This window comes from Macrotis lagotis, chromosome 1 (genome assembly GCF_037893015.1).
Source record: "Macrotis lagotis isolate mMagLag1 chromosome 1, bilby.v1.9.chrom.fasta, whole genome shotgun sequence".
Lineage (NCBI taxonomy): Eukaryota > Metazoa > Chordata > Mammalia > Peramelemorphia > Peramelidae > Macrotis > Macrotis lagotis.
The window spans coordinates 847,929,246-847,998,511 of record NC_133658.1 but is presented as its reverse complement, the minus strand read 5'-3'; the positions used below and the strand labels follow the sequence as shown (position 1 = coordinate 847,998,511).

Genomic DNA, 69,266 nt, shown 5'->3' with positions numbered 1-69,266 from the left:
CCAGATATTAACATCCCCTGGGCTCTCACTAAGTCTTTACCTATAACAAAGAGGAACATTTAAATTAAGACATCTGAATGTCTTTTATTTAGCTGTATCATTTTTTACCTTTTTTTTAAAAAAAAAAACAAAAACCTCATTTCAGGCCCTATGGTCATTATGATGTGATTTTCTTTCTCCATTAGTTGGTAGACAAAGATAAACCAATCAATCAAAGTAATTCTTAAACACTTATTATGTGCCCTACTCAGTGCTAGATATGCAAATAAAAAATAAAACAAAAGATCTCAAATAATAATAACAGTGTTGCCTAATGTTTGTAGCTTATCTGAACCCAGCCAGGTTCTGATTAGTGAAAATGAATCCTATGAAGAAATGAATCCTACATTATTCAAAATTACACTTCCAAGTTACAATCACATGTAAAATATAGTAATTAGTTCTAGCTGAATGAAAAAAGATAATTTAAAAAAACTAATTTTTATTGTTTAATAATTTACCATAACAGCTAAGGATCTTTCTTTAAATCTTCACATATATGCTGGTAAATGAAGAGGATTCTATCCACATCTTGACAAATTTGCATGCTCACATTCTCACACATAATTGGATGACCTGAAACATTATCTAAAAATCACAAAAGCTTAAAAGGGGACATTGCTGTCTTTGCTATATTTTCAAGAGGTGGGCTAAATCAAAAACAGTTTTAGCCACCCAAGCTTTCTTATTTGACTGACAAAGAAACAAGATTTTTAACATAAAATACTCTTCAACATTAACTTCCAATAAAATTAAAAATTTTAGGTAAAAAATTATAAATGTTAAAAATTCAAAGATTGAAAAAAATTCAAAGATATCCAATTTCTTCAATTATTTTCTTCAAATCATTAGCATTTAGCTACCATATCCTCATTTGCATTAGCTATCTCTCTGGTAGTTTTAACATTATACAAGTTAAACTCAATTTTTTTTTTTAGGTTTTTGCAAGGCAAACGGGGTTAAGTGGCTTGCCCAAGGCCACACAGCTAGGTAATTATTACGTGTCTGAGACCGAATTTGAACCCAGGTACTCCTGACTCCAGGGCCGGTGTTTTATCCACTATGCCATCTAGCCGCCCTTAAACTCAATTTTTAAAGTGAACTATCTAACCAAAGCTTGGCAGTAAATTTCTTCACTTTCTTTCCATTTACTTTTACTTCTTTAAACAATATGAAGTTTTTGTCTGAATGTCTAAGAGGAATGTTTTTGACTGCAGTTTTCAATTCATGCACCAAATAGAGACTCAGTTTCTAGCACTATAACATGCTTTTTCCCCATAATTATTTGCAAATCACAAAATGTTGGTACAACTTTACCTTTTATTTTTATAATATTCTGTACTGTAAATTCAGGCATTCTGATATGCCATCCTATTTTTAGAGTTAATTTTGAATACATTCATGACATTCAATTACATTAAATTTTTGTTCTAATGTAATTTTTTTTTCCCTTGGGCTGGTAGTGATTCCATCTGAAATATTCTTTTTGTCCATTTTGTTAAGGGCTCTTAGAAAAAAATAGGCCTCCTACTTTTCCAATCATACCTTACTCCTCAATATGTACTCTTCATTCCATTGTCCTCCAGGATGTTTCATGAATAAAATAATCTTTCTCTTGACTCCAGGCATTTTCTGTTTCCTATATTTGGAATGCTCTCCCTTCTCCTCTCTGCCTACTGACCTCCCTGGGTTCCTTTAAATTCCAAGTAAAATCCAATCTTCTTCTTCCCCAATCCCTCTTAATTCCATTGTCTTTCCTCCTTTAATGATTTTCTGTATATTTTTGCTTGTTGTCTCCCTCATTAGATTATGAGTTCTTTAAGAGGAGTTTTATGCCTTTCTTTACATCCCTGACAGTTTATATAGACATGATAGCTGTCTTTTAAGTATTGAAGAGCTAGCATGTGCAAAAAGTTTGTTTTGTTTGGTCCTAAAGGGCAGAAACAGGAGTGTAGAACATAGAAATTGCAGTGAAGTATAAGGATAAATGTAAGTAAAAACTTCCTGAAATGAGAGAAGTCCAATAATGGAAAAGATACCCTCTGGGGGTAATGGATTCCCTCTTATTAGAAGTCTTCAAGAAAAGCTTGGATTTATAGTAATACTGTAGTAGAGGTTGAACAATATGGCCTCTGAGGTTCCTTCTAACTTTGAGATTGTCTTTTCCTTGACACTAAACCAATTTTTTACCTTTCTTGTGTCATAGACCCCTTGGATCCATGTCCTTGGATCCCTTCTTAGCATATTTTTAAATGCTTAAATTATATAGGATAGTAAAGTCAAGTTTGTACAACATAAAACATTACTTTTTTCCCTAATTATGTTCACAAACTATCTGAAATATTATCTATAGGTTTTTAAGGGATACATAGACTCCCGGTTAAGAATTTCTGCTCTACCATAAAATCCTGAAGCAAGAGACTGTCCATTCTTCATCTTAACAACCCCATAGTTTCTACACATAGCGGATTCTAAATGCATATAATCTAACCTAACTTTATAGTTTTATTTCATTTCTTTCTTATTTTGTCCTTCTCCCAGACATTTTAGCCAAACTGGATTATTCACTGTTCCTTGATCTTGTTTTCTTGTCTAAGTTCTTAGCTTTGTACTTATAGCTTTCATTTATGAAATGGATTACCCTCTCGCTCTCCTATTTCTGCCTGTTAAGCCTTTTTATCTCCTTAAAGGCCCCAGCTCCAGGAAGTTTTCTTAATTCTCCAGCTATAAGTTTTCTATCCTTTTAATTCTCACAGGTCCTTTAAGTTTGAACTCTCCTCTGCATAATTTCCTAACTTATAAATATTTGTATATATTTCCTCTCCTTACTAAACTATCAAGTTTCTTGAGTCATCTTTAATTTTTGTAGCCCCACTGAACCTTACATACACATATATATGTATGTGTGTGTGTGTATATATATATATATATATATACACACACACACACACACACACACACACGTGGCTTAAAAAATATTTGCTGAATTGAATAGAATCAAATCAATTATTTTAAACTTAAGAACAAGAAGGGCTATCAGCCCTTACTGCACACTTCCTTGTTTTATTAATTTCTGCCACTCTTGTGTAGGTTCCTTTATAGCACAAAGTTTGAATAGGAATGGAGGATTTTTCTATCTGCTCTCTTGAAGTCCTGACCATTCAGAGTCCTGAAAAAAAATCTTAATATGAGATAACTTGAAAGATAGTACCCATTCCATTCTTGCAATCATTTCTGTTATAAAGTTATCAGAGCACAATTTTATCACAATAAACAAAACTAGAAAAAACAAAGAAATCCACAGCTTACTGTAAGGTACACCTCTTCAAGTTTATCTAATTTCCATATGAATACTTTGGTATACACAATCACAATACTTTACAGTCTGCTTCTAAGGACCAGAGGTATAGCATTTAAGTAAAAGGTTTTAACTATCAAGTATAATATTTGTTATTGTTATTATTACTATCAGCAATTCCAAAAACAGTTGACACCTCGTTTGTAGGGTCCTATGCCAGACTAGATGAGGTACAAAGATAAATCTGTATGTATAAAATTCTATGTGTGTGTGTGTGTGTGTGTGTGTGTGTGTGTGTGTGTGTGTGTCTGGATATGTATACATACAGTGTTCCTGTCTTCATGGAGCTCGTGTGTGTGTGTGTGTGTGTGTGTGTGTGTGTGTTTATATATATATAGACCAATTGCTCAGTACAATGGAAACCACAGGCTTTGGATTCAAAAGAACTGGGTTCAAATTCTAGTTTTCCTGTTGTTTTGTACTTTATTTCAAAAAAAAGGAAAATAATATGGGTAATGATTTGACATGTTCATGAACTGGATTTAAATGAGGAAGAATTGCATAAAATCATGAGCCTTCCTGTGTGGCAGGACAAAAATCAACATAATTGGGTCTGGGTTGCAGTGTATAAATGGCATCTTCCATGTCTAACTAAGCTCTAAGTACTCTATAAGGTCTGCTTCAACCTCCTTCATGGTGACTGGAACAAATTGTTCTCATTTACCCATTCTGCATGAAATTATGCAGAAGCCTGTCATGGTTACCCTCAACCTGGTATGGCCACTGTTCATGTTCAGTTTCTTGGAGCTAAAAGTGAGACCTGGGTTACAGATACACATCAAAGTTGGATAAACAACTTTGAAAAGGGCTTGGTAAACCTTCACCCCAGGGGCGGCTAGGTAGCATAGTGGATAAAGCACAGGCCTTGGAATCAGGAGTACCTGGGTTCAAATCTGGTCTCAGACACTTAATAATTACCTAGCTGTGTGGCCTTGGGCAAACCCCTTAACCCCATTTGCCTTGCAAAAACCTAAAAAAACAAAACAAAAAAACCCCTTCACCCCAAGAATACTGTCCTCCCTCAATACTCCATACATGTTTCAAGTGTGACTTGGGGGCACATTCATCTTTCCTTTGACAAATCCAAGTCCCCCACTTAGACTCAGTTTCTTCATCATGAAATGAGTTAAAACTTAGATAACCTCTGTAGTCCTCTGCAACTCTAAATTTATGAACCTCAATCTTTGATTTCCAAATCTATCATTTTCATAGAGCCCTATGAATATATTCAAATGACTTATACTCCTTAACAGATATTCACCTCTGTAAGTCCTAGATTTCAAAAACAGATCAAAATAAAAGCATTTCTTCTTCCTAATGTAACAAAGGCAAAAATTTTAGGGTATTATAACAAGTGTGGATCTAGAGTCAGAGGACCTGGATTTCAGTTCTGGCATTGCCACCAACAGTGATACTGGATAAGCCACTATTTTTTCTCAACTACATGTCAACAGTTTTTTAAAACATTTTTTTAAATTTTGAGTTCTAAAAACTCTTCCATCTAGAAGACAAGTGATTTAATTCAAATTATACATCACTTTATCTCTTTAAATGTTTCCTTCAGCTTTAAAAATGGGTATACTGATGACTACTTGTCCATTAGCATATTTATAACATCATTCACTTGCTATATTCACCCCTAAAAAGCTTCTGAACTTACTGAATTTAGAGTCCTACTCGTGGCTGCCATGGCAGAGTCACACCAAGATTTCAAGGGCCTTCTATGGTCCTTGAGCCAGATGTTCCCCATACCTGATCTATGGGAAGAAACCCACACACAAAAGGAAGCTGAGAAGATTGGGGGTGGGGTAGAAAAGGGCAGGTACTAGGAAGAGGGACATGACGGAGAATTACAAATGAGTGCTATTGGTTGGGAAACACAGCAATAGCTAAGCTGGGAGTCTTCCTTGAATGGAGGTTGGGGGGAGGTACTGCCCACTCCACCTTCCAATCAGAAGCTAATGTGACTGTGCATGGTGGTGAGATTCTCGGTGGCATGACAGTGTATGTAAAATGCTTTGTGTGTATATATATATATATATATATATATATATATATATGAAAGCCAAACCACTATGCAAATGAATTTATTTCAGTGTATCAGGGATTGCAATTCTTTCTCCATCAGGGCAGATCACAACCCTTGCATAGCTTTTCTTCTGTTGTAATTCTTATTTTTCTAAAAAATTTTCATAAAGGACTTCTTCAATATAGTCTTCTTCTGATTCTTTTCCTGTTAGCTGGGGCATGCATGCAACACAGGAGTTGTCTGTCATTTTTCACCCTCACTCCCTTTCCATGTTCTCAATGGCAGCTTTATTGCTACTTTTCATGAGACACGAGTCATTTTTAGTCATATGCTACAGGCTCCACACACAACATCCATAGACCTTTACATAACTCTTGGAATCACCTACAACTTTGCTTTTTCTGAGATAATAGCATTCTATGATGTGAGCTATTATTAGTAAATGAAAGTGATGTAGAAAGCTCAGTAGAGTCATCCTACATGAAGATTTGTTCTTGAAGGAGCTGAAAGGACATGACAAAGGTTCCTAAGGGGGTGGGGTATCATCATTCACTTGCTCTAATTTCTCTGTGTGTTAGATGTTCCGCTAGCTGGCTGGCGTTTTATGCTAGTAAATTTTCAGGTGTACTTTTCCCTTTCATTCACACTTTTGTTTTAAGAATTCCTCAAAGGGGAGGCTAGGTGGAGGGGTGGCTAGGTGGTGCAGTGGATAGAGCACTGGCCCTGAAGTCAGGAGTACCTGAGTTCAAATCCAGCCTCAGACACTTAATTACCTAGCTGTATGGCCTTGGGCAAGCCACTTAACCCCATTGCCTTGCAAATAAAAAAAAAAAACCTTAAAAAATTAAAAAAAAAAGAATTCCTCAAAGTCTCATTCTTAGTCAGCCAAAGGAAGGGCTCCTTCTTAGAATAAGCATAATTCTGGAAAAAATAACTGAACAAAGATGCAGCACTTCCTTAGGAAAAGCATTAAAATGTCTAAACTGTTTTCCAGTGCAAGGCATGGACTGTTCAAAATGGAGTTTATGGTCAAGGAGGGAGATAGTAGGAGAGCTTAGGTGAGTTGAGAGTCATTGACAAGCCAGAGTAAGCGTTATTTAATTCAACAAATATGTAGGAGGATTGTTTTTCAGCATTGCTACATAAGGCATTGTGCTAAATTAAATGCTGGGGAGACAAAGCCAAAAAGCCAAAAATGTCCTCCTGACCCCAAGATACTTACAACCTATTTGGATATGCTGTAGAATAATAATAGTTACTCATGAATAACCACAATTACTCTGGGTCAGGCTTTAAGAGCTAAGAACTACACAATCAGAATCTCTTTTCATCTTCCCAATCACCATGGGAGTCAGTGCTGCTATTATCAGAATTCCCATTTTCAGATGAGAAACTGAAGCCAAAAGAAGGGAAGTACTACTTGCCTGAGTCCCAGAGCTAAGAAGTGATGGAGGGTAGGTCTTCCTGACTCCAAAGTCCTATAATATGGGTGAGGGAAGCATGAGACAAAGGGTTCTATAAGACAGGGAAAGAACAACATTAAGAATTTCAAGTTAGACTTCATGGAGAAAGTGGTGCACAAGATGAATCTTAAAGGAAAGGAAGGTTCTGAAAAAGCCAAGATGAAGAAGAAAGGCATTCCTAAATTAGGAGATGGGTAAGGCAAACTCAGAGGCAGAAAATGGCTATGCTGTGTTCAGAGAATAACACGCAATTATTGAAGTTATTGAAAGACAATATAATGTGAAGTAAAATTAAATAGGCTGAAATCAGATTGTAAAGGATTAAAAATCCTAGTTCAAAGAGTCCTAGAATGCAATAAGGAATTCAGGTTGGTTTTTTTTTTTTGGCAGAATTACAATTGGATCAGGACCTTAAGGAAATTATTTCAGCAGCAATGTGAAAGGTAGATTAGAAAGGAGACAGATGGCAAGAAGCCTAATTACGGAGTTACTACAATAATCCAGACAAGGTATTATAAGAGACCCAACTAAGATTGTGGTCATGAGAAAACAGAGTAGAGGACAGATACAAAAAATGTTATGGAGAAGTGACAAGACTTGGTAAATGATTATATAAGGGAGTTGGGGGGGATAGCATAAAGTTACAAATCCATTGGGGGTGGGGGTGGCTAGGTGGTACAGTGGATAGAGCACCAGCCCTGGAGTCAGGAGTACCTGGGTTCAAATCTGATCTCAGACACTTAATAATTACCTAGCCGTGTGGCCTTGGGCAAGCCACTTAATCCCATTGCCTTGAAAAATCTAAAAAAGAGAGAGAGAGAGAAGTTTGGAGAAGGTAAAGGTTTTTGGTAAGATAATTCTAACAAGCAGAGATATAAACCTGGAGGCTAGGCAAAATATTAGGGTTAGACATTAAGGAAATTAAGTGTCACCTGTGTAGATATAATAATTGAGCTCAAAGCAGCAGATGAGTTTACCAAGGAAAAGAATATAAACATAGCCCATAGAAGGTAGCCCAGGACAGAACTTATTGGACACCCACTCAGGGGTGGTAAACAGATTATGATCTAGCAGAGAAGACAGTGAACAGACAATCAAGGGAAAGTGAAGAGGAAAGCAAAAGAAGAGAGTATCAAAGGGGTGAGGGTGATCAATACAGTCCAGAGCTATAAAGAGGTCAAATAGGATAAGAACTGAAAAGGGTTCATGAAATTTGAAATTAGTTCACTGGCAATCTTTCAGAGAATAGTTTTATTAGGATGGTAGAATTAGAGACCAACTACAAGGGTCTGAGAAGGGGATGGATAGTAAAGGGGTGGAAGCTGTGCAAATTATTCTTTGTAGGAAGGACCTTTACTATAGTCTCTTGTATTACTCTTGAGCTGACTTCCCTTGAAATATTTTACTCCCAACTTTCCTCTGACCTTTTCTAAAATTAGATTAAGCCAAATTCTTCTCTTTTCTTTCTCTATTCGAATGGTCATTTTATCTCAAGGTTCCCATTATTTCTGTGCCAATAACCCGTTCCTCCGTTAGTGGGTCAGGTTCAGAACAGAATTTTTTCTTATTGGTTCCTCTGGCAAGAAGCTAAAGAAGTTGAGATTGGGCAAGAAGAAAGAAAAAACAAGGATTCTATTTTTTTTCTTGATCTATTGAAGTCTGCTTTTCCAAAATTTAGGGTGCATTATCAGACTATGCCCAGTTTTCCTCTCCACTATCATAAACTTTAGGACAGAGTGGTTGCTCTCCTTTGGATCTTCTCTGGCTTATGAATGTCCTCCCTAAAATATCATCTAAAATTGAATATATATATGCTAACCATAATATGGCCAGAGTAACCTACAATAGGATGATTAACTCCTTAATTCTGGATATACTTTTTAAAAAATTCTAAGATCATAGTTCTTTTTTTATGCTGTCATTTTGCCCTGTTCAAATTTGGGCTTATAGGCCTCTAAAACTCCCAGATCATTTTCAGGCAAATTGATATCTAGCCATAACTTGCTTTATCTTTTATTTCAGAATTTGTTTTTTGGATTATGTATGTCTAAATTTCTCTCTACTGATTTTCTTTTTCAATTCTACTTAAATTCTCAAATATTTATCAATTACCTACTGTATATAAGATATTTTAATAGGTGCCAGTGATTAAAAAAAAGATACATTGAAGGGTCAAATTCCTAGAGTAAATGGAAAAGGAATGGCTCAAGGATACATATTTAGATGTTAGTCTTATCAAAAGGAGCCACTTTATCTCCTGAAACTGGCACATGTGAAAAGACTGCCGGTGACCCAGAAAGGTGCAGAGGAGACAAAGAAGCTCATAATTAATTATCTCAATCTTCTCAGTGAATTATAAGTTTAGGAAATCCAGTGTTTGAGGTCAGAGGAGGTGGTTTGGGGGCAAGTCATTGTAAAGAATGTGGGAGAATCAATAAGCAGCATCAAAAATCTAGCTGAGATTAGTTACAAGGACTTCAGTTGGACCTGACAGATTTCCTTTAGTAGCATTCAATAACCCAGAAAGAAAAGCAGAGAAGTTTAAAGAAATCTAAATGAGAGTCAAATGAGAAAAAAAAATCAAATGACATTTAAGGATAAAACTAACAGAGGACAGAAAACCATGAGAAAGTTTTATAGTTTCATAACAAATTCACTGTCAATGATAGTGTAGTTTTCTAAGTGGATGGAATGATAGTGGACATCATGAAAAGTATTCAAAGTCTAGGAAGATTTTTTTGTAGCTAGAAAATGAGTAACATTGTTAATATAAAAAATAGCACTATACATACTATCATATTACTTAAGATTCAATTAACTTCAACTTTGCAAAAAGGCAATTGGATACATCTACTACTAGTGGACAAGGTTCTCAATTTATATCTTTTGTACTGCTACTTATTTTTTATTTGGAAAATCTGCCTTCTGTAAAAGCCTGTTCCTTCTGAATCCAAGTAGCTTGGATACAAGTAGCTTGTACTTAAAGAACCATGAGTGTGGTGGTATATGTCTATGATGACTGCTACCAGGAAAGGTGAGATTAGTGGATCTTTATCATTCTAAATCTATGTGAACTATGTATAGTATTTGAGAAGTAGGTTGTCTTGAAAATCATGATCTCTTTCTTTCTTCAAGTAGTTTCCAACCTAATAAGAGATATAGAGTACAGGAAAAACGTCAGGCAGTTAAACAAACCATATACACGAGTGCTAAAAGAAGGTCTATGTCTTATAGCTTTTAAAGGACAAGGAACTGTTTTGCTAGAAATATGATCTAAAAGTTTCTTCTAAAAACAAAAAGTTATTGGACCCTCACATTTTAGTTTATTCATCCAATATTTATAAATCGTTTATATTCTTTATTATGTTTTTGGGTAAATGTATTATTATTACTTTTTTGCCTACAACACTGACTATATTTAAATGAATGGAAATTATCTAATAAATTACCTCAAAAGTAAAAGAATTAAAGCTGGAAAGAGCAATTGGGCAGCAACATGGTGGCAAACTAAACACTTTCTTCAATCTCCATGACGTCTCAAACCCCAATTTTTTCCATGGTCTACCACAGGAGTGGGAAACCTTTTTTTCTGCCAAGGGCCATTTGGATATTTATAACATCATTCGTGAACCAAACAAAATTATCAACTTAAAAATTAGCCTGTTATATTTGGTCAAACATTTAATTAATTCACTCCTAAAATGTTTCTAGATTTATTGAATTTGAGTTCTGCCTGAAGTTGCTGTGGCAGTTAAAAACTAAATGATTTTGCAAGTCTTATTACAACCCTTAGTCTTTGACATCCAGAATTCAAAAACAGGTAAAGAAAAAAGACCCAATTCCCAGAAACTGATGCTCACTGACCCTGAGTCCAAAGTTTACCCCTATACTTCATTCCCCTTTCCAGTGCCACAGAATCTTTGGTTATAGACTATGGAAGTTTGCTCATGGTCTTTAGAAGCAAAGAAGTCTACTCTAGGTAGAGAACAAAGGAAGAGAGGGAATGATACAGGTCATTAGGACAGGAGGCTATGCATGCGGAGGGCTATGCAGCATTCCACCAAGCCTGAAAGAAAGAGTATAGTTGTGACCATCCAAAAGTCTAAGTTTGGGGAAAAGACCTAAGCTGATGAACTATGAAGTACCTAATGTAGGAGGTGAGATGCTTTGAAGTGCAGCTCCCAAGGAAATCACAATTATAGGGGATGAAGTCAAAAAGTGAGTAATAAGGAAGATAAGGGGGTGGGAAGAAGACTGAATGTCCCAAAGATTTTGGAAAGAAGAAAACTGATAGCCCTTGAACATAAACAGATAAATCAACAGGAAAAATGGCAACAGCAGAAGGAAATATGACCTCCAGATCTGGTAAATGGGTTTAGGCATCTATGAATAAATACTGTAAATGAAAGAAAAATGATCCAACACTTGATGAGATAGAGGACCCTGTGGAATTTGAGACCATAAAATGACAATAATCTTTCTCAGGGTTTTAAAAGAAAAATAAGAACAATGAGAGCAAATTATGTCCTACCCAGCAAAAATAATGAATAGAATAGAAAGACTTGAAGAAACAAAAGAGAATGGCAGACTGGGAATGCAAAAACATAAAAGTGAAGGACATCCTAGAAGAATAGAAACAAAAAAAAAGTAATAGTAAAAGAAAACATGCTCACTAAACAAGCAAAATATACTGAACTTAAAGACAGGCCACACAGACACAATCTAAGAATTATAACAGGTCTTCTAGAAGAACATGAGAGACAAAAAACCTTAACACTATAATAAAGAAAATAATACAAAAGGACTATTTAGAACCTCTAAACATAGAAAATGAAATTCCAGTTGAAAGAATTCACTGATTACTTCCAGAAAACAAAACAAACCTGAAGACTACAAACTCCAACACACACAGTGATTAAATTTAGCAATTCAATTCAGAAAAAACAGAATTTGCAAATCATCAGAAGAAAGTTCTTCAAATACAAAGGAAAGGACATTCAAATAATCCAACACTATTCAGTACCCATCAGAACAAGGAGGGAATGGCTGTGTTCTAAAGAGCAATGGAGTTTAGAACGCAAATCGGAACTTCACCACAGAGGACAAAAGACCTGGACATTCAATAACAAAGAGTTAGAAACATTTTAAGGAAAAAAAAAATAAAAAACTGAAGAGATCTGCCTCTCAAACACCAAAGATATAGAAATACAGGAGAAGTAAATAAATGTTCTATTAAATACAAATAAGGAGAAAAGGGTGACGGCAGAAATTTGGTAGAGGCAACAGTGAGGCAGCAGACAAGGGGCATTATGGATAGAACTGGGCAACACTGTACAAGTGAATGCTTCTTTTGTGGAACTACATTACAACATGGGAAGTTACATGAAAAGGTGGGAGGGTAGCAGGGAGAGAGGAGAAAATGATGAATTCGGGTCAAATGGAGGGGATAACAATGAGGTGAAGAGAGAGAAAAGGGAACTAACAAAATTCAAAAAGGAAGAGGATATCAAATGAGAAGAGGGGATCAGAGGTGAGGGGAAGAAAACCAGTGGAAACAGGACCACCTTAAAAAAATTAAAGTAATTGAAGAAACATAATACTGTGTCTTCAGTAAAAGAAGGAACTTGAAATGATCAAGCTTATTCTCACACAACATTAATGCAACTAGAATAAGAATGAAAGTAGTAGTTAAATTGGAAAAAATTTATGAATCAATTTATCTGATAAGAGCTGGAATACCTAGAAATGTAAATAATTAATAAATTTATATAAGTCTACTATCTATTTCCCAATAGAAAATTGGTCAGAGGATATGTCAAATTTTCAAAAGAAGAACTGTAAAGTATTCACAAACACATGAAAGAATGCTCCTAATCACTAATAATAAAAGAAAAGCAAATCCAAACAACCCCAAGATTTCACTTTATACTTTGCAACTTGGCAAAAAATGACAAAAAATTTTAAGTCAGAGTTGGGGGGGAAGGGGTTGTTGGATGGGAGGCATATTAATACACTGTATGTGGAACTGTGAAATGGTACAACCATTTTGAAAATCAAGTAATAATTATGAAAATAAAGTGACCAGGGGCGGCTAGGTGGTGTAGTGGATAGTCTTGGAGTCAGGAGTACCTGGGTTCAAATCCGATCTCAGACACTTAATAATTACCTAGCTGTGTGGGCTTGGGCAAGCCACAAGCCACTTAGCCCCATTTGCCTTGCAAAAACCTTAAAAAAAAAAAGAAAAGAAAGTGACCAAAAATGTCCATATCATCTGAGTCAGAGACTCCATAACTGTACTTGTACCCCAAGAGAATCATTGATTGGAAAAAAATAAAAATACTTCAAAATATTTATAGCACCACTTTTTGGGATAGTTAATAATTAGAAACAAAGTAGATGCCCATAAAATGGGAAATGACTAAACAAATTGCAATATATGAATATAATAGAATATTACTATGCTATAAAATGTAACATAAGTAAGAAAAAAGGAGCATGGAAAGATCTATATGAACTGACATAGGGTGAACTAAGCAGAGGCAAGAAAACAGCATTTTCAGAAACTATAACAATGTAAAAAGAAAGAACAATGACCAAAAAAATGTAAAGGCAGCAAAATTATAAAGATTAAGGAGGACTCAAATGAAGAGAGATGACACTCCAAACTCATCTTTTCATAGAGGAAGGAGGTCCACAGATGTTACATATTGTACATGTTTTCAGACCTTTCTAAAGTATTTATCAGTTAGACTGCCTTTTTTTTTTCTATCTAAAATTTTATGATAGTTCTCTGGGAGCAAGAGGCAGGGGTGGAATAAATGGGAAATTATGGTCATATAAGAAACAGAAAATGTCAAAAATTTAAAAAAAATTTAAAGCTGGAAAGACTTTTTGAAATCCTATTCCCACTTCTTTATAGATGAGTTAACTTGATCCTTGTCACAAATTTAGTAAATTGTACTGTCAGATTTCAAACTCAAGTCCTCTGACTCCAAATCTAGATCTGCTTCTAATACACTAAGCTACCAAGCAAATGTTTTATTCTACTTCTCATCACATCTCCTGGAAGTACTAAGATCAGAACCCAGGTCTTCTAATTCCTAGATCAGTGCTACGTCAAATATAATGAACTATGTGAGGGAAGAAATAAAGGTGGTATCTGAGCTTAGCCTGAGCTAAAATAAAAAATTCTAAGAACTAGAAATGAGTAAGGAATACATTTCAAGTCAGGGGGATGGCTTGAAGATGAGCAGGAAATAGATACTGAGTTCTTTCAAAAAAGAAAGTCTAAGCAATTTTATCTTTATGTTTGATTGTTTTGTGCCTTTCCTTATGACCCCAGTGCTTAGTACTAGTACATAACAGGTGCTTAATTATGCTTGTTGACTTGATGTTGGCTGAAATTATGAATAGAAAATGTATTTACAGAGTCACTGACTGACAAGACTGCTAAAAATCCTAACTGATGGTTTAGAGGGATCAGCATGCCACAGGGTGGCAGTACTTCTCTAGGGATGAAAAAAAAAATCCCACTTACTTTACTATTTAGCTTTGCAAGTTTTTTGAGCAGAGAATCATAAACTTTATGGTTCTTCTAAAAGCAGTTCCTCTTCCTGAATCACTGACATTCTTTGCAGCTTCCACAGTTCAAATCCAGGAGTCTGGGAGGAATAGAGGCAGCTTCTGTGTTTCATATTAAACCTGAATAAAATCATAGGATTTAGAACTGGGAGGTCATCTAGTTCAACCTTAACTTTCAATCACTCAAAAACAAATTGTTTTACTAGTGTATTTTATTTCTGGAAAAGGAAAAAAACAAATGAAACCCTCCCCTGTTCCAGATTGAACTTTTTTTTTTAGGTTTTTGCAAGGCAAATGGGGTTAAGTGGCTTGCCCAAAGCCATAAAGCTAGGTAATTAAGTGTCTGAAGTTGGATTTGAACTCAGGTTCTCCTGACTCCAAGACCCATGCTCTATTCACTTCCCAACCTAACTGCCCCCCAGATTGAACTCTTACAAAAATTAACAATCAAAAAATGACCAATATAGTGACTGCATCTTAGAATAATTAGAATAATATATCCTTGTAGATTTCCTCTTCCTTTCCCCTGCTTTACCTCAATTATGCTGAGGAAAAAACTAGGGCCAAGAAAGGGGAAGAGACTTTTCCAAACATGTATAATATGTAACAGGGACAAAACAGAGCTCAGATTTAAACACTGATTCTAAATTTAAAGACAGAGCCTTTCACACTTTCTCCATAGTGTGAGGTGGGTCACACTACTCCCCACATAAAAGGTACAACTTTAGGTGACAGTAATAAGGATGCAAGGTAAAAAGAGGTGAATTGACCAGATCCTTTCCATTCCGGAGTCAGGAAGACTCATGGGCCTGAGTTCAAATTTGCCCTCAGATACTTAGTAGCTCTGTGATCCTGGGCAAATCACCTGTTTGCCTCTGTAAAATAAACTCCAGTTTATTTTGGGATATATATTTTGGGATATTTAATAATTAGAAACAAAGTAGATGTCCATAAAATGGGAAATAGCTAAACAAATTGCAGTATATGAGTATAATAGAATATTACTATACTATAAAATATAACATAGATGAGGAAAAAAAGAAGCATGGAAATCCCTTCAGTATCTTTACCAAGAAAACCTCAAATGGTGGTGGTGGTAAGGGGGTCACAAAGAGTCGGCCATGACTAAAAAAACAACTTCGGGCCTTTGAAAACCCCAAAATTAAGTCAAAAGGTCTAAGAGTTCTATGTGTGGGGGGGTGGCTAGGTGACACAGTTGGGAGTCAGGAGTCCCTCAGACACTTAATAATTACCTAGCCGTGTGGCCTTGGGCAGCCACTTAAATCCCATTGCCTTGTAAAAGAAACTTAAAACAAAACAAAACAAAAAAAGTTCTATATGGGCCCTAGATCCAAGGAGATCTTGAAGAAATTGCTTCTAGATGGAAGAAATCTGCACAAATGAGGCTTCGTCTCAGAGTCTCCAAAGAGAGGATTCTGAGTCCCAACTTACTTTGAGCGGAGAAAACTGAAGAAGTCCCCAAAATGGGTCCCCAAAAGGAGAAGCTTTCACTTAGGAAAGACGTCTCATAGGGAGGCGCCGGAAGGAACCCCCCCCCCCAAAGGGCCTCAGACAGACTCTGGAAGACCCATCGGGTGGGCCCTAAACCCCACGGGGAGGGGGCCCTGGATCCGGTCGGCCTTGACCGGGGAGCCCCGCCAGGGTGGACCCCTAGACCCAGAAGGCCTAGAAAGCGGGGCCGGAGCCTCGGGGAGCCCTCCCAAGTTAGGCCTAGGCCCGGCAGCCGCCAGGAAGCCTAACCAAGTCGGGCCCGGGGCCGGGGAGCCCCACCAAGTTGGGCCTAGCCTCGGGGAACCTGGCAGCCTTGGGGCTGGACTAGGGAAGACCCCCGGAAGCCCCGGGCAAGCGCAGGCGCTACCTCAGGCCCCGGCCCGCCTCCGGCGCCCAGCCGCCTTTAGGCACGCGCAGTCGCGGCCCGGAGAAAAGTCAAAGGTCACCACGCCCGCCGGCGGGCGCCCCGGAAGCCCAGGCTCGCTGCGGGACAGCGCCCCCCGGCGGCTCGCCCTCAAAGGGCGGGGAACCGGTGCGCGCCAAGCGCCGCCCGCGAAACCCGAGGAAGCCCTCGGAGGCGCCAAGCGGGGGGCGGGGTCTCGGTGACGTAAGCAACAGGGCTGCGCGGATTGGACGGGAGTGGCAGAGGAGGGCCCTCCACCCGGACTGAGCGCGAAAGCTCGAACGGCTGCTAGTGGCGGGAGCTGAGGCTGCGGAGACGGGGCAAGTCGGGGCCGGCTCCTGGCCCGGGCGCTGCCGAGGACGGCGCTAGCGGCCGCGGCCGCCCTGTTAGCTCTCCCAGGCGGAAGCTCCCGTGCAGCAAAGGCCATGGCAAGCGAGGTGGCGGCCGAGGTGAGTGGGGGGCTCCGAGCCGCCCTTCCCCGGCGGGGTGGGGAGTGGTGGGAGTGGCGGAGGCTGCGGAACTACAAATCCCAGCATACCCCGCGACTCCAGGGAACTACGGCTCCCGGCTGGAGTTACTTTCTGCCTATGTCCAGTGACAGGGTTTGGATTCCGTGGCGGGTCCTTTAGGAATATAAGGGCTGCCTCAGAGGGTGCTACGACTTTGGGTCCGAGAAGCGGGTAAACGTGGATTCGGAGTCAGAGCGCCCCGATTGGAAATCCGCTTTTGATACTTCTTAGTTGTGTGACCTTTGCCCCCAGTCTTAAAGTGTCCTTTGAAAAAAAAGAGGAAAAACTCTAAAATTCCATCTAATTATCAGTCCTGCTCCCTATTTTGTTGAAAATTGCAAGCGCCTAGGACCGTAGATTTAAAGCTGGGTGGAGTCACTGAGGTGATCTAGTCCAACCCTCGCGGAAGGTGAGGCCTAAGGAGATTAGGAGATTTAGTGACGGGAAAGGGCTTCCCTGTAGACTCTGTCTAGGTCAAACCTTATCTGAAGGAGGATCCCCGCTTAACCCGCCTGAAAAGTGCTCCTCCACCTTCCTGACCTGTCCAGGGCTTAATTGTGGACAGCTTTTTTTTTAACTTCCTTTTCCCATAGTTGAATCTGCCGCTTTCCCAAATTCTACTCTTTTCCTTCAGATCCGTCCCCCAAACTAATGAAGATAAACCTAATCCTCCCATATGACAGCCTTCAAATAATCGAACTAGTTTTGTCCCTATTAAATGCTCTTTTCCCTGAGCCAAAGCTTGTGCAGCTATTATCTTAATTGATTCTCTTTACTCACCAGTTGATTCTCAATAACAATGCTTATTATTCTGAAGCATGTCTTATAGTTGAGGAAACTGCATGAAGACGGGTTAAGGGATTTGCTCTTATATTTCTGAGGTTGGATTAGAATTCAGGCCTTCTCCACTCTACATCCAGCCAATCGGATGGCTCAGTAGCAGTTTTGCATTTTATTCTGTCTGCTTTGTTTTCAGTTCTTTGCTATTACCAAAAAAGGTGTGACTATTAAAGATTCTATAGGGTTGAGAAATTAGGCATTTATATTAGTAGTTACTATATTAGTAGTACTTTGTTTTCAGTTTGTTATTATGGGAAAAAAGTGTAACTATTAAAGATTCTATAGGGTTGAGATATTAGGCATTTATTTTAGTAATTACTATATTAGTAGTACTTTGTTTTCAGTTTGTTATTATGGGAAAAAAGTGTAACTATTAAAGATTCTATAGGGTTGAGAAATTAGGCATTTATATTAGTAGTTGCTATATTAGCCGTGCTGTGTTTTCAGTTCTTTGCTATTATGAAAAGTGTGACTATTAAAGATTCTATAGGGTTGAGATATTAGGCATTTATGTTAGTAATTACTATATTAGTAGTACTTTGTTTTCAGTTTGTTATTATGGGAAAAAAGTGTAACTATTAAAGATTCTATAGGGTTGAGATATTAGGCATTTATATTAGTAATTACTATATTAGTACTTTGTTTTCAGTTCTTTGCTATTATGAAAAAAAGTGTGACTATTAAAGATTGTATAGGGTTGAGAAATTAGGCATTTATATTAGTAGTTGCTAGTATACGTTTGGTTAGTTCTCTTGAATAATTATACCATCTACAATCTTTTCCAAAAAAATTTTTAAGAATCTTTTATTTGAAATATCCTGAATATCTCCTCCAGATTACTTTCAAATTGTGACTTTTATTATTTGTTTAGTCTTGCTGGTATAACATTTTTTTAAGAATTTCATTTTCCTGAGTGCCATTTATGTCTCAGTAAGCAGCATATTTGATACTAAATTAAGAGTTCATATAGGGTGGTTATATTGTAATTGATTATGAGAATACCATAACCATGTAAAATGGTTATGAGAATACCATAGCCATGTAGAAATGCTGGCAGATCTGTTCCATTTTATTTATATTTGTTTTCCTTCCAGTTTTATGAACTGCACTTGGAATAATCTTTTTAATTTGAATCAAATATCAATACTTCCCTAAGACTTTCAAGCAGTATTTTCTGAGCTAATCTTCAGTTATCTTTCTTCCTAAGAATTTGCAAGTGTTCTTATATTACTTGACTGTCTCTGCTTGTCAAGGAGACAAAGTATTTACTAGTTTTGTTTTTAAATTTTCAGGCTTTATTGTTTCAGTTATTGTTTTATAGCAATTAAATTTAATTGATTAAATTAAATTTAAAACAATTGAATATTAAATTTAAATCAATTAAATCTAAGAATGGTAATAAACCATTTATGTCTTTATTTTTTATCTACAATAAAAATTCTTTGTTTGCAAAGCACTTTACATTTTAGCAGATTTGATCTATTATCACCCCCTTTTTACAGATGTGGGAAGTTCACAGGCACAAAGTGATTTTCCCCATATCGCACAACTAATAAGATTCTTAAGGCAGGAATTGAGCATGGGTTTTCAAACTTCTTGTCCTGCAATCTATCAGCCACCAACTCTGTTTTTCTTTTTTCTTTTTTTTTTCCAGAACTAACAGTCAATTTAAATATATTTTAGGTTGGAATTCTTGTAAATCCATATTACCCTTTTTCTAATTACCTTGACCTTTGTTCTAATTCTTTTTTTTTTGTTTTTTTGCAAGGCAAATGGGGTTATGTGGCTTGCCCAAGGCCACACAGCTAGGTAATTATTAAGTGTCTGACGCCGGATTTGAGCCCGGGTACTCCTAACTCCAAGGCTGGTGCTTTATCCACTACACCACCTAGCTGCCCCTTGTTCTAATTAATTCTTACAGCTGATTCCATCAAACAAGCATTTGTGAAGTGCCTACTATGTGACAGCACTGTGCTAGGTGTTTTAGATCCAACGACAAAAAGAAAAGAATTCCTGGCTTCAAGGACCTTGAATTCTGTTGGGGAAAAACATACATAACCATATACAAAATATATTAAAATATAAATTCAAAATTATACTTAGTAACTAGTTGCTTCCAGAAAGTAGGGAGTAGGCTACATCAAACCAATATTCTGAAAGGATTATGCATTGATTTCATAATAGCCTCAGAAAGTCAGATTTCCAAGATTACCTAGTCTAATGTTCTTTCTTCTTTTTTTTTAGAAAAATAACTTTTGTCTTTCTTTGGTCTTTATGTTAGTCACTTTATCCTTTCTTTGGGAAAGGAATAACAAGCAAAAGTATCCAATAAAGTGGTCCTGTTTGGTAAAGTATACAATATTCTGTTCTAGTCACCATCCCTTACCTCTCTGCCATGAAACAGAAATGTGTTTTAATAGTGGCTCTATCAGACTGTCTTTGATTTTTCAGTTATTTTTTGTGATCGTGTAATTTACATTGCTGTAAATGTTTGTCTTTTATGTGTATGTTTTTCTTAGTTTTTATTTTTCTCTCTGCATCAATTCATTAAGATCTTTCCATGCTTCGAATTTGATCATTTTTTATTGAACAATAATCCATTACATTAATTTACCTTAGTTTTTTCATCCAGTTCTAAATAGAGTGGTACCCATTTTGTTTCTAGTTCCTTGCTATGACAACGTGTGTTGCTCAGAATATTTTGGTATAGGTTTGTCCTTTTCATCTTTGATTCCACTGAGGTATGTACCAAGTATTGAGATAACAGGTTCAGTCATTTTTCTTAGATAATTATAAATAGGCATTGGCACAGTGGATGAAATTCATGACTTGAGAGTCAGGAACAATGTAATTCAAATCCGACACTAAAGTGACCCTTGGGTAAATCACTTAACCTCTGCTTTGTCTACCTCAATTTTCTCAGCTGTAAAATTGAAATAATAGTACCTTACCTTTCAGCGTTCTTGTAAGAATCATATGAGATGATATTTGTAAATTTGTAAAGCATTTAGCATATTGCCTGGCATGTGGTTTTATATAAATGCCATTGACAGTGATGATTATGATGATGATGATGATGATGATGATGATATCCAAAGATGTTTGACCAATACCCAAGTCCCTATGAGTTTGCTTGTCTTCTCACAGTCCTTCCAAAGCTATTTTTATCTTTTATCATCTTTGCCATTTTGCCTTGTTGTTTCAATTTATATTTCTTCTATGAAGAGATTGTTTTCATGTGGTCACTCTGCAATTTGTTATTTGAAAATTGTTCATATTGTTTGATCTATTAGGAAATTTGATGATAATTAAATGTTTGTGTCAATTACTTCTATATATTACATTTCAGACCTTTTTTAAATGATGTATTTGCTGCAAATGCTCTTATTTATCTTCATTGATTTTTTTGTATAAAACTCTTTTAATTTTAAGTAGTGAAAGTTGGCTCTGATTTCCTGTAGGTTTTTTTAATTAAGCTCATCCCCTAGCCATAGTTCTTAAAAGTAACTGATTTCATTTTTTAATTTTATTTCTTATGATGTGATCTTTCACATTTATATTGAGTATCCATTTTGAAATTTTTGTAGTATTTTATCCAAGATGTAATTCTAAACCTAATTTTTGTCAAACAATTTTCCCAAGAATTTTTGTCAGAAAGGGAATTCTTTTCATAAAAATTTATTTTCATGGGTTTGTCAAATACTGAGCTGCTGCTTTCAGTCACTTCTGTTACTTGATTGTCTGGTATGTTCTATTGGGTGTGTGTGTGTGTGTGTTTGAAACCAATACCAAATAGTTAATGATTACAGCTTTACAATATAGTCTATGATTCTGTGATTCTTGGCCCTTTTTTATTCATACTTTTTCTCTTCATTCTCATCTTAATGTTAGGTCTTTTGATCTTTGAAATGGATTTTATTATTATTTTGCCTAGTTCTAAAAGTTATTCCCTTTGTAGTTTAGTATAGCACTGAATATGTAAATTAAGTTAGTTAATATCATTTTTATTCACTCAAGAACACTGATTATCTTTTTAATTAAAGATTTAATTTAAATTTCCCTTTATTTTTGTAATGTTTTTGTTTGTAGTTATATTGATGGAAATCTTTCATACATCCTGTAGATTAACTCAGATATTTTATATTTTGGGTTTGTATCTTTAATGGAATTTTCCCTTGACTTTTGTTAATATATATAGAAATGCTAATGATTTTTTAAGTTTATTTTGTTTTTTGCAACATTGCAAAACTTATCCCAGGTGTTTGACAATTCTCTGGTCTTTTGTAGGTTGACTTTTATATTGTATACAAATAAGGATGATGCTGACTTTATCTTTAATATGTAACCTTTAATTACCTAGAATTATATTATTATTCCTTTTTGTTTTTGCAAGGCAGTGGGTTTAAGTGACTTGCCCAAGGTCACATATTTAGGTTATTATTTAAGTATCTGAGACCAAATTTGAACTCAGGTCCTCCTGGCTCCAGGGCTCTATACACTGTGCCACCTAGCTCCCTCCAATTATATTACTTTTAATTTGTTGCTATAACTGGCATTTCTAAAATTATGTGAAATAATTGTGGGGTGAAGCACCATCTTTGCTGGAAAAAAAGCAAATACTTATTCATAATTTAAATTTTTTTTTTTAGTTTTTGCAAGGCAATGGGGTTTAAGTGGCTTGCCCAAGGCCGCACAGCTAGGTAATTATTAAATATCTGAGGCTGGATTTGAACTCAGGTACTCCTGACTCCAGGGCTGGTGCTCTATCCACTGTGCCACCTAGCCGCCCCCATAATCTTAAATTTAATATTTGTTCATCAAAGGCAGAGCTTTTTCCTGCCTATGATTTTTTTTAGGTTTTTTAGCATAATAGAATTCTGTATTTTATCAAAGGTATTTTCTTCAACTATTAAAATAATCATGTTTTGGTTTGTTTATGTGATAGATTATGCAAAATGTTTTCCTAATGCTGAATTATCCTTAATACCCTGATGTTAAGTCCAGTTGGTCATAGTGAATTATTTTCTGCAAATGTTGCATCTTGTGACGATTTTATTTGCAATTTGTGCCAGTATGTATTAGTGAGATTACTATTTAGTTTACTTTCTCTGCTTTTTTTCCCTCTCTGCTTTGGGTAACAAGAATATATTTGTCTCATAAAAGGAGTTTGGTACAATTCCTTCTTTCTATTTTATTTTGATAATATTTTCTATAGTAGAGGTACTGATTGCTTTTTTTTTTTAAGTTTTTGCAAGGCAATGAGGTTAAGTGGCTTGCCCAAGGTCACACAGCTAGATAATTATTAAGTGTCTGAGGCCAGATTTGAACTTAGGTACTCCTGACTCCAGGGTTGGTGCTCTATCCACCTAGCCACCCCCAACTAATTGCTTTTTAAATGTTTGATAGAGTCCATCTATACTCAAGATTTTTTTCTTTAGCAGTTCATTTATGACTTGTTTGATTTCTTTTTTTTCTAAGATTGGATAATATACTATTTCTATTTTTTTGGTGTGGGTCTTTCATATTTTTGGACACATGATTTCTTTTGACTTAATTTTTCTGGTACATAATTACATAAATTGATTTCTGATGATTATTTTTTCTTACCTCTGTTGTAAATTCATCTTGTTTTTTATTTTTAGTAATTTGATTTATTCTTCTCTTTCTTAGTCAGGTTAGCCAATTTATCGATTTTATTGGCCTTTTCAAAAAACCAACTCTGAAACAAAATTATTTTTTAACAAACAGTTTTTATTTTATTTTATCCTTTTTTTGCAAGGCAAATGGGGTTAAGTGGCTTGCCCAAGGCCACACAGCTAGGTAATTATTAAGTGTCTGAGACCGGATTTGAACCCAGGTACTCCTGACTCCAGGACCCATGCTCTATCCACTGTGCCACCTAGCCACCCCAACAAACAATTTTTTTAATTCACATTTTTCTCTTTTCTCTAATTTCCAAAACTCTTTTTGTACTTGTTTTCAATTTGCCAGTTTTTTTCATTTTCTCATCTTTTTAACTGCATGGTCAGGTTCTTAATAATCACTTTTATTTTGTTAATGTGATTTATGATAGACTCAAGTTTTCTTCTGAAGGATGCTTTACTTATGTCCAGTACCCTAATTTAATATAGAAAAATTGATATTGAGAGATAGATTGAGTCATATAACTGATTTATGGCAGAACTGGAAAAGGGCCCTAAAATGCTTATTCTTAGTCCAGTGACCTTTGAGTTCTTAGTTAACAACCTCCTCAAAGAGTAAGTTGTGGATACTGTCATCAGATTAGTTAGTGTCCACTGAATGACAGCCTCTCAGGATTCTTTGCATACTACCTCACACATAGTAGTCACTCAATAAGTATTTGCTGTTTTAAATAACACTGTCTAGTACTTAATTAGTGCTAGATGAGAAAACTGGGACTAGAGAGGATGTGATTTGACCAGGGTCACATAATAAGTATTTGAGTTAGAATTTTAATCCAGGTATTCCAGATCTCTTGTTGTATTATTTAGTTGCCTAAATTAAAGGTGACATTCTTGCCATCATTCAAATGAAGTTACTTTCTCTGGGGCGGCTAGGTGGCACAGTGGATAGAGCATGGGTCCTGGAGTCAGGAGTACCTGGGTTCAAATTCGGCCTCAGACACTTAATAATAATTACCTGGCTGTGTGGCCTTGGGCAAGCCACTTAACCCCATTGCCTTACAAAAAAAGAAAGAAAGAAAGAAAGAAAGAAAGAAAGAAAGAAAGAAAGAAATTACTTTCTCCAAAGGTATCAGTGAGAGGAGGGGTCAGATAGGAGAGTGAGAAGCATTAGAATCTAACTTGTCCATCACTTTTCCTTGATAAAGATCTAGAAAATGAACCATACCACATTCTGATTAGGAAAGCAAAGAAAAAATCAGTGTCTTTTTTTCCAGTTTAGGCTAGATTAGGGAGGAGATCTGCAGACAGTGGAGATGAAACTGGTCAAGAGTATATATAGAGAACTGAAACAGGGCACCAGTTAATAAACATGGGGCAAAAAGGGATACCAGGTGATTCTCAACAAGCTGAGGAATGAGTGAAAGGTAAAGTCAAGATAGTAGATTAAGAAGAAACATTAGAATCTAGTTCACTCATCACATCTCTTCGACAAAGATCTAGAAATGTGTCCAAGCTGCATTTATTTTTGTTTCTTTGCTTGCAGATTTTATGTCTTGAACTTGCCTTTTGGCAGCTCTGTAACCCATTACCCTGTTAATGGTAATAGATCCGTAGTAGAAAGGAACAGTCTGGGGCATTATAATTAACTGAGTATTGAGTAAGGAATAAGTTCCGGGAGCTGCTTGGCTTTGATTCCAGGAGCAGAGTGCAGCTGCATCCCAGACCTAAGGGAAGTATACAGTTTACTTGTTCTGTCTGCAAAGCTTCTCAATGGGCTAATAGTGACTGAATTCAGCAGCAATCTACTGAAACTCTCAACCATGCCCAAACCAGTGGGCCCAAAACTCTGTCAGGAAATTATAAAACTCAGGCCAGGAGTCCAGTGAACTCTTTTACCTCTGATCACAGCACATTCAGAGCACTGAGAGTTTATAGGCTTCCAGCACCAGAGGGATGTAAGAGGACAGAAGCTCAGGCCAGAAGTATTCAGAGCCTAGAGGTAACATAAAGTCCTTAGTCAGCTGAAAGATTGAGCAAATAAGCAAAAAAAGTATCTGACCACAAAGAGCTATTATGGAGACACCAAACTCAAGACATAAATATGGAAAAAGAGCCTGACTAAAAAAATTCGCAAACAAAGCAATAAAGAAAAAAGCATCTCTCACTTGTAACTTTGGAGAAAACAATTTCATTTAAATGTTAGCAAGAATGTCACAAATTTAATTTAGGTAGCTAAATAATGCAAGAGTTTTTTCCCAAAAAGTTAAAAAATGATTTTAGAATCCATATGGTAGGGCAGTTAGTGCTGCCATAGAGAGTAGATAGAGCATTGACTCTGGAGTTAGGAGAACCTGAGTTTAAATTTGACCTCAGACATTTACTAGCTATATGAATCTGGGCAAGTCATTTAATCCTGATTGCCTTCCCTTTGCCCCCTCCAATAAAAGAATCCGTATGAGAGCAATAGAGAAAAAAGGGACAAAGAAGCAAGAACAAGGAAAGATGTGAAAAAAAGAATTAATATCTTGGGAAAAGAGGTACAGAATCTTTCTGAAGAAAATAATTTCTTGAACGTTAGATTCGACCCAAATGCAATATCAAGAAATACAAAATGATCAAAATACTGAAAAAAAAAGGGAGAAAGTGTGAAATGTCTTATAGGAAAAACAACTCATCTGAAAAACAGATCTAAGAGAGATCATTTAAAAATCACTGGACTACCTGAAAGTCATGCACCGCAACAAAAAGAGCCTGGACATCATATTTCACAGAATCTTAAAAACAATAGCAACCAAAAAAAAAACCACCTTCCTGGATATATTAGAACCAGATGGCAAAGTAGAAATTAAATTAACCCACCAGCATCTACTGAAAGAAACACACAAATGAATACTCCCAGGAATATTATAACCAAAATTCAGAGCTCCTAGGTCAAGGTGTGGGGGCGGAGATACTATAAGCTTCCAGAAAGAATTCAAATACCAGTCTTCTATAGTTAGATTCATACAAGATTTAGCATCTATCCCTTTAAAGGAGTGAAGAGTTTAGAATAATAAAGTGAAGGAAATTGGCTTACAACCAATAGTCATTTAGTCAATATAACATTTATTAAATGCCTACTATGTTCCAGTCACTGTGCTAAGCATTTGCAGACACATTGTAAAAAAGAAAAATAGTCTTTGTCTTTAAGGAGCTTCCAATCTAATAGGAGGAGAAAATACTCAAAAGAAAACTAAAAAGTAAAGGAGGAGTGGAGGTGCCCAGCACAAGGGCATGGTGGACATGCTGAAGTCCAAAATGAATATAGCCAGGGGCAGCTAGGTGGCAGAGTGGATAAGGCACCGGCCTTGGAGTCAGGAGTACCTGGGTTCAAATCTGGTCTCAGACATTTAATAATTACCTAGTTTTGTGGCCTTGGGCAAGCCACTTAACCCCGTTTGCCTTGCAAAAAAAAAAAACACCTAAAAAAACAAAACAAAATGAATATAGCCAGGTGGGAAAGAAGGAGATTTCTGTCCTGTCCAGAATCCTTAAATGAAGGATTTTATGTTTCTGCCTTCCAATCAGAGGGCCAGAGAATACAATGAAGTGTTATATGCAAAGCTGATTAGATCTTACAAGTGACTGTTTTACTAGGGGTATGTTGGAGAAGCCAAAGAAATTCAAAATGAGTGCATTGGCCCTAACCCAAGATGAGGAGAGAAAAGCTGACTATAATCCTACAGTAGGGGGAAAATTATGATATTTAATGAACTAGGAGACTTCCAAGCATTCCTGATGAAAAGACCAGAGCTAAGTAGAAAATTTCTCATTCTCATCTGAACTGGTTAAAGGAAGAAAGAAAACACCAGAACATACATTTGAGTACAGAAACTCACCTTACTTAAATGGGAAAAAAAAAGTTAAAAGAAAAGGGAGAAATACAAAAGAAAGAAGAGAAAGAAAAGCATGAAGAGAATGAGATGAAGAGATAATAAACCCAGGCAGGTTAGGTGATGTCCTTAAGGCAGCTCATGTAATAGGTTGCAGAGCTGAGATCCAAATACAGTTTCTCCCTACAAAACCAAAACACTTTCCACTGTACTATAAAATTTGAATTACATGTATACATGTGTATTTGTATCTCCTTCCAGGATCAATTCATTGATCTATTCTTTCTTTTTTCTCTTGGGATTGGCTACATGCTACAAATATTGGTATGTTGTTTCACTGTTGTTGTTATTTAATAAAATTATTGGTTGTTTCTATGATTTGCTCTTTGACCCACACATTTTTTTAAGATTAAGTTATTTAATTTCCAGTTAATTTTTAACTTTTTATTCAGTGGCTCTTCATTAAATTTAATTTTTATTGAATTATGGTTGGTAGAATATGCATTGAGTGTTTCTGTTTTTCTGTTTTTGTTTGTGAGGTGTTAACTATAAATTTGATATTGCAACAATACCCAAATAAGTATTTTTATGTATAACGGTCTCAGGAAAACTGCTTTGCTAACAAATTATTTAAAAATTTATTCCAATTTTGTAGCTTTCCCTTGCTGTTGAAGATCCCAAACTGAACACAAAGGAAGAAGAAGCAGATTCTGACAGTGGACAGAGCAGCTGTGAAACAGGATCTCCAGGACATTCCCACACAAAAAGCACACCCCTGATTGAAAGAGGTTTGTAATGTTATTGATTCCTTGTTTCCCCATGTAACACTCCATAGTCTACTTACATGGACAGGGTTAAGCATTCTGTTTTTGTTGAGGACACCACCATCCTTCCAATTACCCAGCTCCCTGGTTTCAGAATCACTCTTGATTCTTCCCTTTCAGTCTCCTCTTCCTGACTCCTGTTGCTTCTACTTGCCCATCTTTTCTTAGATGTGTCTTCTCAGGCCTACTGTAATGATCTTAATTGCAGTCCTCTTTTGCCTGGACTGTTGGAGTAAACCTTAATCTTCTAATGGCCTAGGGTCTGTCCCAAACTTTGACTGACTTTCTGTGGCCTCTGAGGTAAAAATACGAATTGTTCTAGCTAACATTTAAGGTTCTCCACAGCTTGACTTGAGCTCACCTTTTCAATCTTGTTTCACATCTGGACTGCATTGAGTTCTCCAGTCTGCCTCTTGCCTCTGGGCATTCACCCAAACTTTTTGACCCCTGTATTGCCTTCCTTCCTCTTCCTCTCCTTCAGAATCCAAATCCTTTTTTTAAGACTGTATAGAACAACTCCTCTGTGGCAGGGTCTTTCCTGTTTCTCTCAGTTGTTAGTGCTTTCCATCTTCAGATTGAACCAGAATTCTTCAGTCCATGCTGTGTCCCTCCTGTAGAACATTAGTTCATCAAGGGTAGGAGATGTTTCATTTTTATGTTTGCATCCTTAGCATTGAGTACAATAGCATGAGTTTGATGAGTATTTAATTGAATTGAGATGTAATTCCCTTTGGAGAATGCCCATATGAATTTTGCTTGGTTGAACAGATATGTTAAGGTTGCTGGGAATCTCTAATTAGATTAGATTGCTGGGCATCAGGAGGCCTAAATTCTAGTCCCAGCCCTACCACTAATTCATGTAATCTTGGTTACAGTTTCCTCTTCTGTATAAATGAGGGAGTTGTACTAAGTCCCTTCTAGCTCTAAAATTCTGTGATTTACAAAACATGTTTGGATGAACTCATTCCAACTACAGTGTAAGAATTGTAAGATTTCATACAGATTAGAAATGTTTTCTACACTGAGCTGTTAAAGTGTGGATAATTACATTTCTCAATATGTGAAAGCTATGTTAGGTTCAGAAAAATGTTTTCATAATGTGGATAAGGCTCAATTTGCTGTGCTAAAATAAACCTTTATGGTAGTTGCAAGATTTCACAAGCTGAAATAAATCTCTGACGCATCATAACCATCCACTTCTGCAGATGAATATTTTGGGGAGGAATGGGGACAAGTCCAAGTGACCGAGAAACATTTTTTCCTCTTTCATTTATTCCAGACTCAGATGAAGAGATCTTTGTGAGTAAGAAATTGAAACGAAGCAAGTTCCTCCTGCAGGACAGTGACAGTGAAGAAGAGGACAGAGATATTCTCCCTCAGAAAACTGACAATGATAACACAGAAGTGGAAAGTGGGGAGAATAAAGAAAACATATATTCGGGGAAAAAAGGAAAAGCCCGAAAAATTTACCAGGCCCTGAGGGACAGTGATAAGGGTGATGTTGGGGAGTACCAGAAGAAACATGATAACCGGATGTTGGCTCCTTTGGCTGAAAGTACCTCAGATCTGGATTCCCAGCCCCTGAAGTCTATGACCCTGCCAGCAGGTACTAGAAAAAGGCTTAAAGACCGTACTCAGGATAAAGAAGATGCTAGAGGAAAAACAAAAGGAAGATCACAGAGGAGGCTTGAGAAGGAAGCCAAAAAGATGGAAGTGATTAGTCGACTGAAAAAAAAGGAAAATAAAAATGAGGTAATTTTTAAAGGCTATTCAGATATTTTTAGGATTTTTTTAACATCAATTTGTATTTTAATGATCTATGTCCATATTTTCGTTACTCCATAAAGACAGGGACCATATGTTCTGCCTATTTTTCCCCTTTGTGACTTAGTGCATTGTCAGAAGACAGATGAGATAGTAAAAAAGGATTGGTCATGAAATCTCAGGACCTGGGTTCTAGTCCTGGCTTGTTGTTCGGTTGTTTTTCTGTCATATCTGACTCTTTGGTATCCTATTTGGGGTATTCTTGGCAAAGATAGTAGAGTGGTTTGCCATTTACCTCTCCAACTCATTTCACAGATGAAAAATTGAAGCAATAAGGTGAAGTGATTTGTCCAGGGTCACACAAGTAAGTAACACTGAGGCCAGATTTGAATTCAGGAAGATGAGTATTCCTGACTGCAGCTCCAATACTCTATCCACTGTATCACCTTTCTGCCCTAATCCTGGCTCTACAATTGAGAAAATCATATCACCTTTCAGGACTTCAGGACTTTGTAAACTCTAAGGTGCTATGTAAATATAAGCTATTACTATAATAGACAATTAGCAATTGAATGAAGAATGCAAGTTAACTTTGAAAAGGAAGATTTTTTTATACTTCTCTTGTGAATTAGAGATCTTGTTTGCTTAGTCAAAGTTCTACCCTAATTAGTTTTAAAAGTAAGCACCCATTAGAGGTGATACAGTTTTCACCAAGCTCTCACTAATTTCTAAGTAAATTTTGGGCAGTTGTTTGTAGCCAACTATATCTTTCAGGGATGGATGTGTGTTGTGAACTAATTAAAATAATTCTTCACTTTGGCAGAGTCAGAGTTGTTAACTCTCAGAATATTAACTTGATCCCTTCAAAATCCTTTTCAGTGGTAGGTTGGGCATACATGAATAAACAATAGATAATGTTAAATGAAGAATGAGCCAAACATGGGTTTTGTTTTTGTTGTGTTTTTTTTGCAATATTACACAGGAAGGTGAAACTAAACAATCGCTGGATGATAGTGGCTGTCTTCTTGGGGACAGTGACCTTTTTGAGACAGGATTGGAGGAAGAAAACGATCAGCAACCAGAAGATGAAGAATCATTGGAATCAATACGAGCTTCTGTGAAAGGCAAAGTTCTAAAACACAAGGTGAATAAAGAGTTAATGAAACCAGGCCTTCCCATCATTCCCAGCCTTTGTTTTCCTTCCTTAGAGTTGAATGTTGATAAAGATTTTTTTTTTAACTTAAGAAAATCATGTGCTGATTGATTTAGGTTTTTCAGCGGTTGTTAATTTTGGAAACTGTTGTACAGGTGTCAGACATGTTAACCCGTCAGGAAACTGGGGCTGAGGTAGTATTGCCATATTAGGACTGACTGATAGCAAGTGTTGCTTCAGATTCTCTAAAAAATGTTAAAATTCTCCCATGGGAATGGGATGGTCATTAGGATGTTTTCCCCAATTTGGTTTGTAAATCACACATACCCTGATAGGAGGCAATCAAAATGTGGTGTTGAATTCCAGCCAGGGGTGTGAAGCTCACAACCCTGACTGGAACAGATTTGGGTTGTTTTTTTTTCCCTAATAAAAACATAGAATCCAGAAAGGGGGAACAGAGTACCTGGCATATACAAGTAGGGTCAAAAGGGGACAACTCTTAGAGAAACCAGGGGAGGCAATAAGGACAGTTCTTCCCCTGAATCCTCTCAAACAGGTGCACTAGTAATAATTATTGCCATATATAGAGCGCTTTGTGAAGTACCATGAATGTGACAGACAAGAATCAGTATTGGAGTCAAAGAAATTTGGATTCTGCCTTGTCAAACACACTAGCTTTGTGACCTTGGCCTAGTCACTTAGCTTCTTGAATGTGGATCTTAAGTTCATAAAGCCCTTTGCAGTAAACTTACTCATTTAGCCCTCTCATCAGTTCTGTGAAGTAGGAGGTGGGTGCTATAGATATTATTTTCTCGATCTTAGAGATGAAGAAGACTCGCTTGTGGTTCCAAAGCTAATAAAATCAGAAGATGGATTTGAATCCAAGTTTGTGACTCCAAGTCAAGTACTCTGTGTACTTCTCCTTTTACAGAGGTTTTTCTGATCTCCTTGGCAGTATAAGAGGCATTTGGAGGAGAAGAGCTGTTTAGGGAACTGCTTTGAACTCTTATTATGTTATAAGCCTTGTTTGGGGCATCAGATTTATTTTCTAGGCATTCTTATGATGTGAGAACCAAGCTATTTGACATTCTTTGGGAGTTTTATACCTATTGAATTAGTTTAGTCTGAAGACAATGTCCAATATGCCTGGGCTCACAAAACAAATCTATCATCAAACTTTCTTGTAAGAAGCCTATTTTCTCAACCCACTTCAACATCGAATCCCTTCAGTCATGTAGGGCCTGGGAGGGCTCTAAGAGACTATATCTAGTAGCTAATAGGAATAGCAAGCATTGATAAGGAATCAGACTCCATGCTGAGTGCTTTACTATTATTGTCTCATCAGATTCTCACAAAAATGAGAGACAGATGCTCTCGTCATTCCCATTTTACAGATGAGAAAATTAAGCAAACCAAGGTGAAGTGACTTACCCATTGTCATCCAGGTTGGAAGTGTCTAGTGACTTTGAACTCAGGTCCTCTTGACTTGAGGTCTGATGCTTTAACTACCAACTTCCCTCAGTTAATTTGACTGACCACCTCATTTTACAGAGGAGGGAACCTGATTATGCCAAAGGTCACATTGTGAATTTGTGAATTTGGGCTTGAGTGGGACTAGAACCAGGGCCTCCCAACCCCCAGTCCAGGGCTCTTTTCCCTGAATCAAGTCAGTTCTTCACTTTTAGATGACTACTTTGCTGTCTTGTCTTTTAGAAAAAGGAGCTGTCTTTGGAAAGTGGGGGCTGTTCATTTGACGATGAAAAGGAGCTGTCAAAAGGAATGATAAGAAAGGTGAAGGAATGCTCAGAAATCAGGTTCCCTTTGATTTCTTCCCATTGAGTCGTTCATTTCTCCTCCTTCATGTTTATTCTGTACAAAGTCCTACAATATTTCTGTGACTACCCCCCCCCCCCCCCCCCCCCCGTTTTCTTTTCTTCCTTGTTTCCTTAAAATGAGAGGCCTCTTTCAGGATGAAGCATCCATCTTTATGCAAAGCACCAACATAGGTTTCTTTTCTCTTTAAGGAAAGGAAGGCAGCCAAACTAAGTAAAGAAGCTATGAAAAGACTACATAGTGAGACTCAACGTCTTATTCGAGGTAATTTATTGAGGCATTGCCCTTTGTGGAAAACACAAGTGATGTCTTTGTAAGGGAATCAGTTTTGGCTCAAGGGATGTTTTCTGACATCCCTATGTCTAATTTTAGTTTATACTGCTGTTCTGTTCAGTATTTTTATTTTTATCAGTAACTTAGTGGTGTACTTAATAAGTTTTTGGATGGCATGAAGCTGGGAGGTAAAGTGAAGTAATTTATATAACTCACATTTATTTAGCACCTTGAGGTTTGTTTGCCAAGTATTTTGCTCACTCACAACAATCTTTGTGAGGAAGAGAATACAAGTAATGTTTACAAGGATCTTCCCTTCTCCCCCATTGTTGGGAAATATGACTTATTACATTGCCTTTTATAGATGAGAAAACTTGAGATAGAGGAACTTTAAGTTATTAACCAGTAAGAGCTAGAATTCAAATCCAAATATGCCTTGCCCATGGTTACATAATAAACATAAAGATCCTTGGGTATGAAACTCAGGCACCTGAATCTCATATCCAATCCTCATTTTACCATAACTTGTTGCCTTTGTGTAGAGGAGGGGACATTGAATTGGAACTCAGGAATCAGTTCTAGTCTTAACATTGCTACTCACTTGTTCTGGACTTAAATGAGTTATTGAAGTTCTTTGTGTATCAGTATCTTCATCTATAAAATAAAAGAGCTGATATGATCTCGCTTTAATTTTATTTTATTCTATAACTCATTGGGATCAGTGGTTCTTGAAGGACATGCCAAGGCATTGCTCTTGGTGTGCCACAAACTGAATGCAGTGTAGCCTTACAGTCCAATGTGCCATGTCCACAAATTGTTTTAATTTTGCACTTGCTTTTTTTTTAAGTTTTACACCTGCATTCTTATGTGCATGTGCAAGTCTCAAGTACATGTATGACTCCTTGCAGCAAAGAATAATATTGTACCATGAGTGGAAAAAAAAAAACCTTGAGAATTACTATGTTAGATGATAGAATTGTAATTTCTAAGGATTTTAATCTAGGAATTGAAACAGTGACCAAATATAATAATATTAAATACAATAATAAAAGTACTTAGCATTCAAAAATTCAGCTTCAAAAGTCTGTGATAGAGAAGTCCTGGCTTAATAGTAGGTCAGATGAAAAAGATTTGGGCTTTTTTTGTGAGTTCAATGCAATTTGGCTAAAAAAAGCTGATATGTGGTCTTAGGCTGTATTGATGTTAGTATTCAGAACCAGGGAGGGAGTGGTCCCTCAGTTCCCATCCCTGCTCAGTCCACATCTTAGCATTAGCTTCAATTTGGAATAATATGCTTAAGGAGAAAACTTGACAAACTAGAGAATGACTTTTAAGCAAGTGACCAGGATACTTGTCCAGAAAGGAGGAATAGTTATAGAAAACGTGAATTTTTAAGCTAGATAAGGGGAGACTTAGATGGAACACATAATCATCATTTTTCAGTCTGGGACATTTTGTCTAGTAAAAGAATGATCAAGCTGATCCAGAGACTGTTGTGTTAGAGTTAGAGGAGGCAGATTTTAATCTCAATCTGGGAAAGAATTTCCTAATAATCAGAAAAAGTCTAAATGAGTTGTCTTGGGAAATAGTGATTTTCCCATTCCTGAAGGTAAAAGCTGAAGCTAGATGATCGCTTGTTAGGTAGGCATATTGTAGTGTAAATTTATGCCTCATGTAAAGTTTGACTGAATATCTTGAGATATTCCATGATCTGAAGATATTCCAAGGTGTGAAGAGTAGCCATTGTGAAACTCCTGGTCACTTAGTATTTCTAGACCCATAGTTACAATAACTTCTCCATAAGAAAGATCCTTTGTTCTCAGACCTTCCCTTTGTTGAAATGATTGTGTCATTTTTTTTCCCTCTCACTGTTAGCTAGTGGGGTTTCATGTGATTATTTACCGTGCATTTGCTTCAGTCTTTGACTTCTTGTTTTTGTCTGCTTTGACAGAGTCCGCACTTTCTCTTCCCTATCACATGCCTGAAAACAAAACCATTCATGACTTCTTCAAACGCAAGCCAAGACCTTCTGGCCAGGGAAATGCTATGGCACTACTGAAGTAAGAGCTCTTTTAGTTTATATAACTGGCTTTTTCTTAAACACACCAGTTTGAAAAGCCAGTTTTTAGGATAAACCATTTCACCCCCAATCCTTCTCCCAAAGAAAAAATTCTCAAAACTGTTGAAAGACTGCATCGTCTAATGAAAGGAGTCCTGAACTCAATGGCATTAGTTCAGATTTTTGAATCTTGATTGGGCTTTGTATTAGCCGAGTCATTCTTGTTGGGCGAGTCATTTCATCTTCATTCATGAAATGGGGGTGATCTTTCCTGACCTACTTTCCTTTTACTGGGTTGTGGATCATGTGAAATAATGATCCACAAAGCACTTTATTAAAGGTTGAGAACATTCCACATTGAGAGTGGGATTCACCTTAGACTGCTTCCCTCCTGACAGGTCATCTAAGTATCAGACAAAGCTCAGCAAAGAACTCAACACCAATACTAACCCAAGTGATAGGAACCACACCAGCCACACCAGAGACTCTAACCAGATGATGGGCCCTGAACCAGAAAGTGAGAAAAGACCATTTCCTTTAGCTCCTGAGGTTCCCCAGACCCCTGCAGACTCTACTGACCAACCTGTTTGTGAAGATGTGACAAAAGATGGACCAGGATGTTATGGGGATCAGGAACAGAAGGAAGACATCACAAGCCCTTCATTCGAGGACATTTCAGAGCATCATCAGGAATCTAGTGTCTTCAGTAGTAAGGGACCGGAACAGACAGAGGCTAAGGCCCCTTTAGCACTTGAACTCAGTGTTATGGAAGAAGAGAATGAGCTACAGGGAAAGGCAGATGAGGTCAGGCAGCAAGCTATGGAAACAGCCATAGTTCCAGCAGAAAAAGGAAGGAAGGTGACACTGGATAAACTTCAGCGACTGGGAGTAGATCTCTCCATTAAACCAAGGTTGGGGGCTGATGAAGATTCATTTGTAACTCTTGATGAGCCTGAAACCAATAGAGGTAATCCTTGCCCTCTTCTGAATAGCACTGTTTGTTTTTTTTTTTTGGTCTACTTGGAGCTAGCTAATGCAAAAACTTTGAAATATCTGTGATGATTTTATTTTATTTGATTTTTGATTTTTGCAAGGCAATGGAATTAAGTGACTTGTCCAGGGTCACACAGCTAGTTAATTATTAAGTGTTGGAGGTCACATTTGAACTCAGGTCCTCCTGACTCCAGGTCCAGTACTCTATCCACTATGCCACCTAGTTGTCCCCATGATGATTTTAAATGGGGAAGCAGGAGTCATTGGAATCAAAAGATAATTCTTAAACCTGTTAGCCGATCTTTGATGCTATTATAGCTGCCCTGGAGTATAGTGGAAGACTTCACATATATAGAAGGCAAAAGAGGGTACTGTTTTTTAAAAATTATATAAACCCCATGTTGGGTATACTCTATATCTGCATACAGTAATAGAGATGAAAGATGGGAGGGGAAGGGATGAATTTTATGTTACTATTGTGCATGTATCCTAAAGATTCTATTAGTTAGCCTTACATTTGTGAAGGGTTTCTTATTTTATTTTTTTGACTTTTTTCTTTTTGTTTTTGCGAGATGGTGGGGTTAAGTGACTTCCCTAAGGTCACACAGCTAGGCAATTATTTTGTGTATGAGGTTATATTTGAACTCAGGTCCTCCTGACTCCAGGACCAGTGCTCTCTTCACTACACCACCTAGCTGCCCCGATATTATGATTCTAAAAATCAGCCTGCTAATTGTACTTCTTGGTGCAACAATAATGAGAAATTCTTTAGAAAGTTCTGAAGAGAGCTGTAGTTAATAGTACAGAGAAGGTTGCTCAGTTAGTATTAGTGGCCGTTGAGAAAGTCATGTAGGTGCTTCCTAGGTGTGTTTGTAGTTTTTCTATTTTTCTTTTAAAACAGAGCTAGTCTCAGAAAAGGTTCTCTCCAGTCTCTTACCTCCACAGTGCTGCTTCAGTTCAATTCAGTAAACATTTATTGGGAGTGCTGGGGATACAAATAAGAAAAGGAAAGACGCCTGCCCTGAAGGAGCTTACAATCTAATGGGGGAAGACAGTACAGAAAAAGAAGCTGGAAAGGGAGGGGAGGGCAAGCACCTTAGGGAGTATCTGGCCAGGGGCATCTTGTTCCATAGACTTAACCAATTCTCACAGCTGCTAGAGCCCCAACCTGATGGGCTTTGGTGTAGGACTTAGGCTTTGGTACCTCTTGGGCACTTGTTCTAGCAGAACAAAAAATAATAATAATATGATGATAGTGATGACCTAACAGAGACAAGAAATACTTCTGATTGACCTAATATGTTTAATCCACGTAATTTAGATTTGTGTTCTTTATACCATAGTACTTAGAATTTGGCCATTTGCCAGTATTTTCTTGAATAGATTGTGAACACATCTGTTAGGGAAGATTTCTTGCTTAACCAAATTTGTTCAGTCTCCATTAGTGAAATAGTGCTAGTGGGAACTATTGGAATTGTATAGCATATTTTGAAGGCAGAACAGGGAAGCAACCTTATAGAACTGGAGGATGCAACAGAATTCAGTAAGGTAAAGTTCTACAAACACACACACACACACACACACACACACACACAAATAAATAAATATGCATGCATAAATGTATATTACTTTTTTTTAACCAAGTCCCCCACAAAAACATTTACCAGTGCTGCTACCAGAGTAGCAGTTAATTAGATTCGCTAACTGATTGTTTTGCTCTTTACTTTTAAAGAAGCCCTTTGGGCTTAAAAACTAAACAATGAATTGGGGGGTTTTACTTTAGAACTGGAAGCTTTGAAGGAGCGTTTCTGGAAGCACGCATGTCCTACAGTCAAGGCTCAAACTGTGTCTGAACGAAAGATGAATTTGAGCATCATAGTGAAGGAGACAGGTGCTGATGGCAAGGAAGAACTGAAGGCCGACATGGTGCCCCTGACTTTGGCAACAGAGAAATTAGATGGAGTGAGCTATGCAAAGCCAGGTATTTATGGAGCTGTTATGTTTCTGGGCATTTATTTAGCCCTCTAAAGAAAATGCCATCTGTTAGCAGATTGTTGATGCTACTGTGTCCCTACACTAGGGAGTCTGGGAATATCACAGAATTAAAGGATGCTCAGAGTGCAAGATCATCTAAGCAGCTCATTTTACAGATGAGGAACCCGAAGCTTTAGGTAAACTAGGGGAAATGATTTGCCCAAGGTAACATGGGAAGCTTAGTAGCAGAGCCAGGATGAAAACCAAGGTCCCTTGTTCCCAGTCTAGTCTTCTTTCTAACCTCATCAGTTCTGCTAATCTTGTTAAGGGAATAAAGTATTCCAGTGTGGTTGATCTTGATTCTTTTGGGACTACCTCCCCCTGGGTCCTGAATTCCTCCCCACCCCCCACCCCCTAGATAGTATGATTGGCTGTATTGAGGATGTGGGCCTGGCCTGTGACAGGAGCTCTCTCACGCGACTAGCCTCATACTCTTAACTTCTTTCCCCGGAAATTTCATATAGCAAGAGAGCTTTCTGTCCTGGTTCCTATGTATTGCTTTGCCCACAGGGGAGGGTTCTCTCCTTGACCAATTCCAATTTAATAAACATGTGTCAAGCCTATGCTGAGACCTGGGACTACAATTTATAAAGAGTAGAATTGTCCTTGACCCTCAAAGAGCTCCCAGCCTGATGGAGGGAGACACAACACACTGGTTAGGGACACTGTAGGGAGGATTTCTGTGTCAGATAGGGCTTGTACTAGGTAAGCATGGGTTCCTTCCAGCCATTTACTACTTTGACTCTGGATCCTCTCTCTAGTTTTGTGCTTTGTGTTTAGCCCCAGAAGTGAAGCATCAGTTTAATAAACCTTACTTTACAAAAGGAAGAAATACTCAGGACATTGCCATTCAAATCTGGTTACTTAAAAACTGGATTTTTAAAAGATCCTTTGTAATGTGTCTAATGTATTTCTGTTATTCCTTCTTGCTCAGGTGAGAAGCTACAGGTGCTGAAAGCTAAACTCCAGGAAGCAATGAAACTCCGGAGACTCGAGGAGCGCCAGAAGCGGCAGGCGCTGCTCAAGCTAGATAATGAGGATGGGTTTGAGGAAGAGGAAGAGGAGGAGGAGGAGGAGGAGGAGATGACAGATGAATCAGAAAAGGAAGAGGAGGAGGAAGAGGAGGAGGAGGAAGGCAATCAGGAGGTCTCTGGCAATTGTATAATTTTGTTACCTTTTTAATGCTTGCTGACTAAGTCATGATTAATGAAGGAAAGAAAATCAGACTGGCGGAAGATATTATTTCTGGCATTGTTGCTAGAGAAAGATAATAAGCATGTTCAGTTACTTAAGATATTTAAGCTGCCCAGATTGAGGTGACAGCATACCCTGTTCCATGATCCTTAGGGTTGTTTTCCAGGGTTTTCAATTGTCAGCACCATTTACTGAACACCTACAATGTTCAGAACCTCAGCTGCAACTCTGATTTGTTGGTATCTATTTTTGAATGTAAAAGTGAAATTGAGACCCCTTTGTATAAATAGGCTCTTGCTCTCCTTTAATGATTTAGTTAATTGTTTCTGTACTTAGAATAAAAGGGAAAAGCAAATTGGGCCATTGTTAATTGCTGACTTTCCAGGGTGTGGGAATGAAATCTCAAGGTAGAGAGGCTTTCCTGGATCAGCAATAATCTAGGAGGGAGACCCTCCCTTCTTTGCCTTCCCCTCCCCAATATGAAACTTTGAGGCCTTTGTAAGTAGCAATAAGAATAATATTTTATAAACATGATCTCACTAGGTAACTGAGGTGGTTTGATGTCTAGAAGAGGATACTAAGAGGGGATCTAAGTATCTGAAAGTATTTGAGAAGAGGATTACATTTATTTTTGTAGCCCTAGAATTGCAGAGCTAGATGAAGAGACATTTCAGGAAGCCCTGTTTAGGCCTAACCTAAGGAAGAGCTTTCTATGACCTGGAGCTGACTGACAGGAGGACTTACCCAGAGAGTTCCTTGTATCTGGAAGTATTCAGGAACAGCTTTGATGACCAGCTCTCTACTGGGGATAGGTGATAGGACCCAGAGTTAGATGACCTCTGAGGTCTCTTTCAACTTTTTAAAGTTCTAAGGTTCTGGGGGGGCGGCTAGGTGGTGCAGTGAATAGAGCACTGGCCTTGGAGTCAGGAGTACCTGGGTTCAAATCCGACCTCAGACACTTAATAATTACCTAGCCATGTGGCCTTGGGCAAGCCACTTAACCCCCATTGCCTTGAAAAATCTAAAAAAAAAAAAAAAGTTCTAAGGTTCTAACCTTGAGCAAATCACTTCATTTCTAAGAGTTTCAGTCCTCTTTCTCTAAGCTGGAGAGAACAATCCCCCCTTCACTTTCCTTTACCTCTATTCTTCATCATAAAGAATCAGATGAGATAACATGGATAAACATGGTCTTGGTAGCGCAGGAATTAAATTAGTATGACTTTTGCTCAGGGCAGACTCAAATTAGGTTGCATTCCTAGACTGTAAGAAGATGGTTTGTTTGCTCTTCAGGCTAATGGTTTGCTTGCTCTCCCCTCCCCCCCACCCCTTTTGGTGCTATTTATAAAGACAGGAGAATTTCTTGATGATGATGACGACGTGGAAGACAAGGATATGAAAGAGGAAGAAAAAGAAATGGATAAGGACAACATTGTTGACAGCACAGAAATTTTCAAGGCTGTTGATTGTAGCTCTATTTCTAAGCCTCCCACTTTGGAGTCTACCTTGCTGCTATTCAAAGACAGCTTTTCCAAAATGGGGTAAGTGGTTTTACTTAGGGAGGAGAATTTCTCTTTAGGAATTATTGTTTCTGATTGGTCTGAAGAACTGTTAAATGAATTTTCACCTTTTTTTTCATGACGGAATCATGCTTCTGAACCCCAAATATTGTATAATATGCAAGGATACTGTTGCCCTCAGAGGCTATTGAATTGTTGAGGCTGTTTGCTTTTAGAGTGCCTCAGACTGTTGTTTAGATTCAGGAGAAGATCATTATTGACTCTACCTTCTTATTTTGTAGATATTTTGCTGCTGAAGAAAAATCTGAGACTGATGAAAGCACAGGCAAAAGACCTAGTAAATTGGGTAAGTACTTGGTTCCTTCTTTTTAGAGCTTTGTCAGATCTGGACTTCTTAGAGAATGATGATCTCAGACAATGGTAACAATTCCTGACCAGTTTCAGCTTAGCCAAGCACAGTTGTTTGAATGCTAGTCTTTCAGATGACTAAGACAGATACTTCTGCATGAGGATGTGTTTTCTATAGGTTTTTAAAAATCAACTGCATAAATGAAGATTGAGAAGGCTGGGTTTAGGGCACCAAGTTGGCTCAGGGCAGAGAACATTGGCCCTGGAATCAGGAGGACCTGGATTCAAATGTGACCACAGAATGTCACTAGCTGTGTTAACCCTGATTGCCTATAATAACAAAATGGAAACATGAAAGATAAGGTTTTTAAAGGGAGCTCAATATGAATCAGTAGTATGCCACAACAGCCAGAAAAGCTATAATGTATTATTGAGCTTCATTAAGAGGAGCATGATGACTTGAAGAAGGGAGAAACTAGTTCTGCTGTCCTTTGTCAGATCATATTGGGAGAATTGCTTTTAATTCTAGGCACCCTGGAAGGATATTGGTAAGTTGAAGCATGTCTGAAGGAGGTGATCAGAATGACCTTGACACTATGTCTCCCCCAAGGATTGGTTGAAGGAACTGAAGATATGTAGCCTGAAGAAATTAAGGGTTAGAAGGGCATTCTAGTATTTGAAAGGTCTTTATTTGGAAAAAAGGATAAATTTATTTTGCATGGACCTAGAGATCAGAATAGTGAATGGAAGGAACAAAGAGACAAATTTTTGGCTCAATCCAAGGAAAGACTTCTTAATAATAGAGTTATCCAGAAATGGAATGGACTGCCTTGGGGAATAGTGGATTATCCATCACTAGATGGGGATATTGTAGATAGAGGAGATTCCTGTTCAGGTACTGCTAAAATAGTCGATAGGGTCCCTTCCAACTCTGAGTCTGTATTTCTGTCAGAATTCCAGAAACCTGAATTGAGTCCTGTGTTGTAATTGTGGACAACCAATGGGTTCCATAGAGATAATGGCTTGATTCATAGGAATGCTAGTGAGGGATTTTCATCCTGTGGAGGTCATAACTAAGCCTGTGAGTGGGGGAGAATAATCATGGAAGTACTAGGTCCAGACTGGTATGAAGGGAAACTTTGATCGACTTCATGGAAGAAGTGAGAACTCTCAACAACCTTTTGGTTTAAAGTTACAATCTGTAATTGTAGAGATTTTTTTTTTAGGGCTTCAGTATTTTACCCAAGAATTTACCTTCTCTTAATGTATTGGAGCATGTAATTTGTGGGGTTTGTCAGGAATTTTATCTGACAGTTTAATTCACAATTCAACTTGGCTCCAAATAGACCCACCCCTATCCTATTTGTAGGGTAATGCATTTAGAAGCTTTTTCTCTTTCTGTAGAAGAAGATGATTCATGCTCATTGCTAACAAAGGAGAGCAGCCACAACAGCAGTTTTGAGATGATTGGCTCCATGATCGCACCCTATCAGCCTTGCAATAAGCAGTCAGGCCGAGGGACTGGCTTTTTCCTTGGGCATGGGGGATTCCGATCTCCTTCCCCTGGGTTATTTCGAGCAAGTTTGATCAGCTCTACTTCCAAGGTAAGATGGTGATCATTTTCCCATTCTCTTCCTTCTCTCAATTTCCTCTATTTCATTACTGAACAAAATACATCTCTGCTAGTCAGCTTCCAATGTTCGGCTTCTCACTTTGGGTTGCAGAAGCTCTTAGTCCTGTCCCTTTGCGTGGGTAGTCCTCAGGTGTCTTAGGCCTTTCTTAGTTCCCCTCAGAACCCCAGCCTCCTGCAGAGGACTGCTTAGGTGTGACCACTGCTGGGTGAAGTCTTTCTGAATTACTATCAGTATTCTCATTCTATCTTAAAACTCCTTTGTACATTATCCTTGGTACTTATGGAACCTTGAGTTTCCTAGCAGAACATAAGCTTCTTGAAGGCAGGAGCTCTTTTATTTTGGTCCTTGTCTCTCCAGCACTTGGCACAATGCTTTGTACATAGCAGGTGCTTCATATATACTGTTGAAGAGACTTGGGGAACTTAACAGTGTCTCCTTGTCCTTTCTGCCTCCTTATCACCCCCAACATAAACATCAGAAATGATCCCCAATTGGCCTCCTGCATTTTGGAAGTGTCTTCCTTTCTTCTTTTCATTGCTGTACATTGTCCTCTTCAACTGTGATTTCCTGGGAGTGGAATAAATGTTTCATATAGTAGCTTCTGTTGTTGTCATGGTGGTGACTGACATTTGTAAAACGTTTTGTTTTTGTTTGGTTTTGTTTTGCTGCCAGAGTTCAGGGAAGCTGTCTGAGCCTTCCCTTCCCATAGAGGATTCCCAGGAGCTGTATAACGCCTCCCCGGAGCCGAAAACTCTCTTCCTTGGAGCAGGAGACTTCCAGTTCTGTTTAGAAGATGACACTCAGAGCCAACTGTTAGATGCAGATGGGTAGGTAGTCTTATGTTCCCGTGGGTGGGAATGCTGGTTGGGTGCCGTTTGATTTTGTTAAAAATAAAGTGAATTTCTGTCACTCCATCTGTGCTGAGTGCCGACTTCTGAGAAAGAGAAGGTGTGTGGACCACTAGGATTGTGCTCTGCAAGTTTGAACAAAGTCTTCTACAGATAGATGACAACATGTAAATAGACTTTGCTAGGATCATTTCTTGGATGGTTTGCTTCTTTGAATTGCACAGATGGTGTTCTTTAAATAAATAAAATATCCTTGCATCCTTCTTACTATTTTGTATGGTCACTATTTCACTGGAATAAGGATTGAAAGGGTTCTGTCATGCTAAATAGACATACCATCTGGTCCACATAGGTCTCTTGAAATGAATGTATGCTTTGAAACCCAACGTCCTTTTCCTTTAGAATAGCCATAGTTTTTTTCACCAAAATATCTTCTTCCCTGTTGGATTAGTAAGAGTTGATGTTTGGATTTTTTAATCCTCTTGTTTTGAATTTAAACCTCTTTTTTGTGCCTTATATAAAGAAGGTTTTTGGAGGCAAGAGTTTGTTAAAGCTTGTCATTGATGCTTTAAGTCATTCCTTCAATAGATATTTAATTAAGTACCTGCTTGGAAATGGAACCCTGTACTAAGCAATGCCCTTAGAGAGGTTTACATCCTATTAGCAGGGATGATATACTATTTTCCATGATAAAGGGGAAGACAAAGTACTGTGTGAGATCTCAGGGGGAAGATGCTAGGTTAAAAGATATCTCCTGGTAATTAACTCAGTGTCTGTATTTTTAGGTTCTTAAATGTTGGGAATCACCGAAATAAATACCAGGCTTTGAAACCACGGGTGCCATTGGCCAGTATGGATGAGAATGCCATGGATGCTAACATGGATGAGCTGTTAGATTTATGTACAGGAAAGTTTAAGTCTCAGGCTGAAAAATCTTTGCCTGAGAAGAATGACAGAAAGGAGGACATGGAGGAACTTCTGGGTCTTTGTTCAGGGAAATTCACTTCTCAAGGTAAGTACTATAGATACAGTTTTAGGTCTAATCATAACCTAGACTCTGTTGCAGAAAAGAATCTTGTTTTTCCTTGGAGAAATGAGGTCCTTGGGTACAATAGTCTTCTTTCCAGAACTGATGGTATATTTTTCTAGAAGTTTTGGTTTCCTCAGCATGATAAAGCAGCAACTATAAATTTTTTTAAAAATGGACTGTGATTTGTGATTTTCTGCTTGTTCACTTACTATGATAATTTGATTGGGGGGAGAGTAGTCTTTGGTTTACTTACTTTGAGATTTGCTCAGCTAACAATCTCTGCTTATATACTAATTAATCTTCCTTTTGCTCTTTGTGATAATAGCTTTTTCAACTCCTGTTCCTTCAGAGTCCTCCAAGCAGGAGAAGGAGATGAGCATTGATGACCCAATGGCTGAAGCCCTTGCTCTTTGTTCAGGCTCCTTCCCAACAGATAGGTGAGTCCCCATGATTATTGGGAATATCCTGATTCTCCCTGGAGTTAGAGCCCACCTTACTAAATCCCAGGACTCTTTTCCTGAGATTTAGTGGGCTTTCATTATCCTATGGATTCTATTCCCTGGGGAAAAGGAGTTAGCTTTTCATCACATCAGTGTTACACTTTTGCATGATAAGGAGGTATCATTGTCAGGAGGGTGTTTTAATAGTTTCATTTGTGTTAAGAGGAGAAGAGAATTAGCAAGAAACTGGGAGCCTCATTAGCTAACCTCCTGAAATAACCATAGTAGTAAGAGCAGACTTGAAAGCAGGAATTTAAATTCTTGGTTTGGTTGATTGCTACTTAGTTTGCCTTTAAGAGCTTATTTACTGATTTGCATTTCAGGGAACAGGAAGATGAAGAAGAAGAAGAAGAGGAGTTTGGTGATTTTCAGCTTGTTACTGATAGCAATGTATTTGATAGTGAAGAAGTAAGTCTCAGGACCCTGGGGAAATGATTGAACTTCACATGGATACATTGTTTTTCTCCTGCCCAAACATTTGAAATTCCCAAGTTTGGCATTTTGTCAGAAGCAAATCCATAGATGTTTGTTTGAACAAAGGATTGCAAAATTGATTTCCATTAAAAGTACATTTTAGTGTGTTTTGTCTCAGGTGTGATTCTCTTTTTTTTATGTGGTAGGGAGAACATTCTGAATCTGACAATGAAGCTTCTGAAGCCCAGGGAGATAAAGATGATGATGAAGTTTCTGAAGTTCAGGAAGATGATGATGAAGCTTCTGAACTGGAAGCCCATGAGGAAGATGATGATGAGGAAGAACTCTTAAAGCAGTCTGAAAGACAAAAAAGGCAAATGTAAGGGATTCTGCTTACTTCTACCACTATGTGGGCCCACTCACAATTTCCCCTGTAAACTTCATAGCTTCGCTGGGTTAGGCCCATATTTGAGAGTCAGCAGGTTCTTACCGGGAGAAGCAGGGTTCATCTAAAAGTAAGGCCTTCATTTCTCTTGAGTTGCATTTAACTTTTCTTTCAGTCCTCATAGACTCCTAAGATTTTAGAAAGGTCCAACTTCTCAGAAACTGAAGGATTTTTTTCTAGAATGTGCCTTCTAGCTAAAACACTTACCATGATGAACAACTCTGTTGTGTGATGAAAGGAGTATGGAACTTGGAGTCCCAGATCTGACTCTTTCAATCCATGTTATTTTTGGCAGGTCATTTGACCTCCTCTCTGTGAGCTTTGGTTTCCTCTTCTTTAAAAAAGGAAGAGCAGCAACAACAACTACAGTAATAATAATAATGATGATAATGATAATAATAATAATAATAATAATGTGCCTATGATTGCAATAATATGCACCTCATAGGTTAAGGTAAGAAAAGTATTTCTTAAATCTTAACCATTATAAAAAGGTGAATAGTTATTATTGTATTTCTGGATAGCTCCACATGATAAAAAAAAATTCTTTCCATTGACCTCAAAATCTGCTTCCTTGTAACTTCTATAATAAAAGTTTTTATTTTTGCCTTCTGGAACTACATGGAATCATTCTAAGTTATCATCTTCTTATCCCATATTCCATCTGTCAGATCATCTCTTCACTCACCTAAAGCAACCCTAATTCTCTCGACTCTTCTTTGGTCATATCTCCATTTCTCTTGCCCTGTCCCCCCCAACCCTGCATTTGCTTCCTAAAATGTATCTATATCTAAACATAGTATTTCACCAATGCACCTTATAGTGAGCTGTTGCCTCCCTTGATCAGAATATTATGTCTTTTTTAATGTAGCAGTTATTATGTTAAGATTTTTTTTTAGTAGCTTGCTCACCTTGTTGACTTGTATAATACCTGTAATTCACTAAAAATTCTAGGAGTTTTTTTCACCTGAACTGCTGTATGTTCAGTTATTCCAATCATGTCTGACTCTTCCTGACTGTATTTGGGGTTTTCTTTACTAAGGTATAGATACAGATGAGGAACTATGACAAACCTTGTCATAGTGACTTGTCCAGAGTCATACAACATTTGATCGAGTCTTGTACTGGAGCTTAAACTGAGTCCATTGCACCCCAGGTGTTGGAACCTTCCAAAGCTGAGAGGCCTGGCTACAGCTTGGGACTTCTTCCAAAATTCTTTAACAGGATTGATAATACCAGGAGTGGGCTGCTTAGCCAAAGGGCCAAAGGCAGAAGACAGGGCAGATGTTGAGTCAGGATCCAAAACAAGAACAGAGTATCTGGGGTCAAGGGCACCTTCTAGGGTCTTGCTGTACAAGTTCAGTGCTGACATAGCCGACAGAAGGAGGCATTTGACCAAAACTTGTCTCAACTTGCTATAGGAAGCAAGGAACTTTCATTTTGTATGAGTATATTTTTATGCTCAATCAATCATAGCCCTACAATTTTGCTTTTTCTAAATTTATACAACTGTACCACTTTTGTCCCTTATTTTGCTCATTATGGCAATCACTACTTTCAAGGGTTGCCACCTAGCTGCCCCCACGTTACTTGGCATAGTGATAGAAACACTGAATTTGGAGTCTAAAGACCTGAATTTAAGTTATCTCTATGACCCTGGGCAAGTCACTTTTCTTCTCTGGGCCTCAGTTTCCTCTTTTATAAAAAATGATCTTCCAGATCTAAAAAATTTCTGAGGACTCTTCTTGTTCTTTGAGCTCATTCCTACTGATGACTGGAATGGAGATTAGGGAGGGAGATGAATAGGAGCATCCAAAGAGCTGTGAAAGGAAAGCCTTTGTACCACCTGCCTGTACTCTCTGTTTCCATTCTGTCTCTCTCACACCCATTAAGCCTCCCCTGATGTACTGTAATTGAAAGCAAAATATAGTTGGTTTGATCAGTCCAGCAAGTCCAGTGATTACAAGACAGCCTGTTGGGGATGGGAACAGAGTCTGCTTTTTTCCCCAGTGGTTCCTTAGGGGTGTGCATGTTTGTGTGTATGTAATTTGTGTGTGTTTGGTTGTTTTTTGCTTTTTTTTTTAACAGTCTTCAAATTTTCTCTCTAGGAGGCTGAAGAAGTACCTGGAGGATGAGGCAGAGGTGTCAGGGAGTGAAGTGGGAAGTGAGGATGAGTACGATGGGGAAGAGATCGATGAATATGAAGAAGATGTAATTGATGAAGAGCTTCCTTCCAACGCAGAGCTGCAGGATCAGGTCAACAAAATACACATGCAAGTATCCTGGCAAACTCCTCTGAGGAGCAGGCATGAAGATCTTAAGAGATTTTTGCATTCAGTGTGTTGTTGATTCTGATTCTGACCTTTTTATATTTGTAGGAAAGCTATGTTGGATGATGACAAACGACAGTTGCGCTTATACCAGGAGATGTATCTGGCTGATGGAGACCTGCATAGTGATGGCCCTGGACGAATGAGGAAATTCCGTTGGAAAAACATAGGTGAGATTTGGGGACAAGGAATGTGAACTTTGTGGATTTCTGTTGTTTAATATGAAAATGGGAAGCCAAATGCCAAGCACGTGATGGCACTCAGTCTTGTCCCTCAGAGTTTTGGATAGGTTTTAAATTAATACATTGTGAATTCCTGTTTTCCTCAAGGCAGATGTATGCACCTGTCCAGATTTTGTCTCCTGAGATTAGAGAAAACTGACCCCCACAATTCTCTTGATTTAGATGATGCTTCCCAGATGGACATGTTCCATAGAGACTCTGATGAGGATCAGAATGAAGAGCAATTTGATGAAACAGAAGCCAAATGGAGGAAAGAGCGAATTGAGCGAGAGCAGTGGCTTCGGGACCAGGTACCAAGTCTGTGGGAAATATACTCAGTCTTATCCCAGTATTCACAGATTACTAGTAAATTTCTCATCCTCTGTGGGCCTCAGAATCCTCCTCTGTTGGGTTAGACTAGATATCTCCCTGGTTCCCATATTAAAGTTCTGCGGCTGGTAGGGACCAGCCAGTGGGCCAGGGCCTCCAATGGTGCCCTTAAGTGTCTCCTTGGGAAAAACTGCTCATGGAATGAATTTCCTTGGTTTATAACAGATCTCAGCCTTTGAAGTCTTTGTTCCAGTAAGCAGAAATTTCCAGCTATTCCCATGTAGCTACTTGTACAGTCAAGGTTGCTTGATGTAGCTCAGGTAGTCAGAAAAAATACAGAAACATGTCTATGTGTCAACCTGTTGCTTAAAACATATTATAAAAAAGAAGACTGATTACTCAGTAGCCTTGGCCCCATAACCCCAAATTTGATAGGGCAGCCCTTTGTGGAGTTCTGGGAAAGTTGTGTGATTTTTTTCAGCTAATGACACATGAGTTTTATTTACAGGCTCAGCAGGGGAAAATTACAGTTGAAGAGGAAGATCAAATTGGAGAAGAGAGTCAGTTTATGATGCTGGCTAAGAAAGCCACTGCTAAAGCACTTGAGAAGAAAGGTGAGCTGGCTACCCAGTGTTTAAGTTCAGTCTGCTTGGATTGCTCATGGAGGAAGAAGACCAATCCAAGTTGAAGGATCTGTGGCATCTTAGTAACTGAGATTTTGGGGGTCATGAGCATCTTGCGGTTTCCATTTTTGTGACTTATTTGCATAATCCCAAACATGTTGCATCAAATAAAAATGAGACCATATATAATCTCAGCACAATTTCCACAGGGTATAAGGGTTATCTGGGCATCTTTCTAGTCCTAGAAGGAAAGGAGCTCTGGAAAAATCAGGGGCACCATCTGTCTTTCATGAGAGCCTGAGTGTTACTTTGTCCCCCAGGCTCAGGACTGTTGCAGCTTTTAGTCATGTCACATTCTTAGGGCTTCATTGCCTCCTGTTAATAATGCATTCCAGAATGCCCACCACCCACACAGTATCATAGAGCGTTATGCAGACGGAGAGTCCTACTTTATCCTTAAAACAATAATAAATTTCATATTTCTATATTGCTATAAGGCTTACCAAGCCCTTCCTTCCCAACAGACTTAATTAACACTACAGATTTCTAATGATTATCTACTCTAGTCCAAGCCACTATTATAAAATTATCACACAGTACCTGCTTCTGGGTTCATAAGATCATATATTTAGAACTGAAAAGGATATCCTGTCATCTGCCATCCAGCTCTTGGTTTATTTGCATTATTGGCTAAACAGTTAAGAATTAAAAGCTTGCTATCGCAGCTTTGCTCAGAACAAGTTTCTTCTGTGCCATTGCCAGGTAAGATACATGTTCATTTTTCTGTTTCCAGTCAACCATGTCCCTGTTGTTCAAGAAGCAAAAACCTTGCCCAGGAGCCCCTTTGAAGCCATCAGACCTGGCAGTACCCACCAGGTTGGTTGATATCCATTTCCTCCCTCCTTGTTGCAGCCTGGCTTCCACCCTCATCCTTCAACAAAACCTGACTCTCCAGAGATGCCAGTGAGCTCTTCACTGCCAGATCTAGTGGCCTCTTCTCAGCCCTCATCCTTTCTGATCTGTTTGTGGCCTCTCTTGTTTGATTCCCTTCTTCTCCTTGATCCTTTTTTTCCTCTGAGTTTTTGAGTCATTGGTCTCTCATTTCTCCATCTACTTCTCTGACCAGTCCTTCTTGGTCTCCTTTGCTGGCTCTTCATCCAGGTCCTGCCTGCTAGCCATGGGTGTCCCTCATGGTTCTATCTTTTGCCTTTCTTTGTATTCCCAGTCCCTAACCTTCTGCCTGGCACCTAGTAGACATTTAGGAAATGTTTCTTGATTGACTTGGGTTGCTGGTGGGAGGATGGAGGCTGGAGCTTGCTTTGTTAGGGCTAGATGGAAACAGAAGCAAACTCTGTACCACGTCTGCAGTGAAGCAGTGTGGACCTTGGAAAGGAACCTTTAATGAAACCAAAAGAAATGAAGGATTCCTCTCTGTTAACCCTATGCCCAGTTTGGGGCAATTGATCCCCAGGCTTCTTTGTCTCTCTTCTCAGCTACGGACAGGCTCACTGCTGAATCAACCCAAAACCCTGCTCCAGAAGCTGTCAACCCTCTCAGACCTCAATCCCAGTGCTCCTCGAAACTCCAGGAATTTTGTCTTCCACACACTCTCCCCAGTCAAGAATGAGGAGGCAAAGGAGCCTTCCAAGCCTCAGGTAGGGGCTTCTGCATTATATCCCCTGCTTCTGTGACTGAGGCTGCTGTTACAATGACTAACTCTTTGGACTTAGAATTTCCCATATTGTCAAACATGACCCCAGAACCTTGCTACCCTCAGGATGGTAGACATGTTGGCCTATTCAGAAAATATGTATTTTGTTTCATTGTTAACCTATTTAAATTAAGGAACTTCCTAGTTAAGAGTTACATTCCAAAGTGTTTGATTGTGTAGGGCTGTTTACTGTTACTGACTTTTCTCTGCCTTGTAGGTGAAGAGAAAGGGCCTACGTTTGGCCTCCCCATCTCCCAAGCACCTCAAAGCAGACAGCACTTTAGGATCAAACCGGAGCATCTTTAAGTACTTGGAAAGCTAACTCTGTTGGAATTTGAGGCCAACAGCCACTTGGAGTGAATCAGAAGCCGTCTTGGGACATTCCTGGCACCAAGGGTTGGAATTGATTTCTTCTCCAACCTACTCTCTTCTCTTCCCAGTCAGCACATTAAGAAGAAACTTGGAGGACAGAGCTCAGTACTTCCTGTACACAGTTTGCTTTGCTGCTGTATCAGACTGGTTGGCCACAGATTTGCTGCAGTTAGTGCTTGGGATGGGACAGGGCTCTGGAACAGGTAGCTCAAGTGTTCCTTCCTCAGTTCATCACCACAGAGGACTACCCTGAGGGTAGGGAGAAGGGAGGGAGATTATAAATTAAAGAAGTACGATGTTAAGAAAGAAATCAGTGTTGATAGCAGTGGCAGTGGCAGTCACCATAGTAGTATTATTGCCTTCAAAAAGATCCAGGGTGATAGACTTTCAGAGACTGGTATTATAAATGTCTCTGCACACACATGGACACACACACACACACACACACACACACACACACACACACACACACATCCCGATTCCTCTCCCTAAATCAACTCAAAATTTCCAAAAATATGCCTTTGCTGTTTTTATGGTACAGTCTTGAAAAAGATTGTTTTCCCAGCACTCAGGCCCTCCCTGGTTAAGGTAAGATCGATAGGGAAAGGAAATAGGATAAAGTGAGGATATTTCAAGCCTAAGGCATGAAGCAGGGAGAATCTTCCTCCTTTTTTCCCTTAAATTCTCTTTGAGATAGGAAATCTTTTCTCCTGACCAAAATTACCTTCTTTAATAAGAGATTTCTCTAGGATTCTTCCTTCTTACTCCCTGGAGGAGAATCTTCCCACTTTCTCCCATTGTAGTTTTCCAGAGCTGAATGTGTGGCCCTTCCCTGACCAGGGCAGTGGCATTTTTATCTTTAATTAATGAATGCAAGAGACAACTACTGTGCCATTCTTGCCCTATTTTTCTCTTTTGCCAAAATGTTAGGAGCATTGTGGTTGAAGAGAACTGTCCAAGCCTCCTTATTCTCTCTTAGCCATCCAAAATTCTCAGAGGTTTTCCCCTAACCTGATGAGCCAGGATTCCCCAAAGAAAAAACTGAATGAGTGAGTAGGTGGCCCAGACTGAGCCATTCTAAACAGTGAAGAGCTCCCCTCCTGCACATTAATTCAAGTGGTACTATTAGATCTGGGGTTTCTTTCAGTGTTTTCCAACACTAATGATTCTGATGTTATGTGGCAAAGAAAGCTATTTGTATATTTGTAATTTTATGGGGGGGGCAGTTGTATAAAAATCTCTTAATGCAGATGTAGTTTATAATAAATGTCAATGTGTGAGACCAAAGTAACATATTTTTGAATTCTCAGGTCAGTTACACATCTCTTTTCAGGACATATATGTTTCATTTAAAAAACTAGGGAAAATATCTCATCAAAAGGGTGTACCCTTAGCATGCTGATCCAGAGAACTGTTGCAGTTTTCCCTTTATTGGGACCTTGGATTCACTGAAAGTTTTATTGGTCGAATGCCAAGCTTGTAGCCAGCCTTTCTTTCTTGGATTTTGTATCTTTCAAGCCTATTTTTCATATTTCCAGCTGCTTGTCTCTCTTCTTTCCTTACTCCTTGGCCCCCATCCACTGCTATGACTCAAATTTTTTTCTCTAGCAGAGGATCCCAAGGCCAAACATCTTCACTTTCTCCAGGTTGGGGAAGAATGGGGGATTGAAGTCTGGAAAATGGCTGATTCTTTCCCCAAAGTAAGTGGTACCATGTGGAAAAGTCTCATCCCAGCTAGGTTTCTAGTCCCTTTCCCTTAGACAGGGAAGTTCCTTCCTCTGGTAACAGCTTCCCCACCTTTACAGGTAGCATTCCTTTTTCTTTATGTGACTGAATAGAATTCATGGATTTTTTTGGCCCTTTTGAGAGATGGATTCAGACTGAATCACTAACTTGGGAGTCAGTTAATAAGCATTAAGTATCTACTATGTGAGGTTCATTGTGTTAAGTGTTGAGGATATCCATACAAAACAAAGGAAGACAATCTCTGTCCTCAAGGAGCTTATAATTGAATGGGGAAAAGACAATACTCAAAAGGAGCTGTAAAGAGGAGAGGGAGGAAGAAGCATCCAAGGTGGGAAAGTCAGTGGAGTCAGAGTCAGGTGAGAAGTAAGCTGTTCAGGGGCAGTTAGATGGTTGCAGTGGCAGCCTTGAAGTCAGGAGAACTTGAGTTCAAATCCAGGCTCAGATACTTACTAGCTGTATGTCCTTGGGCAAGTTACTTAACCCTGATTGCCTTACATCCAGAACCACCTCCAGTTGTCCTGATCCATATCTGGCCACTGAACCCAGATGGCTCTAGAGGAGAATGAGACTCTTGATTTAGCACATCACCCCCTCACTCAAATCTGATTCACATGCATGTCATGGCATCAACTTCCTGATGTTGTGGTCTTCTTTGAAAATGAAGGACAAGGGGTGGCTAGGTGGTGTAGTGGATAAAGCACTGGCCCTGGAGTCAGGAGTACCTGGGTTCAAATCCAGTCTCAGACACTTAATAATTACCTAGCTGTGTGGCCTTGGGCAAGCCACTTAACCCCATTTGCCTTACAAAAACCTAAAAAAAAATGAAGGACAAACATCAAGCTGTTCTGAACTGTGCTTCCTTAAATGCGGACTTGGGGCCTCATACCTCCACCCCCAACCTTTGAGACAAAGGGTAAGTAAGATTTTGAAGATATGAATTCTAGTAACAGTCAAGTGTCTAAGTTCAGATTTGAATTCCTGTCCTCCTGACTCCAGGGCCACTACACCACCTAGCAAAGGGAAGGAATAAAACAGACTTGAGGTTGATGAGGTCTTGCAAGATGATAAATTTTTCCCAATCACCAGCTTCCTGGGGCAGAGGAGTCCTATAGTAGTACAGTGCAATGAGAAATGAGGTTGAGACAAGGGCCACCTCAGCCAACACTGATCTGTGAAATAGTTTGTAGTAGCTGCACCTGGTATCTGAAGTGGGCCTGCCTGGACTAGAGAGAGAAGATGGAAGTCATACATGGGATTCCACAAGGCTTTATACCTTGGGCAACCTTTCTCTTCTATTCTGGGGGATTCAACTGTAATTACTTTAGATATGGCAGATCTTCCTTTTGAGTTTGATTGGACAGTTACAGGGAAAACTACTCTGCCATCTTGCCACTCATAATCTTCACACTGTTGACAAATGAAAGTAAACCAACCACCAGATGGGGTTAGAAGCTAGTGGGAATCTTCTGTAAGCTCCCCTCATTAGAGTGGGCGCCTTTCTTTGTATCTCCAACACTTACCCCAGAGCTGTGCTCCCCTTGTGGTCAAGAGATCTGACAACCAGATGGCACTATGGATGCCACACTGGATACAGGAATCAGGAAGACCTGAGTTCAAATTTGACCTCAGACACTTACTGGCTGTGTAACCCTGGGTAAATCATTTCATCCTCTTTGTCTCAGTTTCTTCATCTGTCAAATAAACTAGAGAAGGAAATGGCGAGCCACTCTCTGCCAAGGAAACTCCCAAAGGGGTAATGAAGAGTTGAACACAACTGAAAATGATGCTTTATCTCCATTACTATTATTTTCATTCACATTTTAAAAACATTTTGTGATTACAAAGTGCTTTTCATATAAATACTCATATCAAGTGTTTTGAAACCTAACAATTAGTGCAGGTAGGTCTCATTGGTGATCTACCAACCCTGAAATCAGGAGGACCTGAGTTCAAATCCAAGCTCATATTTACTGAGTGACTCTTAGAAAGTTCCTTATCTCTGATTGCCTCCAAAAGGAAAGAAGGAAGGACCCCAACAACTCTGAGATTAGTAGGATCAGTTCCAGGCTCCCTGTTTTGCAGATGAAATCAAAGCTCAAAAAGATAAAGGGATTTGTCAAAGGTCATCCAGTACCAGGAGTCAGTGGTGAAGCAGTTGGGATTCAAGCCCAGCTCCATGGTCCTGTGGTTTTCTTTAATATCATGCTATCTATTAACTGGTGAATGGGGGCCACTGGGTGGCACAGTAGATAGAGCACCAACCCTGGAGTCAGGAGGATCTGAGTTCAAATTTGACCTCAAGTACATTATTGCCTAGTTGTGTGACCTTGGGCAAGTCACTTATCCCCATTGCCTTAAATAAATTTTTTTTAAAAACTGGTAATATTTATTTTGTCACAGCACCGGGCTAATGCTTCCAACTTGTTACTGCCTACACATAGTCATGGTAGTTGTGCTGATCTCCTTGTGAACAACTTTTGTGTATTAGTCCTGACTGGGCTGCCCTCCCTGGGAGATTGGGAAAGAGGCAAGGGCTCAGTAGGATAGGGAAGGAGGAGAACCCTCAGTAGTACCCTCAGTAGAACCCTCCTAGTCATATTTTTTTTCTGTATTTTCAGCATGTTGAAGAATGAGAAATTGAGAAAGTTGACGACCTTTAAAGGCAGAATGATTTTTTTTCTTAATTACTTTCTGTAGACCCTTCACAGTCAACACTAGGAGAATTGAGTCTGTGGCTGTCCCTTACACTGCCCTTGCTGCCAAACAGCCAACACCAGGTAAAGAATATTGGCTTAAGAGGTCCTAAGTGATGAGACCAGAAGTAATAAGTAAGGAAAGAGAAAGAACTTATTTCTCTTTAGCAGGGGCCTAACCCACTTGAGGTCTGATTGCATACCTCAGCTACTGTTCAAGGGTCAGTTCAGATTTTAGTCTTTTCTACCTAGAGGTAGTTTAAGGTAGATGGAAAGTTAACAGACTTAGAATCAGAAGATTCATGAGCTTTGTGTGACCTTTCCAGGAGTTCACCTCAGTCTCAGTTTATCTGTCAAATGGTTTGGCAATACCTCATGAGCTACCATGAGATCTTGTCTAAGCACTACTGTATAAATAAATCTCTGGGAGTGACTTTGATATTCCCTTATATCAATGGCTGCTCATTGTGCATAGGGATGGTCAAGAGCTAAGGTCTGTGGGAATGTGTTAATGAGGAAAGATGAGCAAAAGAATGAATGTAGCCAGTGGTCGGAGACATAAAACCCTTGTTTGAGAGTTGGGAATTGGAGGCTAGAGATTTCAGCAAATCCAGATTTAATGAGCTCTCTATTCCCTTGCCACCTCATTTCTTTAACACAGATTAACACACCCTTTAAAGGGAACACTTTAGGGGCCTTCATGTATACCCATCAGGTTACTGCTCAGGGGCTGAGGGCCTGTGGTGACAAGGTACCCTCAGTCCCTTGGGGGGAGTTGGAGGAGGGTGGATTGCAAGCATCTCCTTAGTCCGTCCTTTGCCTGCTTTGAGGATTGAATTTAAGTGACTCACTCTGGAGGTTTTGCAGATGAGGAAAGAGGGATTTGGGTGAATGCCACCTGGAGCAGCCTACATTGATTCTTGGGGCTTTGTGGCCCAGGGCCAAAATCCCCCAGGGCTTTGGGACTTGTTCTAGGGAGCAACAGTAGAAGAGAATGGCTATACTATGAGCAACCTGAGAGTAAGGGACTATCTTTTAACTATTCCCTCCTCCACACCACCAAACATTCATACTTTTATTCAGTCTGTACTTCTAGAACAAATCATCTCATTCAGCACTTAGCACAATGTTGAACATCTAGTTGATACCTACCAAAATTTTGATTAACTACTTCTTACCATCAGTACCGTAAAAATTTTCCTTATTTAATCCTTTGTGAGGTAAAGGTTCTATTCTTCATTGATTTGTTGATTGTTGTCCTTATTAATTGAAGAAGACCGTGACATCAAGTGAATTATGACATGCACATGATTTTCATAAAAGTGTGCGAGTGTAGGGCAGACACCCTTCTCACTGCTTCTTCCAGAACCATCTTAACCTAATGGCCTGATAAAGTAGAAAACAGGATTTCAGGAGTTGATCTGGATATGATGAATGACCTTGGCCTTTTAAATATAGGTCTTTCCCAAAGCACCTTGGTATTATACCAACATCAAGGCTTAGGGGTTTTGACTTAACTACTTTCAGTCAAGGCTCCACAACTGGTAGCTGAACCTCTTTGGATCCTCATCTAATCATTACATCCCCCTAGCTATGCAATGAGTCTTCATTCACTGTATGGAGCTATGGTTCCACTCATCTATTTAGCAATGGTCTATTTTATTCATTGCAACCATAGTCTCCCTGGAACCCAGACTTTGGTCCCAGAAGCTACCTGGCAGGTAATGGGAATAATGCCACTGGGTCAACTTCATTTCTGGTTAGAACTATATTGGTATCTGATTGACTGCACCTCCAACTTTCATGGTACCTTAGAGTTGTTTTAATTAGCATTTCTCTAATCAATTATTCAGAGCATTTTTTCATATGACTATAGATAACTTTAATTTCATCTGAAAAATTCCTGTTCATATCCTTTGACCATTGAGCAATTGGAGAATGATTTGTATTCTTATAAATTTGACTCAATTCTCTATGTATTTTAGAAATGAGGCCTTTATCAGAAAGACTAGCCATAAAAATTGCCTCCCAATTTTCTGTGATCACTCTAATTTCAGTTGCATTGGTTTTATTTGTGCCAAACAAGGTCATTTCTCTTTCCTCCCTTGGGGGACTGAGAGATACTCATGAATTTTAGAGCTAGCAGAAACAATTGAAGTCATCTAATTTTGTCCCTTCATTTTACATTTGGAGAAACTGAGGCCCTTAAAATTGTTAGAAATATCAGTTATTACTATAGCTAATGGTAGAGCTGATGTTAGAACCTGGGCCTTAGAAGTTCAGCCTTACCTCCCAGGCTCTTACCACCTTCCCTCTGCCACCTGGGCTGTGGCATCTGACAGAGGGTTTACTTGAGTTTCCTCCATGCTCACTCCTAGATTCTGCAATATTTGGGGAATGTGAGCAAAGTCTTTGATTTGCTGATGTCTCTGGAGAGTTTGCTTTGTTCCCCAGCAACCTGAGTCTCAGTCAATTGAGTCTGTTTTAATGACTATATCCTGATTGCCAGGCTGATGGTGTTCTGACCCTTCCTTTCCATCTTCCCTCTCTCCCTCCCTTTTTCTGCTCTCACCTCAAAGGCTTTTCATTTCCAGGTTATTGATCTGCTTCTCCCCTGTGGTGGAAGGCTATGCAGGGAGGGGCTCTTGCTTCAGCGAGAGATATGCCCACAGTTGCTGCTTGGGGGCATTGTAAGAAGTAGTAGGGCAGGCAGAAAACCTGGCTTCCATCTCTCATGGCCAAGAATGAGAAATAGTCTGAAGAGCTGAGGAAAGTGAAGGTTCTAGGCTTCCCACTTCCCTAGTGTCTGAATTCCTTTTTATATAAAGCAGATGAAAGAGGTTTCTAGCTCCTCAGGACTAGCTGAGGGTACCCTGGGGCAAAGACTGAGGTTTGATAAGTAATGGTCCTACAATGAAGTCTAGGAAGGTATTGAGTCCAGTCGTGGTCAGACCCATATGCTATTCCCCACCCCCACTCTGTTCCTCTTTCTGAGGAAAACATGCCTCTGCCTACCCCAACTCTTTGTCTTGTCTAATTTAACTTATGTTATTTATCAAAGAGACAGGTTATTTGGCAAACCAGATGGACCCAGGCAAAAATCATCTGGGTTTTCCAAATGTGAAAAATTAGATTCCAGTGGCCAGGAGGGAAGCTTGAGCCTTTGGGGAGCAGCGGGGTGGTGATAAGAGAATTCTCATGTGACTGTGGTCAGACCACAATGACAATTTGGGGGTGGAGTGAGGAGTGATAGTTAACCATATTATTCCCCCTTACCCCCATTACTAGTGTCGTCCTTTTCATTTCCAAAGCTCTTCCTGAGTTGTGACCCTGAGGAGACCAGTGTCTCACAGAAAGGTATGAAAACTGTCTGGGACAACAGGGAAGTAGGGACCATTTCTTCAATCCTGGACCTTTTAACTCCCTTTCCTTTTTCTTTTAGGTTTTGTTTTATTTTTAGGTTTTTTTTTTAAGGTTTTTTTTGCAAGGCAATGGGGTTAAGTGGCTTGCCCAAGGCCACACAGCTAGGTAATTATTAAGTGTCTGAGACTGGATTTGAACCCAGGTACTCCTGACTCCAGGGCCAGTGCTTTATCCACTACACCACCTAGCCACCCCCTAGCCCCCTTTCCTTTGAATTCTTTCTTTCAAACAAGATAAATCAACATCTGTTTCAGAGAAAAGGAAACAAATCTTGCTGTATGCTTTGGTTTCTGACTATCCATCCTTTCTCCCCTCCCCAGATGGACAGCTAAGACAAACCCCTGCAGTAGAATATATTTCCTGTACTTGGGAAGTTGTATCCTCCCTGGTCCCCTTCCCCCCCCCCCAGATATTTGTATATGATCAAATAAGTTTTTTGTTTCTTTTTTTAGATTTTCCAAGGCAATGGGGTTAAGTGGCTTGCCCAAGGCCACACAGCTGAGTAATTAGTAAATGTCTGTGTCCAAATTTGAACTCAGGTCCTCCTGACTCCAAGGTCAGTGTTCTATTCACTGTGCCACTTAGCTGCTCCCCCCATTAGCCTTTATGAATCATTAAATCATTGATATGCTTTCTCTGGGCCTCAGTTTCCTCATCTGTAAAATAGGCTAGGGGACTAGATGACCTATCAGGTTCTTTCTGGTCTAAGTACTGGCCTAATTGCTGTACCCTGAGCTTAGATTGCTTTCCTCCACTTTTTGGAATTCCTTCTAGAATCAGTTCAAACTTCTTTCTACAGAAGTCCTTCCTGCTCTCGTTTCTCCCTTCCTCCACCCCACTTGCAGTCACAAGTGCCTTCTTAGATAGATCACTTTATATTTTTCTTGTATTTCATATCTATGACTACATATCTGTCAGCATCTACATCTAGGTATAGTCATATAGGACCGCTAGGTGGCGACATCGTGCACAAAGCTCCAGGACTAGAGTTGGGAAGACCTGAGTTTAAATGTGACCCTGGGCAGGTCACTTCACCCTGTTTGACTCAGTTTCCTCTTCTGTAAAATGAGCTGGAGAAGGAAATAGCAAATCACTCCAGGATCTATGCCAAAAAACAAAACAAAACAAAATCAAATGGGTCAGGAAGACTGGAACACCTGAACAACAACATATACACACATTTTGTCTCTAACATTAGAAAGTGAGCTCCTTGAGTAAGAAAAAAAGTTTTGCTTTTTCCGTTATCTCCATTGCGTTATCTCCATATCAGTACAGTAACTGCTATATAATAGGCATTTGATAAATGTTTGGTTGATTGAGCTAATCCAATTCAATTAAGGGTCTGATGTGTCCCCAACCTCAAAGGATGGCATTTCCTTGATGTTTGGACACTCCCTTCACTAATCCAGATCTCAGTCCCTCCAAGCATTGGTAGAGGGCTTTGCCTCTGGCCAAAAATTTCCTCTTGCTGATGATGAGCCCTTAGGATCATGGCTAGGCTAGGCTTTTCTTCAGAGGATAGATGTAAAACTTAAAATAATATATAAGTGTAACCTATTTTTTTTTTAGGTTTTTGCAAGGCAATGGGGTTAAGTGGCTTGCCCAAGACCACACAGCTAGGTAATAAGTGTCTGAGGCCAGATTTGAGCTCAGGTACTCCTGACTCCAGGGCCGGTGCTCTATCTACTGTTCCACCTAGTTGTAACCTATTTTCGAGACTCAAAGCTTTTGCAAATCAGTAGACCCTGTGGGCATCTAGGTGGTAAAGGAAATAAAGCACTGGGCCTGAAGTCAGGAAGACCTGAACTCAAATAGGGTCTCAGACACCAGCTAGGTGACCCTGAGCAAGTCACTTTAACACTGTTTGCTCAGTTTCCTTGTCTGTAAAATAAGCTGGAGAAAGAAATGGCAAACTACTTTAGTATCTGCCCAAAAAAACCCAAATAGGGTCATGAAGAACTGAGAACAATTATCAACCAAGGGTTATACTATTGTCAGAGGGTTTGAGATCCCAGAAGTATTTCTATGATGAGAAATAAGAACACTGGGGAGTGGGGGAAATGGGGAGGATGCCAAGGTGCCACCCTTCTATAGTTGGCAAAATAGATCCAAGAGTGACACATAAGCAGGGAGTAAAGGAGTGAACTTTTATCACATATCCCCTGGTTCCAGATCTAGCACTCTTTCCATTCTCCCCTACTGGCTTAGCCTACAAGAAAGTATCACCGATAGAGAAAGCAGGGTGGGCATCCTGGAGGAGATGAAGAGGGTCAATTTTAGTTCCAAGACTTCAAATATGGGTGACTGGAATACTTGGTGGAGACTTCCTATATACAAATTAACAGACATAAAGCTTCCAGAAATCTCTTGTTATTGATTCTGTTGATACTGGTGGATACTGATGTTTGTCCTTCATTTTTTTTCTTAGGTTTTTGCAAGGCAAATGGGGTTAAGTGGCTTGCCCAAGGTCACTGTCCTTCATTCTTGAAGAAGACCATGATATCAGGGAGGTGATGTCATAACATGCATGTGAATTGGATTTGAATGGGGGGGTTCTGTGGCTAAGTCACCAGCCTCTCTTTCTCCTCTAGAACCATCTGGGTCCAGTGGCCAGATTTGAATCAAGATGACTGGAGATAGCCCTGGATAAGAGGCAATCAGGGTTGAGTGACTTGCCTAAGGTTGCACAGCTAGTAAGTGTCTGAGACCATATTTGAACTTGGGTTCGCCTGACTTCAGGGTCGGTGCTCCAACTACCTCAATAGCCTGGTCTCGATGAGACCCATTGGGGGGGCTGTGGACAAGGATGACCCAAAGGGAGTATTAATAAATGTAACTTACATCTGCAGAGCACATTGTAAATGCTTCACAGCTACTGGAGGTATTATTATTCTTTTTATTTTTTTATTAAAGATATTGAGTTTTACAATTATATTATTATTCTTTAGCTGGATCTGAACCAGAGCTTCTCTGACTTCATGTCCAAAGCTATATTCATTATTCCACTGACTTTGTACATGAATTAAAAAGCCTCTGAGGATAGACTCAAAAGAAAGAGAGCCAATGTTCACCAGGGGATTGGGGGAAGGGCAGGACCTCTAGCGATTAGGAATCTCAGACCAGTAGGAGGGAGGAGTTGTCTTGCTTCAAGGCCCCTCTTTGCCTGAAAAATGGGGCATTAGTTCTGCTCAATGGGCAAGGGCTGTGGGCCAGATATGTGCCCATGGGAAGGGGAAAGGTCAGGAGGAAGGAAGGGCCCTGAACTTGACTAAGTCCAAGTCCTATACACACATGGATGGAGATTCTTCTGAAATTTCTCATCCCTTTCCATAATGAGGGGAGATTCTTGCACCTGCCCAAGTGCCAAGGCAAGAGGAAGAGAGTCAGGGATGAAGAAAAGATAAGAAAGGATCTGGGGAGCTGTGGAGGCTTCGCTGCTATTTGACCACTAGAGGGTAGTAACGTCACAGCCACCTGGCCTGGCCAGCAATGCCTGTGGGTTAGTTGACAGCCGGGGCCTGAGTTGAGAGAAATCAGCATGGGAGAGAGGTCTCACTCTCATCTCCACCCTCACCTGGAGGGCAGGCTCACACCTGCATGGAGCTAGAGGTTAGTGGCATATCAGCTAGGGCAAACTGAAACTACTCCTTGGGTGCTGTGGCATTATTTGCCATCTCAATTTCAAAAAATGTGGACCAGAGCCTCCAACCTCCCACCCTACCCCAAGCTTCCCAAGTCCCCCACCCCTGCCTCCAGAGCCCATTGCTCAGGAGGTTCCCACCCCTGACATCCCATCCTCCCCCTCCACTGCTCCTCTATCTTCCTGCCTATTCTAGAGCCAGGTTAGCCCAGGAGAAACAGGTCTTTCCCTCCACCTTTTGAATATCTCACTTCATCCCTGCAGGACCCTAGGGGTGGGTTGGAGATATAGTGGATGGTGGGGGTCATTCCCCCTAGCTCCAGCATTAACCTCCTGTCACTCATTCAGCTCAGCCAAGTTCTACTTAGCCCCCTGGCCCTCCCTAGCCCACCCTAATGTCTCCCACCTCTCTCCCCTGCCAACCAAGACAGATTGGTTTTCTCCAAGACAAAATAATTACTTGGGCCTGAGGGCCCTGGCTAGGCTGGGTCCTGGCACTGTAGCCCAACTCTCCCAGTCCCATTCCTGATATTGATTTTTATTTTTATTTATTACGATGATTTGTCGGGGGGAGAAGGGGGAGAGAGAGGAAGAGAGAATTAGAAAGAGAGAAAAAGAGGGAGGGAAAGAGATTTAACCATCATGGACTTGGGATGAGGGGAGAGGTAGATAAATAAATTCCTTGATACAATTACAATTCAACTTATACTCAGCCCGAGTTAGCCTTCTGACAACTATCATTCTCTTCTCCCTCCTGTCCTCATTTCTCTATTTTCCAGATTTTTAAGAATCTCTCTTAATCCTTATCTCCAGTCCATAGTACTTAAACTTAATAAATACTTGTCAAGAATCGCTTTCTCTTCTTCATCTTCTCCTCTTTCCCCAAAGCTTCTACAAGTAATCTCCTTCAAACTTGAAAAAGAAGAGTAAGTCTCATCTGTCAAGACTTGCATTAGGGATAGTGCTTCACAAAGAGAGGGCAATAGCTCCCTGACCTCCTTCTCTCCCCTCTCCCCCAATCTGGGTAGAGAACTGGCTGAATAAAAAACAATGACATTTGTTGTCACTTCCCAGTTTAAGGTCACAAAACTGGGTCCAAGCATCTTACCTATGTTGACCTTTCTCTTGCCAAATCTGGAACCTGGGGTTGGGATGTGAGCGTCAGGAGACAGTGTTGGGCAATTTGTAGCTACTTCTCTTCCTCAGTTTACTAGAAGGACAATTCATCTTCATTCAGACCCAGGGGCAATCGCTACCACTAGCTTAATTCAACCCAGCATTTTTGAAGCACTTTCTCCATGCTTGTGTTAGGTCCTACTGATAACAGACATAAACCAAATCAGAATTGGGTTTCCTCTGTTAGAGGAAAACCAACATGAATATAGCTAGGTATGTGCCAAATATATAAATGCACGATATTTTTTTCATGCTTTGAAGGGAGTTTGGGAGTCTAAGTGACAGAGAGAGGGAAGGAGAGCATCCCTGCCTGAGTTGTGATTCATTTGCTGCCTCAGTTGACACATCTGTGAAATGAACCTAAGTAGAGATTTCCAAACTACTTTTGGTTGACCACTTTTAATATCATGGAGGATTTGTTCAGGTATTAGTCAGACTTGAGAAGGGGTCTCAATCTTTTTGTGTATCATGGATCCCTTAAGCAGTCCAGTGAAGTCATTATTTTTCTCAGAATAATGTTTTCAAATTCATAAAATAGAATGCATGGAATTTCGATGGAAACTAATTATACTGACAAAGAGAGGTAACTCTTTTTCTGTCTAAATTCAAAGACCCCTGCAATCTATCTTTAAACCCTTAAAGGTTTGGTGGATCTTGTGTTCATAAACCTTGGACTAGAAGGTATATATCTAAGCTCTCTTCCAACTCTTGAACTATGGGAAAATGAGAAATGAAATCGGTTCAATGGGAGAGACTAGCCCTGAGCTGTGGGTGACCAGAAACATCCTATAATGTAAGCCAAGGTATTTGGATATAAAGTAGTATGTGTTATTCTGAGGGAGATGGGTTTTAGGACAAAGATGATGTATAAGAGGATGTGTTGGAGGCAGGGGAATGGACAAGGAAATACCCTCAGGGGCAAGGGAATGAGAAATTGTTCCCCTCGCTGTTATCTTAACAGATTCCCAAGAGTCAAGGAGCTTTCTGCAGGAATAACTTAGTTCAATGGTCCCTTCTTTCCCCCTGCCCATCCCTAGGCCCCTCTTGGGTCCATAGGGATGAATAAATCATTGCTTAATAAAAACCAAGAGGCAGCTGCCTGGTTAGTGACACCCCATCCTGGTCCCTCCAGCCCGCCTCCTCCCCGCCCCAGGCACACGCCCCAACTATAGAGGGCTGATGAAGCAAAGCAATTGATACACCCAGCTCCCGAGACCCATTGAGACCCGGCCCCTTCGCACGAGCCGCTGCTCTGGGCCCATTCATTTGGCCCTTTGTGCTGGGGGTTAAGTGGCTACACGTGGGGGGCCGAAAGGGCCCATCAGCTTTTGAAAGGATGCTTGACACTTAGCCCTTCTCTTCCTCCTCCTGCTGCTGGTTCATGAAGAGGAGGCAGGAGAGGTGGGCGGCCCCCTGGAGGGCCCACGGATTAGGGAGTCTGACTACGCAGCTGCTGGGAAGGGGGATATGGAGAGGCTCCCCCTTGCTCTCACCCCTCCTGCCCTACTCGTTCATTCGGAGAATCTTACATCACAGAGCTGGATCCCGGATATCAACTCCTCCAGCTCTGCCTGGCAAATTGTTGCTACCTAGTATAGACACACAGACACACACACAGACACACACACACACACACACACACACACACACACACACACACTTTGAGGTTCTTACAATGTTTTTATCATCCGTCTCTTGACACAAGGGATAGGGGTTAGAGGAGAGTATCTGTAAAAGGTGTCTCTGATTAGATCACTGCTGCTAAGTCAAACCAGGCAGTGTGGAACAATGGCATGACAAAATATCTAGCTTAAATTCTCTACTTCTGGAAGGACTATTCTCTCATTTTAATATTCTGGAGGTATGAGGGGAAAAATGAACATTTATTAAGTGCCTACTATATATAGGCATATAACGAATATTTTACAGATATCTCACATGATCCTCTGTGAAGAAGAGGTTGAAGATCATAAGATCCTCATTTGACAGTTGAGAAAACAGAGGCAGACAGAGATTAAGTAACTTGTCTAATAATACACAGCTAGTAACCAAGGCATGATTCAAACTCAGATTTTCCTGACTCCAGGCTCATTGCTTTTTCTTATGCACTTCCTATCTATCTGCCTCTAAGCAGCTCCATTCTCCAAGTTTCAGTATGGCAGCCTTCCATGGCTCAGAGAACTATGACCTGTGAATGAGTAAAATGTGCCCTGAGTTATGAATGCTTTATGGATCATGAAAACTGGCCATGGACTTGGTGCTGAAAACCACTGAATCTCCTTTTGAACTCAGATGTTCTAGGATTCATGACTGAAGTTGTAGAGGAAAAGATGAATCATTTCCTCTTCTTATTGAATTTCCAAGATGTCTTTGGAACGCTCTCCTTCCCTAAGAGCTCATAGCCATAGATGGTGGTGGTGGTGGTTGTTGTCCTTCATTCTTGAAGGGGACCAAATGACATCACTATGTTAGAGTCAAGTTACATTGTGTCCAACTGTGACTAATCAAACCAATACAAGCTTGGAATGCTCTACTGCAGGTTGGGCACATATAGGTCATGTGAAAATTTGGGGTGGATTCTCTAAATTTGCACATCTCATGTTTCTTTTGAGACCACCATAGAACCATAGAGTTAGAAGGAACCTCAGTATCATAGAACTTAAAAGTGGAAGAGACCTCAATGGACCTCTCCTCTAGCCCATACCTGTAAAGGAATTCCTTCTACAATATATTCATCAAGTTGTCATTTAGCTCTGCCTGAAAAAACTCCAGGGGTGAAGAAACCTGTTCGCTTTGGAGGCAGTCCATCCAATGTGGGAACAGCTCTAATTGTTACAATTGTTTTCTAACTTAATCTAATTTTGGTTTCATCAACTTCCACTCCATCAATCCTGGTTCTGTTCTCTGTGTTAAACAAGTCTACCCCTCCCTCCCTCCAAATACAAATACTTAAAAATAGATATCATGCTTCCTGAATCTACTCTTCTCTAAGCTAAGTGACCCCAGCTATGCTTCATATTCCACAATCAAAGGTCCCTTCGGTCAGGAAAATCTGAGTTTGAATCATTTCTCAGTCACTGTCTGCCTCAGTTTCTCAGCTCTCAAAAATGAGGATCTTGTGATCCTTAGCATCTTTTTCACAGAGGATCAAATGAGATAATATCTGTGTCATATAGCTGTATGGACAACCCATAGAGATGCATATATTTTGGACTGACATTGTAACCAATTGATATCACCAAACTTTTATTAAGAACTTATTATATGTCAGGCCCTATGCTAAGTGCTAGGGATATAAACAAAAGATGAAATAATTTCTGCCCTAAAGGAGCTTTTTTTTTTTTGGAAGACAGTGGAGTTAATGGCTTGCCCATGGTAATATAGCTAGGTATTTTTTTTTAAGTGTCTGAGGTCGGATTTGAACTCAGATGCTCCTGACTTCAGGGGTGGTGCTTCATCCACTCTGCCACCTAGCTGCCCCCAGAAACTTTCTTTATAAAGAGGACCAATGGGATCATGGATGTGTACCAGTTGGATTTAAGTGAGGCAGAGTTGCTCAAAGTCATTAACCTCCTTTTCTTCCTGTGTCATCAAATTCTAGTAGCAGTATAAAAGTCAAAGCACCTGGCAATGGCCCAGAAAGTAGGGGAAGATATTGGTGTTTTTGTTATCTGACCAAGAGCTAAGTGCTCTATAGTGCCTTGCTTCATGACCTTTGGAACAAATTGTTCTCATTCCATTCCACCAGGAAGTCTTCATGTGCTTGGGTCAGACATTCTAACTCACCAACAGGTTACTCTCAACTTGATTTAATCCATCCACAGAGACTGTTTTATAGGCTGCACTCCTACAGGTTCTTGGAGTCACAGTATTCCTATGTGTGGCTAGCATCCCAGGTGTGAGGGCTTGTTGAACCCTTTTTCTGAGTTGCTCATCCACCTTTGGCATCCACCTGTCACCCAACTCTCATTTACAGTTCCAAGAACCTGCAGAAAATTACAATCAAGGGGAAGGAAAAGGAGGCATGAGACAGCAAATGTTTTCCATATTCTAACTTTCATTCTATCTTTCACCTACCCCCACCCCAAGTCCCGAACTCCTGTTTAATAAGAATTTAATATGCATTTTCATCTCTGAACTCATCACTCTACATGATGGCTACTTTCTTGTTGTGCTACCTCCAGTACCCTCTCCTCTATCATCTCTTGCTCCAGAAATAATTATCAAACTATCAGTACCATTCACAGAAAGGACATTTCTTTCTTGATATTTCATTTTATTTTTCTAATTACAAGTTATAGACATTTTTCAACATTCATCGCCTTGCATATTTTATAAGTTACACATTTTTCTACTACCCTCTTTTCCCATCCTCCTCCCCTTGGTAGCTAAGTCTGGTAAAAGTTGTACATGTACTTTTGCGTTTAACATATTCACATATTAGTCATTTTGTATATGGAAATTAGGATCAAGGATAAAGAAAGAAAACCATAGGATAGGGAGGAAAAACTAAGATAAGTTTTTTTAAAAAATTGAATATATAGTATCCAGTCATATTCTGTGGTATTTTCTCCCTCTTGGGATATAGATGGCATTTGTCCATAAAAGGTCTCCCAGGTTTGTCTTAGAGCTCTGAACTGCTGAGAGGAGCTACATCCATCATAGTTGGTCAGCTCACAGTGTTGTTAATGTGTACTGTTCTCTTGGTTCTACTCTCTTTGCTCAGCATCAGTTCATGTAATTCTTTCCATGCTTCTCTAAAGTCCAATCATTCATGGCTTCTTATAGAACAATAGTACTCCATAACATTCATACACCATAACTTGTTCAACTATTCCTCAACTGAGGGGCATCCCCTCAATTTCCAATTATTTGTTGTAAAAAAAA

The 69,266-nt window shown here is 39.3% G+C and overlaps 1 protein-coding gene and 1 long non-coding RNA gene across 4 annotated transcripts; one reads left to right on the top strand and one right to left on the bottom strand.

Annotated features, from left to right (window-relative positions):
• Nucleotides 1-9,508: 9,508 nt before the first annotated feature.
• On the bottom strand, nt 9,509-16,541 carry LOC141508689 (uncharacterized). 2 transcript variants are annotated; one of them, XR_012474476.1, is made up of 3 exons: nt 16,350-16,541; nt 14,427-14,590; nt 9,509-10,035 (listed from the first exon to the last, which is right to left on the bottom strand). It is a non-coding gene; the product is annotated as an uncharacterized LOC141508689 (long non-coding RNA). The 2 variants fall into 2 exon arrangements; XR_012474477.1 differs by lacking the exon at nt 16,350-16,541 and adding an exon at nt 15,923-16,343.
• A 203-nt stretch (nt 16,542-16,744) lies between these two features.
• Nucleotides 16,745-52,988, top strand: CLSPN (claspin). Of its 2 annotated transcripts, none has more exons than XM_074217520.1 (25): nt 16,745-16,834; nt 27,907-28,039; nt 29,355-29,827; nt 30,822-30,983; nt 32,706-32,783; nt 33,017-33,089; nt 35,050-35,158; nt 35,556-36,124; nt 37,934-38,131; nt 39,119-39,330; nt 40,726-40,916; nt 41,177-41,241; nt 42,648-42,847; nt 43,550-43,704; nt 44,511-44,737; nt 45,105-45,192; nt 45,579-45,663; nt 45,876-46,048; nt 48,223-48,387; nt 48,493-48,614; nt 48,849-48,976; nt 49,504-49,609; nt 50,412-50,494; nt 51,112-51,273; nt 51,547-52,988. In XM_074217520.1, the coding sequence occupies exons 1-25, from the start codon at nt 16,811-16,813 to the stop codon at nt 51,649-51,651; spliced, it is 4,086 nt and encodes a 1,361-aa protein (XP_074073621.1). In that variant the 5' UTR covers nt 16,745-16,810; the 3' UTR covers nt 51,652-52,988. The 2 variants fall into 2 exon arrangements, with proteins under 2 accessions (XP_074073621.1, XP_074073620.1); XM_074217519.1 differs by having other exon boundaries at nt 45,081-45,192.
• Nucleotides 52,989-69,266: the final 16,278 nt, after the last annotated feature.

Excerpts from the sequence above, each read along its gene's own strand:
- CLSPN (XM_074217519.1), top strand. The coding sequence starts at position 16,811 with ATGGCAAGCGAGGTGGCGGCCGAG. Across the intron at positions 30,984-32,705 it reads GCAAAGTTCTAAAACACAAG|AAAAAGGAGCTGTCTTTGGA; the intron begins GTGAATAAAGAG and ends CTTGTCTTTTAG. Across the intron at positions 35,159-35,555 it reads AATGCTATGGCACTACTGAA|GTCATCTAAGTATCAGACAA; the intron begins GTAAGAGCTCTT and ends CCCTCCTGACAG.